The following is a 72,089-nucleotide window of genomic DNA, read 5'->3' as shown; positions in this document are numbered from 1 at the left end:
CAAATGGGAATTATTGAGTTTTGCCACTCTTCACCATATGGTGGTTACCATGGTGGAGCGAGAATGGCTACAAAAGTTTTGACTTGTGGATTCTATTGGCCTACCCTATACATAGACACTAGTGATCTTGTAAAGCGTTGTGATGAATCCGGTGGAATTTCTAAGAAGAATAAGATGCCCCCTACCACCATTTTAGAGATTGATATCTTTGATATTTGGGGTATTGATTTCATGAGACCGTTCGTGAGCTCTTGTGGGAAAACTTATATTTTGGTAGCTGTGGATTATGTTTCAAAATGGGTTGAAGCCATGGCTTTGCCCAACAATGAAGCTCGAAGTGTGGTGGCCTTCTTTAAAAAGAACATCTTCACAAGGTTTGGTACTCCGCGAGCTATTATTAGTGATGGGGGTTTGCACTGGTGCAATCGGGCTTCTAATAACTTACTCACCAAGTATGGTGTCACTCATAAAGTCTCCACCCCTACCACCCCCAAGCAAGCGGACAGGTTGAAGTCTCCAACTGGGAGATCAAGAGCACTTTGTCGAAGACTATGAATGCCAACCGGACTGATTGGTCAAAATAACTTGATGATGCTCTTTGGGCTTATAGGATGGCCTACAAGATGGCGATTAGGATGTCTCCATATCAATTGGTGTTTGGGAAGGCGTGTCATCTTCCAGTAGAACTTGAGCATAAAGCCATGTAGGCATTGAAAAAGTTGAACCTTGAGTGGGATGTCGCTGCAAACCTAAGAGTGGCACATTTGAATGAGTTTGATGAATTCCGGTATCATGCCTACACAAGTTCGTCCCTTTACAAGGAGAAGATGAAGTACCTCCATGACAAGATCCACAACAAGGAGTTCAAAGAAAGAGATCTGGTGCTATTTTTCAATTCCCGGTTGAGAATGTTATCGGGCAAGTTGAAATCAAAATGGAGCCGGCCCTTTGAGTTAGTGAATGTAACCCCCTTTGGTGCTCTAGATTTGAAAAATAAGAATTATGAGATTTTTAGAGTCAATGGGCACCGGGTTAAACATTATCTTGGCAAGGTTGATAATAGCCATATTGTAACGGTTCTCCATTTCTCATGATTGGTAATCTGCATCGCGCCACGACGTTAAATTAGGTGCTTCTTGGGAGGCAACCCATGTATTTTGCATTCTTTTATTTTTTTTCCTTTTAGATAGGCTTGGTTTGTGCTAACCGGTTTTGAAGTGTATGCAGGAATAGGTATGCATTGCAGGGATTGTGCATGAAAAATTTGGCCAGTGTCAAAATGCATGGCTCTGAAGTTGGTCTGTCAAAATTTCTTAAGGAATTGCGGCTGCACACATTTTTTGTGCGGTCCGCATTGATGCTACAGCCGCACTCATTTTTGTGTGGTCCACAGCTAGTCATCTCAGAAGCAGATAAGGAGTGCGATATGCATTAAAATTATGCGGCTGCACTCAGGTTAAAAAAGGGGTCCCACGGGTAAAAGTATAAATAGAACCTCTCTCTCCTGTTTACACTTTTCAAACTCCTGGGCCCTAAGACTAAACTTGTACAGTATTTTTCCCCATTTTCCCTCAAATTGTTCAGTCAATTCATCACCTACATCTTCATTATTGGTATGTTCAACTCCTCTTTAGATTCTTTATCTTTTATTTGCTTTAGTTCTTAGAATTAGGGTTAATTTAATGCTCAAACATGTCAGAGTTTTGTTGTTTCTACTTATAAATCATGTGGGTAGATTTTTGTATGATAATTTTATGTGCTAATGAAGTTGGATTACTAAAGTCATGTCAATTAGAGAACAAAAATGCATGAACCCTAGGTCAGTGCTCGCTAATTTTGAATATTGCGATTGCACACATTTTTGTCTGCAATAGAGTTCATATGGCCGCACACACTTTTGTGCGGTCCGCAGCCCTATAAGTTCTGAGAATGATGAGCTTGACTTATGCCCGCACTGAACATTGTGCGGTCTGCACTGGACCTATGCGGCCGCACTCACTTTTTTGCGGTCCGCAATGATGGAACTTCAAAGACCCCAGTAGTCTGAACCTGGGGCTTTGCGGCCGCACTCACTTTTGTGCTGTCTGCAATGGGTACTCTACAGCCGCACTCATTTTTGTGCGGTCCGCAATCGGCTATCTGCGGCCGCATTAATTTTTGTGCGGTCTGCACTGCCCTTCTGAGACAATTTTACTACAATTTTCTATCATGCTTGTGTATACACTTTGAGCTTCAATTATGACTGATCTTTAATTCTTATGTGCTACAGATAATGATTCGCTCACGTGGTAGAGGAGATACACCACAAGGGATGGCATAACCCTACTAAGGTCAGGGTTGAGGCAAGAGCAATCTACCTCTAGTAATTCAAAAGGCTATCAGTAAGAAAGCAACTGCCAAAAGATACCCTAACACTTTGGAGACCAGTAAGTATGTCCCATCTGTGGATGCTTCTGAGGGTAACTCTGTGCAAGCACAGCCGGAAGCCCAATCACAACAAAGACAACAATTCCCTAGGAGACTTCATTTAGTAGATGAGTCCTCATCAGCTGCCAGTTCATCCGAAGGTTCCGAAGTCAAGATTCTGAACCCTCTTCCTCACATGCTCCCCTAGCTCCAATAAATTTAGATGATGTCCAGATGATGGGAGAGGGGGAGACACTGCAGTGGCAGGGTTAGAGAGGTCAAGGCGACAAGAGATTTGGCAGGACCGTTTTGTCACTGCAAATGCCTTTGCAAAGTTCAGGGAATTATGGCCACAGAGGTCGCTCACTCTTGAGCGACAGTTCTTAATGAATGAACTGAGAAATTAAAACCCCAATGTCCTCAAGCAATTCCAACAGCGCAAAGGTTGGATCTGGTTTACCAACAAAGTTCTAGATGCAAATGAGTACCTAGTCAAGGAGTTCTACACAAATCTTGCTCACATCAAGCAGGGAATGAAGGTTACAAAAGTGCGGAATCTGAAAATCCGCTTTGACTCCTGTGCACTGTACATGTATGGGGGTTTGAATAAGTGGAGGCAGTGCAATATTTGGAGAAGCTGGCCATTGGTGATGCAGCTCATTCGTGGTTGGCTAAGATTTTGGCAATTCCAAGGTCAACACCTTTGTGGCTCACATCTGAATTCCAATTCTTCGGGCCACCCTAAACTTTGAAGCAAAAGAGTGGCTAATGTTTGTGTGTAGCCGCATTGACCCATGCCTTAATGAAAACAAGCTCCCAATTCTCCCTGCAGTTTTGGTGGCCTCAATTATGGCTGGGTATCCGATAAATATTGGTGCCATCATGTCCACCAACATCACTTTAGCTGTCCAGAAGGGTGAGAGATCCTATCCGTACCCAAACTTCCTCACCGATTACTTCAAGGATCAAGGGGAGGAGTTCAAGCATTATGATACAGATGTGAAGGCCAAAAAGCCTTTCTCTTGGTACCACCTTCAGGGAGCTAACAACCCGAAGTTTAAGGGTAAAGTTACTACCTCCACTGGCTAGTCTGAGGAGCTAGAAGGTCCGTGGAGAAGTTGACAAAGAAGGTCGAGAAGATTGCATCTGTAGGAGACCTTCCATTGGACCTAATCATGGAGTCTACTATTCCAGTAGCATAGACAGCACCAGAGGTAGCAGTCGTCCAGTCTGAGGAGCCGGGTTCCACTTCCCACACAGTTAAGGAGATGATCTGGATGCTCAGCAACCTAGTTGACCCTCAGCATGGTGATGATGAGATGAAGCTTGAGGCTGAGGTTGCTGAGGATCCCATGAAGACTGAGACCACATAGGGAGTTCTCTTAACTCTCTACCCTTTCCCAGTTCTTATTTTTGTTAAGCATTGAGGATAATGCTTATTTTTTATTTGGGGGGGGGGTGCTCTATTCTGATTATTTGACATTTGGGCTGTAATAACTCCGATACTATTTTCTTTTCATATTTATTTTCTTTTAGTATGTGTATATTTTCTCCATTTGATGTAAATATTCATTCCCCTTATGTATATATTCTTCTCCATTATGTATATATTCATTTGACTTCGGTTTGTATATTCTTTTATCTCGCTTTTTGTAGTTTATTTCATAGCTGTTGTTTTTCTTTAGTAGTATAACTTCTTATTCATTTTAGTAGCTTCTTTTTAATTTTTTAGATTCCTTTTACGTTTTGAGTGAACAATAAGCCTTTGGTTTTCTTAATGCCATGGTTATTTCCAAAGGTGGTTTTTGTGTGAACTGGGTGGCTCTTCCCAACGATGGATGACGTGACAACCTTCTTAAGGGATTGAGTGTGTTTTCTTTTATATTTTGGTATATATATATAGTAGTAATAAATAAAAGGGGTCTAAAGCATGCTTCACTTGGTACCAACACATTTACCTATGATCGTATGGTTAAAAACAAGTTACTAGCAAAAAATAGCTCTAGTTGTGACCCTTTTGACTCTTATGTTGACTTAAGCAATCATCGAGTGGTTCAAATCGAGCCATTTGTGATTCTCAATGTTAGATAGGGTTGTTGTGGGCCCTCGACTCTGTTCTCTTTAGCAATCCAGAAGCGTGAGAGGTGAGATGTTTAGTTGCAAGTCCAAGTACTCGGGCTAATGGTCTAGAACTTGCCCCCATTGTTTGTCTAGGCGAAATTCTAAGTGTAGCTTGGCTTGAGAAATGATCGTAGGCTCTCCTTGATCCGATTTGAAATTTGAAATCTTCCATGGCCTACCAATTTGATATCCCTAGTCAACCCCTTTTGAGCCGAAGCCCTTTTTCTTTCAATAACCACGTTACAAGCCTTCATCCGTTTTACAATGACCCTCTCTTGGCACCAGATCTTTTCTTAGCATTCTTGAGAAACAATTGGCAAAAACATAAGTTTGGGGAGAGAAGAGGAGTTTGAAAGTGATGAAAGGTACAAAGAAGATAAAGGAATGGATAAAAGGGAAGGCAAAGAAAAGAAAGAAAGAAAGAAATGGGAAAATGCCAAAAAGAAAGTGAATTAAGTGAAGAGTTGAAGGGAATCCAAAAGAAAATAAGGAAGAAAGATTGAAGTAAATAGAAAAAGGAGAAAAATGAATGCCATGCTCAAGAAAGAGTGACGTTACGTCTCTCTAGTTCCCCAAAGGAAGAAGAAAATGACTCAAAGAGTTGAGGAAGTATGAGCCAAAAAAGAGAAAATGGAGTGCTTAAGGAAAGATGAAACTATTCTATTCCAACAATTCCTACCTTGATCCAAAATCCGTCATTACATCCCGCAAAAACCCTACATGATTTCAAGTTGAGTGAGCTTACATTAGTGGTGATTTATATGAGGGGCAAGCTTATGGTACTTAAAGCCGGTCTTGAGACATTCTTTTGAGAGGGATGAGCAAACGTTTCACAATCCTTGTTTCGAGTGTTACATTCTAAAGTGAGATTTGCTAATGGAGAGTAGAGGAGGAGGAGTTTGGAATCCAAAATGACCTACGTGAAAGAGTGAGCTTCCTTGATGAATAGATTCAACTCTTGATGCTTTAGTGTCACACTAGAACTATTGTACTCAAAAAGTCAAATCATTGCATTGTTGATAGTTCATATGTATTGTGGGTAATTGTTAGTCCCAATTGATGTGTGTCTGATTCACTTTAGGCCAGCTGAAACATCCATTTTTCTAGTGGAGGTGGGAATTGCCTTATTTGCTTGAGGACAAGCAAAAGCTTAAGTTTGGGGGAGTTGATAAATAGGGATTTTGAGCGCTTAATTGCCCTCTTTTACTTTTGTTTTAGCTCAAAAATACTTAAAGGTATTCACGGAAACTAATGAATTATGCTTACTTGCAGGAATATTAGGAAACGATCCAAAGAAGGCAACATCAACTCATAAAGGAGTGAAAAGTGAACAAGTGCCAAAATTGGGCAAAGAGGCTAGCAGCGCGGCCGCAGAATGAGATTCAGAGAAGGAGTTTTAGACAGCTCAGACAGTGCGGACCGTACCAAAAATGTGCGGCCGCATGATATCAAGTGTGGCCGCAATCATTATTATGCGGTTCGCAATATTGAAGAATCAGAGATTTGATCAAAATCCAAAAGCTGAAGAGTGCGGACCGCATCACTTTTGTGCGGCCGCAGAATCCTAAGTGCGGCCGCATCCATTTTTCTACGGACAAAAAAAGACCTCAAGTTTCAGTCTCAAGTTCCCAAGTGTGCCGACCGCACCAGAATTGTGCAGCCGCGTAAGGCCATTGCACGGTCCGCACCAGAATTATATGGCCGGATAACCTCCGTAGAGGCATTTTTGTCAGATATTTTTAGCTTAGTATAAATACAGCTTTTTGTTATTTTTAGGTTAAGTTTAGTTTGCAGAGGTACACCTAAACGTTTTTCTTAACTTCTTTGAGTAAATTTGTATTAGATTGACTTCTTAATATTAGTTTTCTTTGTTTAATCCATGATTATGCATTCTACCTTAATTTCTTCTTGTATTTCTTTATTTTTTATGAATAGTTAAATCTTTAGCTAGGGTTGTAGCTCAATCCTACTGTGGATACTTAATGGGTATTTAATTTTAGGGCTTGTTTGTGGTTAGGTTAGTGATATCTAACCTTGTTTATGCTTAAATTCTAGAATTAATTACTGCAAACATTGATTCATACCTTTTTCACCTAGTCTTTGCTTGAGAAAGAGAGACTAGGTTTAGGAAAACTTGGCTATCAAGGAATTGGGGTGAATTCAAGAAATTGATAGCCCTAATTAAAGGGTCAAATCTAGAGATAGTAAGACCCTACTTGAGCATATATCACTTGATTTGTGCAAATACCCATTTGGGCTTGAGAAAGCCAAATCGGGCAAAACTACTCAAACTACCGAGAGGTATAGAGTGAGCAATTGCGTGTGTTTTCTATACCACAAACCTGATAAATCAAACTTTCCCTATAGTTTACAACCTGTTAGGTAGCTACCTAGGTAAAAGTCACTATCCTAGATTCCTTTATTATTTGAAAAACACTCAAACCCAAAAACACTATCTTCTAGTTATTATTTGCAATCCTTAGCTAAAAGTAGAAATAGAAAAAAGCCAATGAATATATGGAAGTCCAATCTAAGGCACATCATACATTAGCTCTAGTTATATACCTAATCCAAATTCTAACTCCCTGTAGATTCGATCCCAACTCATGTTGGGTTTATTATTTCTTCGACCGCCTCACTACCTATTTATGGTGTGAGTTTGGGCGAGATCAGCCCTGTAGCCTCTCGAAGATAGGTATGGACGTCATCATACCGATCCGAAAGACTCTACTAGACACTTGGTCATGACTTGTAGAATCTATGAACCTAGAGCTCTTATACCAATCTGTCACGACCCAAAATTTACTAGTCGTGATAGCACCTAACCCAACCCGCTAGGTAAGCCAACTACTAACTATTCAATTTCAATAATATTAATTCAAAAATTAAAAAAGGAATTTTCTGAATCTTTTACATTTTCTAAGGACTGGTAGTACAAATCATGAGCTTTTAAGAATAGAGTTTACAAAGCTGATATGAAGTAAATATATCTTCTGTTTGAAAAGTACATAAACAGAATTTTATAAATCTACGACTACCATGAACAAGAGGCAGACACAACCGGAAGGCAGATACATCTTCCAATTCAGCTCCCATCGAACACAGTAACATCGGTATGTGAAATCTGCACGCAATGTGTAGGAAGTGTAGTATGAGTACAACCGACCCCATGTACTCAATAAGTAACAAACCTGAACTTAGGTTTAGAGAAGTGATGAGCTGGAACATGGTCGGGTCCAACACCAGAAGCCAACAACAATTCATGACCACAGAGAGCATATAAATAAGAAAGTAACGCATAGATAAAATGATCAGGTTTTTCACAATCTTTCCGAAAAATAGTTTTGCTTCTCAAGAATAGCAGTGAAAACCCAATGCTTTACCAAAATCTTCGAAAAATACGAGATAGTTTGAAAACTGAAATTTTTCCAAAAAATCCTTCCCAAAATAAACAAGATGTTTCATTTTCTTTCCAAATAGCAAGTGTGAAATACCTCTTTATGTCCACATATCAAAGAGTGTAAAAGAAATCATGAACGTCATGATACCGTACAACATGAGGAAAATGCATTTCTATGCATGTATGTCACATATGCATGCCAATGCCATGTATCTCAAAGATGAATCATGTACTCACACTTTCAGAGTACTCGATCTCACTGTCTCACACTTTTCACTCATCATACTCAACCACTCAACATTGTATATGGCCCATGCGGCCCAAGGAAATCCAGCTCGGGACATATATAACACTGACTATAAGTCACCCAGTACCGAGGAAAAAGGGCAATCCAACCCTATGGAGAAATCCAACTCTAGGTATCAAGTACATCAGACAAATTCATGTCCAGGGAAATCCATCCCTCAATAATATATAAATGCTCAACCACTCGGTACTGTATATGGCCCATGCAGCCTAGGGATATTTATCCCGGAACATATACAACGCTGACTATAAGTCACCCAGTACCGAGGAAAAAGGGCAATCCAACCCTGTGGAGAAATACATCTCCAAATATCAAATACTTTGGACAAATCCATGTCCAGGGAAATCCATCCCTCAATAATATCATCCGCACTCACTGGGGTGTGTTACAAACTCCGGAGGGGATCCTACAGCCCAAGCGCTATAATAATCATCAAAATAACCGTTGCGGCATGCAGCTCGATCTCATAACTATCACTCATAATCAGGCTCTCGGCCTCACTCAGTCATCAATCTCTCTGGTCTCTCCCATGGGCTCACAATGTCATCAAAACTAACCCCGAATAATGATATGATGTATCAATAAGTAACAACTGAGACTGAGATATAATATGAGTGCATGAATGTGACTGAATACAAAATATCAATGAAATCGATGAGATGACAGCAAGAAACGACCACTATGGGTCACAGCAATATCAGCATAAAGCCTAAACAGGATATCTAGCATGATGTACAGCTCAATTACTTTATCATATGGTTAAAAAAACATAGATATCAACAAGGTAGGGCCACTATACAGTGCCATAAAGACAACAAAGTCACAATTCATAGGGTGCGCACCCACACGTCTGTCACCTAGCATGTGCGTAACCTCAACACCAATCACATAGCACATAATTTGGGGTTTCATACCCTTAGCACTAAGTTTAAAAGAGTTACTTATCTCAAATAAGCCAATTCCAAACGCCGAGCAAGCCAAGCGATGCTCCAAGAATACCATCACGCGCGTAGCGACTTCCGAATGGCTCAAAACTAGCCAAAAGCAACTCAAAAACATCAGGTAAAGCCCAAAGAAACAATTATAAATGATAAAGATCGAATCTTGAATAAATTCCCAAGTCCGGTAAAAATCACACCTGGCCCCGCACCTTGTAACCCGACAAAACTCATAAAATCCGACAACGCATTCAATTACGAGTCCAACCATACTAGTTTCACTCAATTCCGACTCCAATTCATTGTTCAAAACTCAAAAATTCATATAATGAAACTTTAGGCCAAAACTGCCAATTTCCTCTTTAAATTCATCAACCAATTGCTAAAAATGAAGATGGATTCATAAAATATAATCAAAACTAAGTAAAGAACACTTACCCCAATCCTTGTGATGAAATTTGCTAAAACGAGTCGCCTCAATCTGAGTCCCACATCTCAAAATATGAAGAAAGAACCAAAATCTCAACTTTTATAACTCTACCCAGCTATTCTACATTTGCGGTAAAAATGTCGCATCTACGACCTCTGCATCTTCGGATAAAGAACTCGCATTTGCAATAAAATCGGTTCTGCGATAGTCAGGAAAACTCACATCTGCGATGCTTGGCTCGCATTTGCGGCCATCTCACCTGCGGAATATCAGTCGCAGGTGCGGAACATCAGAACTAGCAGCTCCTAAGCAATGAAAACATGAAGAACAATGATCTGAACCTCGTCTGAAACTCGCTCGAGCCCTTCGGGACCACATCCAAACATACCAGCAAGTCTAATAACATCACACGGACCTACTCGAGGCCTCAAAACACACATGACAACATCAAAATGACGAATCGCACCTTAATTCGAAATCAATGAACTTGAAACTTCAAACTTCCACAACCGATGCCAAAACATATCAAATCACGTCTGATTGGCCTCAAATTTGGCCCAAAAGTCATATTTGACATTATGGACGTGCTCCAACTTTCGGAATTGGAATTTGGCCCTGATATCAAATAGTCCACTCCTAGTCAAACTTTCCAAACTTCCAACTTTTGCCATTTCCAGCCAGATTCCATTACGGACCTCCAAATCACGATCTGGACAAGCTTCTAAGTCCAAAATGACCCAACGAAGATAAAAAACCATCAAAAATCCAATCCGAGGTCAAATTCTAAAAAGCCAAGTTTGGTCAATCCTTTCAAATATAAAGCTTCTAGCTGAGAATTATTCTTCCAAATTAATTCCGAATAACCTGAAATCCAAAACCAACGATTCATATAAGTCATAATACATCATACAGAACTACTCATGCCCTCAAACAATTGAGCGAAGAGCAAATGCTCAAAATAATCGGTCGGGTCGTTATAATCTCAAACTCCTTCTAGAGGTTAGTGTGGTATATTCACTACCACTAACACATTCATACTCTTCCAAAAATGAATGTCTTCATAATGATTATCACATTATTTCCACATTCACTTAAGGAATGGAACTAGGGTGTTCATGGTTCGGTTTGGGTCGGTTTTTCCCTAAAAAGAAACCAAATCAAGTAAGTTGGTTTTTCAAATATTGGAACCAAACCAAACCAATTAAGTTGGTTTTTTATCGATTCGATTTTTTTCGATTTTTGTCGGTTTTTTGGTTTTTTCGATTTTTCCAGTTTTTATCGAGGTTTTTTCTTAAATATGATACATACACTACCAAACACATATTCCGGCGACTATAATTTCAACGTAGCACTATTAGATCAATTGCTCTTTAAGAAATCTATCATTTACCAAGATATATTGATGATAATTGAATCAAATAATGATGAATAATTTAAGTACTCAATTCAAAATTAATTACTTTTAACATAAAATAAATTCTTGTACTTAGCAAAAGAAAACTACTAATCAAACTACAATGTAAAGACAAAGAAATAGATTATTATAATAGCAAAGAACTAGATTAAAAATACAAATGACAAATATGTACCATAAAATTTTAGAAATTTTATATAAAAATACGTACATATATATATATATATAGGTATAATAATAAATTTATATCTACTTTTATAGTCGGTTTGGTTCGATTTTTTCGGTTATTTTTTTATTAAAACCAAAACCAAGCCAATTTTGATCGGTTTTTAAAATTTAAAAACAAAACCAAACGTAAAAAGTATCAGTTTTTTTGGTCGGTTTGATTCGGTTTTCGGTTTGGTTCGGTTTTTCGGGTTTTATGAACACCCCTAAATGAAAAAAAATAATCTATATGTGCTTTATAAAATTTCATGTCAAATCTGATGTTTTATACTTCAATGTCACACAAGAGGGAGGGGGGGAATTTTTGTGGTGCCCAATTTTCATGTGCATTGGGTTATCGAAGGATTTGGTTCTTATATGCATTCCATATAATATAATTGTGTAATAAATAATGCACAAATTAAAGAACACATGGATTTTTACATGAAAAATACCCCGCTCAAAAGGTGAAAAAATCATGACCTACTGCTCAATAGGATTTTCCCCAAATACTTCACTACAACTCTGAGACAACAATAAAGCTTACACCCTCTTGCAAACCTAAGGATTAACCCTAAACCTTGTAGCAACACACCACAGGCTGTTGCGACTACTTCAAATTAACTCTAATTTGAAAGATACAACTTGAGTTTACAACATCTTCCAAACCTAAGGATTAACTCTAACCCTTGTAACAATACGCTACTGGTTGTTGCGACTAATTCAAGTTAACTCTAACTTGAATGATACAACTCATGTACCTAGTACAATTTTCTTCTAAGAAAGGTGAAAGGTGTCACACCTCCTTTTTTACCTACACCCCCGAGAAGGGTGTATAAAGGAGTTTTTCCAATTAAAGGACAATCGAAACGAGATTTATTTATTTAAAGATTCAGAGTAGCTACCTGGGATAATTATGGTGTCCCATGTCACTGGGTCAAATCCCGAATGGAGGAAAAGATTGACTTTGTTTAACAGTCTGCGAACCAGAAATTCGGGTAAGGAATTCTGTTAACCTGAGAGAAGGTGTTAGGCACTCCCGAGTTCCGTGGTTCTAGCACGGTCGCTCAACTATTATAATTGGCCTATTTACTTGATTTTAGTACATGTTTTAACCTATGTGCAATTTTAACTTTAAACCGCTTTTATTTATTTTTTAAAGAAAATTGCAACGTTATTAAAACACGTCTCGAACGACGTCACATAAATGCACTCGTGGTTTTTGACATATCTTAACATCATTGAGATTTGAATTTGGGTCACATAAATGTGCACCCGAATTTAGGAAGATAAATTATTAAAATAACGCGCTTAAAGCGACTACGCATTTTTACCTTTGCGAGGATCGTGGAAAATTTTCTAAATGGCATGCCTCGAGTTCAAAATATTAAATCAAAATTAATTAAACGAGGGTCATGCAATTGTCATTTTTTTTTGCATGGCACGCCTCAATTCTAATTTTAAAGGGTTATTCAAACTAAATTCGGAGGGCCATACACTATTTGTGTTGTCTAATATGGTGCACCTCCATTTATCGAAGACTAAATTCTAACTATGATCGGGAGGGCCATGACTAAAAACAATGAGATCATAGTGGAAATTAACAGAATCTGAAATTGCGACCAAATGAGGTCTAGGATATATCAGGCCCAAAATTTAGCTGGGCTTAGAGGAAGGCCCAATGGTTTAATGAGATCACCGTGCACAAGGTGCTGGGCTCCGAATTTCATTTAAGCCCAATCGGCTAGCCTAGCTCCCATGAAACACGCTCAAGTCAAGTGTCACATGGGTCACGAATTGAACCCATGTAACAGCAAAAACCGACAGGGTTCAGAATGTGGTCCACAAGATAAGATTGCCAGTTAACCGAATACAACGAGGAGGAAAGTATTAACCAACGAAGCAGACAAAACTGAGATGGGCATAGAAATGAGAGTGCAAACAAAGAAAAAGGGGATTTCACATTTTGCAAATCATAAACTACTTGGAGTACTCAATACAATAAATTAAGGCAATCATTTGATTGAACATTTTCAGAAATTATCACACGGTTACTTACTCACAGATTAGACTGGTTCGACCAAAACTCAACAGACACGCATTAGCAAATGTTTCTTTTCAACACGTTCTTCATACTTTGAATTTTTATTCCAAATGAACCTAAATTGAAAACTAATTTATAAAGCAACTAGAGAATATCATGTTCATGCCCACATTCCATATACAGGACTCAGCTAAAAGTCATTAGACAAACTTAGCCTAACTTATTGCACTAATACAGACTGGACTCAAAGAAGAAACAGATGAACACACAGAGGGAACTCCAGCACTAGTTACGGAAATACTAGAAAAGAACTAACATGGTCTAATTCTCAATTACAAAGCATTCTTTGATAAATACATCAATCAGAACATTCAAAGCTACATGGTGATTATAAAACTGAAAGAAGAAGAGGTAAAGTCCATCAACAACATCATATCCATCTCATTCTCAACTCATACTTCAAGTTACACATCAAGTGACACCCATAAGGATCAAAATGTACCTGGGAAAAGAGAAGAAACAAAGAAGAGGTAAGTGTTAGTAACTCAGCAACAGCAGTAGCAGAAAAATAGCCTCAGATTCACATGACCCAGTGTTGAAATTAAACCAGAAACCCAATGGAAGAATAACCCCCAACCAGCTTGAATCAAAACTTTCGACAACCAAACATCAATCCATTTTGAATATCAGAATAGGAATTTTTCAGAAATTAAGAAATCATTGAAGTTCAATGGAATAGTAGAATTTTTGCCCTTTTGTATTTTTCTGGATTTTTTGATCTCTGAATCTCTCTTCCGCCTCTTAGCTCTTTTGTCTGCCTTGAAAGGCAAGAAATGATGCCTTTATAGGCAAGAAAGTAGGGCAGCCTCAGATTGCACTTTGTCCCTTTTCTAATTTTTGTTTTAGCTTAGGTGCCCTTAGTTAAATTTTCAGAATTCAAGATAGCACCCCACCCCAGCTTCCTAGAAGCTTCCCTATTCAGTTACAACAATATTCTCTACCATAGAATCCCTAAACTACCCTCTACACCCCTGTTTTTTACTTCAGAAAACCAAACAAATACGGGTCCAATCGACCCAAGTCCATGTTGGCCTGACTCTACAAATTCTGGGCTAATCCTTTTCACTTGGGCCCAAATTTGACTCGAAACTTCACAGAAGGATCGATGAAGAATGAAAAGAAAGAAGCCAATCGAAGTCATTAGGCTCTATTAATTAAGGTTTCAAAGGCCTAAAACAAACGGGCGAATCAAATAAAACTAAAGATACTAATTAACCTAAAAAGAAACACATGCAAAAATGATTGCAAGAACGGAAGAACAGAAAAAAAAAAATCAAAACACAAACAAAAGAAACAAAGGAAGAAGAAAAGGGAAATGCATGCAAAAATTAAAACTCAAAAGGTAAAGAACAAAATACCTAACCATGGCCTGGACCGTAAGAAATGCGGGAACCTTCGAACCTTCAAATTTTCCGGCCAAGTTTGACATTAATCATGTGTTCTTATCAAGAACACATGAATAAAGTCGAACTAGACCTAAATCCTTACTGGAATCCAGAATTCGAGGTTTTTGGGATTTTTAGGGCTTGAATTAGATTTAAGATTCGAGGAGCTCTAGGGTGATTCGAAGGAAGTGGTTTAGATCATCTGAACGAGAAAGGGACGGGGGTTTTAGGGTGTAAATTTAGGGCTAATTGGACGAGTTAGGGTTTCAGCCACTCTCTTTGATGCAAGATTCGAGAGGCCGGGCTGGGATTCGAGAGTGGGGATTTGTACATTTGGAAAGAGGAGAAGGAGGAGAATAGGTGATGTAAAAATGGGGTCGATTGGAGTACCGCCGCCGGCGGAGACAATTTTCGGCAGGCGGTTCGCGGTGGTTTGAGGCGACGTTTGGTTGGGGCTTTGAGGGAGATAAGAGACGAGACGGGGTAGGGGGCCGATGGATTTGGACATATATATATATATATATATATATATATATCAACAAGGTCCCTAGTTCCCAGCCGTTGGATCTAAAGGAAATCAACGGCTGGGATTCACGCTTATCAAAACGGGGTCGTTTCGTTTAAATGGGGGGGGGGGAACCGGATGGGGACGGGTATGGGCCGGGTTTTGACTGGGTTTCAGGGTGAAATGGTTTGGGCCCCGGGTTTGCAGCCCAAACCAGCCTTTATTTCTTTTTCATTTGTTTTCTTTTCATTCGTTTTTCATTTTCTTTTAGTTTCTTTTTAAATTAAAATTAAAAATAATCCTAAATTAATCAAATTATCCTATTACATAAATTAACTCTAAATAACAATTAACACAAATAATTAAAAACCAAATTCAAAGAAAACTACCAAAATTAAAAAATTAAAATTAAAGTGCAAAAATGAACTATATATATATATATTGATTTTTTCACTTTTATAAAACCACTAAATTACTAATTAATTCAATAATGCAAAATTAGATCCTAAATGCAAATGCAGTGTATTTTTGTGTTTTTCATTAATTAAACAAAATTAAAAATGCACAGACAAATGCAAACAATTGTCAGAAAATGCCACAAAATCCTCAAAAATTGCAAATAATGAAAAGAAGTTATTTTGTTTTGAATTTATGGGAGTAATTCATATATAGGGAAAAAATCACGTGCTCACAGCTGCCCCTCTTTGCCCGGAAACACGAAAAGTTTTCGTGCAAATATAAAGTGAGCGGATACGAGCGATTTCTGCTCGTTTGAATACTCTGTGGGAAGCATTTTTTGAAAGATTTGACTGCACCCTGCTTCCGAGGTTGCCTACATATCCTTGGCTAAAAAGGAATCAGGTCAGTGTAATTCAGGAATGTTTTGTAGCTGGGACTACCATGAGCTGTGATTTCATTGTTTCTGCTGCTGCTGCTACTGCTTACTGCATCCCCTTATTACACCACGATAAAATAAAAAGAAGCTAGACTATGCTATGATCTATGCATTACAAAATCCTATATGTAACTTCAGACTTGCTCTTGTGGTTCTTGTCGCCTTGTTGACTTGTACTCTCCTGGTGGAGTCCCCTTGATGCCGCTTTGAATTGTAATCTAAGATGTTTTCCGCTTCTCCAGGTGGATGCCTGACTGCCAACTACACTTTGAGATGTTTTTTCCTTTCTCCGAGTGGACACTTAATTGCTGAACTTGAATGTATTCCCTACTCTCCAGGAGGGCTCCTAATTGCTCAACTTGAAATGTATTCCCTGCTCACCAGGCGGGCTCCTGACTTCTAACTTGAAATGTATTCCCTGCTCTCCAGACGGGCTCCTGACTTCTAACTTGAAGTGTATTTCCTGCTTTCCAGTCGGGCTCCTGACTTCTAACTTGAAATGTATTCCCTGCTCTCCAGACGGGCTCCTGACTTCAACGAAATGACAAAAATAGAGGAAATTTTCTACCCCAGTTTGGGTATCTGGGAACATATGTAAGTGTAAAATGAATCACATTACCAACTATCAATAAGAACTTGAAAGCTAAAATTTGGATTGTGCTCCCTTGTTCTCCGGGTAGGTTCCTGATTACTGGCTTGAAACATATTCCCTGCTTTCCAGGCGGGCTCCTGATTTCTAACTTGAAATGTATTCCCTGCTCTCCAGGCGGGCTCCTGACTTCTAATCTTGAAATGTATTCCCTGCTCTCCAGGCGGGCTCCTGACTTCTAACTTGAAATGTATTCCCTGCTTTCCAGGCGGGCTCCTGACTTCTAACCTTGAAATGTATTCCCTGCTCTCCAGGCGGGCTCTTGACTTCTAACTTGAAATGTATTCCCTGTTCTCCAGGCGGGCTCCTGACTTCTGACTTGAAATGTATTCCCTGTTCTCCAGGCGGGCTCCTGACTGCTGACTTGAAATGTATTCCCTGCTCTCCAGGCGGGCTCCTGACTTCTGACTTGAATGTATTCCCTGATCTCCAGGTGGGCCCCTGACTTCAACAACATAGACAAAACAAAGCAAATTTTCTGCCCCAGTTTGGATATCTGGGCACAAATGTGAGGGCAAAACTAAATCGTATCACCAAATATTACTAAGAATTTGAAAGCTAGGTCCCATTATTCAGGGGGGGTCCTGACAACTCTTAACTAAACGACAATTTTAAATCTACATTATATCTTCTACAGGTGTGACTTCTGCTAAATCTTGCTATCTACAAGGATCTTTAAACTACTCCCCATTATCCAGGAGGGTCCTGAAAATCAAAAGTCAAGTTTTATATTAAGAGTGACAACTTTTATGGCTGAAATATACTACCCTACAGCAAATTTACGCTAAATGTTGCTATCTAATCGAAATTTTAAAGCTAAGTCCCATTATCCATGAGGGTCCTGAAACTCCTAATTGAATCATATCTCGAACATGCAAATTTCTAAGCTAACTTATATTCCTTTGGGATACATTTATGCTAGATTATGTTATTTATGGACTTTAAACTAGGTCTCATTTTCCAGGAGGGTCCTGAAAATCAAAAATCAAACCTGTTCGGTGACTGCCTTTCTCCACAGAGGGTTTCCCCGAAACAACCAAAATTTCCTGCCCTGTTTTAATCAAAGAAAAAAAATTTGTCAGTTTAAAATGTGGTGGTTAGTTGATGGAATTTTTTGCTGAAGGTCTCTCCACTGCCTTGTTTTGTTTTGACTGGCTTCCCCGAACCGGCCCTGAACCGCCTGACTTTCCGACTGACTTTCAAAACCCTATGACTCCGGATGACCCGAGTGTTCTATACCTGAACCGTTGTTTCACACCTATGACCCCTTTAACTGAAACTCTGCATCTCCCATGAAATTACTAAATCATTTTGCCGACGGATCTTTTGCTGGCACTTTATCCCACTTTGCATCATGCTATCTTTTGGTGTGCTCCGGCCGCACTGTGCTTTGCAATCTTGAAGCTGGTAGTGAGCTTTGAAATTCCTTCTTATTTGCTTAAACAGAACTGACATTGGGAACATCTTAGAGAAATAAACCCAAAAGAAATAAAATGCTATGACTTTCGGAATTAAGGATAAGGAAATCCAAAACTAGAAGACTATCTGAAGAGGAAAAAGAAAAAGGACTTATCTGAGTGGAGCAGTCGGCACCAATGATCATGACACGCATTTTGGATTAGTCGGCCCAATCTGTCCAACCAATCCACTTCCATTTGCCACACTTTGTTGCCCCGGAATTTCCATAACCTGATTTCTTCAACCAAATCCTGACCTTGTTTATCCTGCGGTGCCTTGGAAGGTTTCCACCAGCAAACCTCTCTCATCCGTTCATCTCTCAACTCACTTTCGCCTTACGGTGCCCGTAAGGATTTTCACCAATAAGACTCTCTCATTTTTGATTTCTCTCAGGTCTCATTGCCTTACGGTGCCCGTGAGGGTTTTAACCAATAAGACTCTTTCATTTTTGTTTCTCTCTGCTCTCGTTGCCTTACGGTGCCCGTGAGGGTTTTCACCAATAAGACTCTCTCATTTTTGATTTCTTTTCCCTCTTTGGACCAGAGTGTTGCCCCTGATGTGAATCACCGCTACCTGCTCGCCTTGGCATTTCTTGAAGACTATTCGAAAGGTCTTTCTTTGGATCATAATGTGGGATTTTGGATGGGGTTAGAAAGAAAGGGCATAAAGGCTCAAAACAACTCATCATGGGTTCAAAATTACAACTTTCGGAACCAGATTTCTTACAACAACCACAACTTCTGCCCCAGTTTCTTTCTTGGAGACTTTTGAATTTTTATTTTGATGGGACCGAACAGTGAGGCTGCCTACGTATCCGCAAAAGGAATCAGGTCGAACGTAGTTCGTGTCATAGAAATTATTTTGTTGTTGTGATTTTTCTTTTTCTCTTTCTTTGCACTCTCTTTTGCTTTCTTTTTCCCTTTTGTTGTTTTTCTTCCTCTTTTTTTTCCTTTCATTCTTTTCTTTCTCTTTTCATTCTTTCTTTCTCTTTTCATTCTTTCTTTCTCTTTTCATTCTTTTCTTTCTCTTTTCTTTTCTTTCTATTTTTCTCTCCTTCCTTTACTTATCTTTTACGCTTGTGTTTCTGATATTTGTTACTGATCCCGAAAGAGGGGTATGAAAGAAAAAAATAAGGCTCAAAAGGGGTGACAAGGGATAAAGTGTTTAGATAGTAGAACAAAATGCCTTCATCATTTCAATATTCGAGACATGCCAAATACAAACAAGTACAATCAAAGAAAGAAATCATACATAGTATCTCTTGACTGCATCAGAATTGATAGCCATTTCTACACTTTTGCCTTCTACATCTATCAAATACAATGCACCATTGGACAACACTCTAGTTACAACGAACGGCTTCTGCCAATTTGGGGCGAATTTTCCTTTTGTTTCAACCTGATAAGGAAGAATGCGTTTCAATACTAACTACACCACTTCAAACTTCTGTGGACGTACCTTCTTATCATATGATCTTGCCATTCTCTATTGATACAACTGGCCATGACACACTGCTGCCAGTCTCTTCTCATCGATCAAACTCAATTGTTCCAAAAGGGTTTTGACCCACTCCTCATCATCGATCTCAGCCTCTGCGACAATTCGAAAGAATGGAATTTCCACTTCTGCGAGTATCACTACTTCGGTGCCATACACCAACAAATAAGGAGTCTCCCCTACTGAAGTACGGACAATAGTGCGATAACCCAGCAATGCAAACGATAGCTTTTCATGCCATTGCCTAGAACCTTCCACTATTTTTTGAAGTATCTTCTTTATATTCTTGTTGGCCGCCTCAACTGCTCCGTTTGCCTTAGGGCGGTATAGGGTAGAATTGCGATGTATAATCTTGAACTGCTGACATACCTCTTTCATCAGATGACTATTGAGATTAGCCCCATTGTCTGTAATGATCACCTTCGGTATCCCGAACCGGCAAATGATATTTGAATGCACAAAATCAACCACTGCCTTCTTGGTTACAAACTTGAATATTTTAGCCTCTACCCACTTGGTGAAATAATCAATGGCCACGAGAATAAACCAGTGCCCGTTGGACGTTGTTGGCTCGATTGGTCCAATGACATCCATTCCCCAAGCGACAAAAATACATGGTGCAGACATTGTATGTAATTCAGATGGTGGAGAATGATTAAAATCTCCATGCACTTGGCACTGATGACATTTACGCATGAAACTGATACAGTCTCGCTCCATAGCGAGCCAATAATAACCTGCTTGGAAAATCTTCTTTGCCAACATGTACCCACTCATATGCGGTCCACAGACTCCAGAATGTGCTTCGGTCATAATAGTTGTGGCCTACCTAGCATCTATGCATCTCAGCAGTCCTAGATCTGGAGTCCTTTTGTACAAAACTCCCCCACTGAAGAAATATCTGCTTGCCAAACGACGAATTGTTCTCTTCTGATCACCTGTAGCTTGTATTGGATATACTCCTATCCGGATGTATTCCTTGATATCGTGGAACAACGATTTTCCATCGAGTTCTTCTTCTACCATGTTACAATAAGCATGTTGATCGCGGACCTGAATATGCAACGGGTCTACATAAGCCTTATCTAGATGATGTAACATTGACGCCAGAGTAGCCAAAGCATCAGCGACCTCATTATGAATCCTCGGGATATGCCTGAACTCTATTGATTGGAAACGTTGACAAAGATCATGCAAACATTATCGGTACGGTATGCGTTTTAAATCCCTAGTTTCCCATTCTCTTTGAATCTGGTGCACCAGCAGGTCCGAGTCACCCAAGACCAAGACTTCCTAGACACCCATATCCACAGCCATCCTTAAACCCAAAATGCATGCCTCATACTCAGCCATGTTGTTAGTACAGTAGAACCGAAGCTAAGCCGTAATAGGGTAGTGATGCCCTGTTTCAGAAATAAGTACTGCTCCTATCCCAACGCCTTTCATGTTTGCAGCCCCATCAAAGAAAAGTTTCCATCCTGGCTTTTCAATCTGTTCCGATTCATCAATGTGAATTACCTCTTCATCAGGGAAGTAAGTCTTCAAAGGCTCATATTCTTCATCTACAGGATTCTCAGCCAAATGGTCGGCCAATGCTTGTGCTTTCATTGCAGTCCTAGTCACATAGATGATGTCAAATTCTGTGAGCAAGATTTGCCACTTTGCGAGCCTCCCTGTGGGCATAGGCTTCTGAAAGATATACTTTAACGGATCCAAACGAGAGATGAGGTAAGTAGTGTAAGATGACAAATAGTGCTTCAACTTCTGTGCCACCCAAGTGAGGGCGCAACACATCCTCTCAAGATGAGTGTACTTAACCTCGTAAGTTGTGAACTTCTTGCTGAGATAATAAATGGCCTACTCCTTCCTGCCGGTAATGCCATTCTGGCCCAACACACAACCAAATGAATTGTCCAGGACCATCAAATACAGAATCAAAGGTCTCCATAGTTCTGGCGGGACCAACACATGTGGGTTTGACAAGTGCCCCTTTATCTTATCAAATGCTTCCTGACATTCATCTGTCCACTTGACTACAACATCTTTTTTTAACAGTTTGAAGATAGGCTCACAAGTTGTCGTGAGTTGAGCAATAAACCAGCTGATGTAATTCAATCTTCCTAACAGACTCATCACTTCAGTCTTGTTATTTGGAGGTGGCAACTCCTGGATGGCTTTGATTTTTGACGAGTCTAATTCAATACCTCGTCGGCTGACTATGAATCCCAACAACTTTTCAGACGGAACACCGAACGCGCATTTTGTAGGATTGAGCTTGAGATTGTACCTACGAAGCCTTTGGAAGAACTTTCTCAGATTTCTGATATGGTCAGACTGCTTTCTACACTTTACAATCATAGCATCCACATAAACCTCGATCTACCTGTGTATCATGTCATGGAATATGGTCGTCATTGCCCTCATGTAGGTTGCCCCAGCATTTTTCAAACCAAATGGCATGACCCGATAGCAGTACGTTCCCCATGGCGTGATGAATGCTGTCTTTTTTGCATCTTCTTCATCCATTAAAATCTGGTGGTAACCCGTATAACAATCCACAAAAGAACCAATCTCATGTTTGGCGCAATTATCGATCAATATATGGATGTTCGGAAGTGGGAAGTTATCCTTGGGACTCGCCTTGTTGAGGTCTCGATAATTAACACACACCCTGGTCTTTCCATCCTTCTTCGGCACAGGCACTACATTGGTTAACCAAGTGGGATACCGAGTGACCCGAATGACCTTTGCATCGAATTTGTTGGTGACCTCTTCCTTGATCTTCACACTCATATCAGTTTTAAATTTCCTCAACTTTTGCTTGACAAGAGGGAATGCCGGATTAGTGGGCTATTTGTGAACCACCAAGTCAGTGCTTAGACCTGGCATATCATCATAGGACCATGCAAAAACATCTTTATACTTGAACAGTGCTGCAATTATCTCCTCTTTGAGTTGTGGTTCAAGATGGACACTTATTTTAGTTTTCCGGACATTATCTTGGTCCCTTAGATTGATTGCTTCTGTATCATTCAGGTTAGTCTTGGGTTTTTCTTCAAAATGGCTTAATGTTTTACTGATCTCTTCAAAGGCTTCATCCTCGTCATATTCCAATTCAACATCACACTCTATTTCTTGAATTACTATTTCGGAATTAGATTGGCTTTTAAGACTGGGCCGGAGATCCCGTATGCATGTCATATCATTGAAGCCAGCATAAAAAGAACTGTACAAGGAAGAAAAGAGAAAAAAAATAAAACTATCAGGAAGGAAGAAAATGGAAAATTGCATTTCATTGAAATTAAAGATAACAAGGTTTATACATCCAAACGGACAGAATCATAGAATCTGAATTACAACCCTGGAATAATCCAGATGAACTGAAAGAAAATCAAAGCAAACTACCAAAACTCCTTCCTGGTGGGGAGAGGAGTAGCTTCCCAATTGTTAATCTTTGCACTAGGCCCAACAAATTGCACATCCGCCTTGCTAAAACCCTCTCCAGCTTCCACCATGTTCACTTTGTCGAATATCCTCTCGAACTTTTCCATCAAATCTACATCCACATCAACTACCAAACTAGGATCCGTCGTCACTGGGCGCTTTCTGGTACCAGGCCTAACAAATGATCTAGAAAGACGCGGGACTGGCTTTGGAAGGGCCCATGCTCTCTGGTTCATTTTCCTGGCTCTTCTCATATCCGCAACTGTGGGCTTGAACCCCAGACCAAATGTATCCAAGTTTTTGGGAAGAGAAATCGGTTGTATGATACCTTGCAGAGATGCACCCAAACCCTTGCGCGGTACAAAACCATTTTTCAACATTTCGCCGGCTACCATGACTGATGTCGTAGCTATCCTGGGAGTTGGAATGCACTTCCCTTCTAGAATTTTCTCTACCGGTACTGTGTCAAAAACCTGATAAACCCATGGCCCCTTGTCGTCTTCAACCTCAATGATCGGAACAATGGCATCATTAGGAACACACAAATTATCTTCACCGTGTACAACAATTTCCTGTCGATCCCATTCAAAATTGACCATTTGATGCAGAGTAGACGGGACCGCTTTGGCAGCATGAATCCAGGGTCGCCCCAACAGCAAATTATAAGAAACAGCCACGTCGAGCACCTGGAATTCCATAGTAAATTCAACTGGCCCTATTGTGAGCTCAAGCACTATGTCCCCGACTGAATCTTTCCCTCCACCGTCGAATCCTCGAATGCAGATACTATTCTTGTGAATTCTTTCATCCTCCACCTTCAACTTGTTCAGAGTTTAGAGAGGACAAATGTTCGCACTAGACCCATTGTCAACCAGTACAAGAGTAACTACAGAATCTTCGCATTTCATCGTCAGATAGAGGGCTCTATTGTGCTCAGTACCCTCCACGGGCAATTCATTGTCAGAAAAAGTGACTTTGTTTACCTCAAATATCTTGTTAGCTATCTTTTCCAAGTGGTTTACTAAGATTTTGTCAGGAACGTGGGCCTCATTCAAGATCTTCATCAAAGCCCGACGGTGCTCGTCTAAATGGATCAATAATGACAATAATGAGATCTGAGCTGGTGTCTTCCTTGACTGCTCCACAATGGAATAGTCCTGCACTTTCATCTTTCTCAGAAATTCCTCTGCTTCTTCCTCGGTCACAGCTTTCTTCACCAACACTAGGTTATTGTTGGAGGTCTTAGCTTTTCTCAACTCTTCGGGGGCAAAGCATCTCCCCGATCGAGTCAAACTATGGGTCTCACACACTTCTTCTTTAACCTCTTTCCCCTTGTAAGTTACTGTCACTCGTTCATAATTCCACGGGACTGCCTTGTTGCTGACTATCGGTAATTGAGTTACCGGTTTGATAATAACAGGATCTGTGCGGGCACCCTTCACAATTACCACAGGCTTGTTTGTCATTCCTGGCACAACCACTTTCGCTCTTTCATGTTTTCCTGCAACGTCACTTGAGGACCCCTTCTTGACCTCCACAAATGGTTCATTATTTGCCCGTTCAACTTGATCACAGACTTCTCACTTGTTGACTTTTCAAACAACTTGGTTTCACTAGCCCAAATCATCATGATGGTTTGCGAAGGCTTCTTAGGCTCCCCTATCTTATGCACAATCTCAATCATATTTTTCTCATGATGGGCCGGCAACGGGTTCTGGTTGATGTTGGGTGCCTGCAAGGTTTGGACCTCAATCCGATTAGTAACAATGAGCTCTTGAATAGCTGTTTTCAATTTCCAGCATTTTTCTGTGTCTGACCCGGGGTCCTTGAACAATACTGACAACTCACCGAGCGGTCAAAATTTCTGGAGAAGGGATTTGGCAGTTTAGCCTCGATCAGATTCAACATACCCAACTGTCTTAGTCTGTGGAGTAGACTAGTATATGATTCTCCCAGTGGAGTGACAGTCTTCTATTTCTGCAACCTCTCGTTCTTAAAAGCTTGATTTGGACGAAAACCGATTCCAGGGGGATTTCTGTAGGCTTTTAGGGGTGTATAGGTATTTTGTGGAGCTGGGTATGGATTTTGTAGAGCTGGCACACGCCATTGTGCATGAGCAGGAGGTTGGGTATAGGTTTGCGCGTGATGGACGGAAAAATGAGGATCGGGCGGTGGGTAATAGTGTGGTGGTGGGCTATATAAAGAGTGGGGGTAAGTTTGGTGGTAGGGTCGAGGCGGGTTGTAGTAACGTGGAAGGTTCCTGGATCCAACCCAAGCTCCCGACTCAATTGTAGCAACATCCTCTTTCTTCTTCTTCCCAAGTACACCCCTAGTACCGTTTTGAATAGCCTGGGTGGTTTCTTTGATTGCTGAATAACTCATGATTTTGTTGGACTTGAGTCCCTCCTCAACCATACGTCCCATTTTTACAACCTCATTGAAGGACTTGCCCACTGTTGACACTAAGTGACCAAAATAAGTGGGCTCCAAAGCCTGCAAAAAATAATCAACCATCTCACTTTCTTTCATCGGAGGGTCAACCCTCGCTGCTTGCTCTCTCCAACGGAACCTATATTCTATGAAACTCTCACTAGGCTTCTTCTCAATTTTTGTCAATGACAGACGGTCTGGGATAATTTCAAGATTGTACTGAAAATGACAGGCGAAGGCTTGGGCCAAATCGTCCCATGTGTACCACCTGTTGTGATCTTGTCTGGTATACCATTCTAATGCCGATCCACTCAAACTTTGGCTGAAATATGTCATCAACAATTCATCTCTTCCGCCTGCTCCTCTCATATTGCTACAAAATCCTCTTAAGTGTGCTAGTGGGTCACCATGCCCATCGTACAGATCAAACTTGGGTATTTTGAACCCAGCGGGTAACTGAACACCTGGGAACAAACATAAATCCTTGTAGGCCACGCTTACTTGACCTCCTAACCCCCTCATATCTCTGAATGATTGTTCTAAGTTTTTGACCTTTCTGATCATCTCCTCATGCTCGGGATTTTTGGGTGGCTTCTCGGACTCTGTCAGGAGATCAAGATGAGGGGTGTAAGAACATGGTTCTGGGACTTTGAAGGTGGGTTTAGGGGGATAATACAGGTTGTCGTGAGTCTAGAATATAGGTTCACTGGAAGATCGGTGTAATACAGCGGGTGGAGGTGCCACAAAAACAGGAGTGATTGGTGGAGGAGGGTATGGGACTTGTTTGGGTTATGGAGCTTGAGAAGTATGGGAAGTGGTGCCATAGCATTGTTGGTAGAGGGGAAAGGATGGAGTGAGTTCACAGTGGGAGGCTTCTGAGGTTGGGCCGATGGTGGGATATAAACAGGGTTGGCGGGATATACCGATGGTGGATGCCCCTTTGCCCAGGGTTGGTACATTTTAGTCATTTGCTGCTTTAACTTATACATCTCTTCATTCATTGCATTAACATCCAGTTCTTCCACCTCTTTTGACGGGTCAACAATACTTGCCTCCAATTCTTGGTTGGCCATGTTCAGCTTGTCTTTTGATCGGGTATTGTATGAGTGAGTTGCTAGAATGCCAATCAACTAACCACCTACCTGGACTCAATACATCAACAGCAACCTTGTTAGTGGTTAGGGCTTTAACAAATTGGTAACCGCACATTTGGGGAATGAATGCACCTAAGAAGTTAACCGTTTCTATCATGGATTTGATCGGCTGCTTGCGTCATCCCAGCTTTTCCATTTACAACTTCCCTTTTTTTTCTCTTTCTTTTCATTCTGGCCTTTGCTCTTCTTTGTTTTTATCCTCTCATTTCCCTCTTGTTTTGCCATTGTTTCTTTTCTCTTATTTTCTCTCTTTTTCTTTTCTTTTCTCTTGTTTTTCCTCTCTCTTTTTCTTTGGTTATGGTCGAATCTTATGGAGATTGCCTACGTATCATGACCCTTCATGAATCACACCAAGCGTAGTTCTGGGGGTTAAGCGTGAAAGTAAATAATAAAATATTTTTTGGGATTTTCAGTTTTCATAAAAAAGCAAATGCTTCGATTACAAAGACTCGAAACTAACAGATTCCAAAAGAAACTAACAGACTCTGATGAAAATACGAAATACAGACCCCGAATATAAACTAGCATACTCAAAAGAAAATACAGACTCGAACACAACTGACAGACTCCAGCAGAAAGGAAAGACAGACTCAAAACAACTGACGGACTCTAACAGAAAAGGAAATATAGACTCCAATGAAAACTCATGAATACATTAATGCTCCTGGTTCCCGCGGAACATCATTCGGTCTTGCCGCGGGCCTATATGCAATCTCCCTTTAAAGTCAATCCAAGTCACTCATTATTTGCTTAACAAACGTCATCACTGCCGCGAAGAAGGTGGTGCGAGTCATATCCTCACAAGCTTTGCACTTCACAATAATGTAATCGGCGATGTTTCTAATTCTCTCTCTTCTGACACCTTTTTCTTGTAACAAACGCCCGATCTGCTGGGCCCTGGGTTCCAGAGTTTGCTCGACCACATGATTCTGCTCCTAAAGTTGTTGCAAATTTATTTCTAATTGTGCCAATGTTGTATAACAATGTTCTCTTTCAACCTTGAAGTCTTTCGCCTGTTTGATCATTTTGTTTTCTGTGGCGATGACCCTTTTCTTTAATCTCGCGACCTCATTGTCGTGCTTTTCTTTCAACTACTTAACCAGGTGTGCTCGTTCATCTGCGTTTTTAGCCAATTGCTTCCGAGCCCTGTCTAGTTCACTTTTTGCTTTGTTCAAATTAAAACTGTAGTCATTCACTTTCTGCCTCAGGTTATTTATGAGCTTTTCATCTTTGGCACTTCGGGCGGGGTTTTCTGCTGCTATTTTCATTCTCTGAATTTGGGATCAAAGGGCTTCATTTTCTTTGGCTAGCTTTTTCTTTTCTCCTTCGTCCGCCGTGACTTGCAAGCTACTCTCGAATTGAAGCTCTCTGACTTGCTTTTCCAATTTTCCTATTGTGGCCCTGTACTCATTCTCCTTAGCCAACCAAGCCCACTCTTCTTGCGACGCCTCAATGAATTCCTGAATGTGAGGCTTTTTGGCTGGTCTTTCTGGTTCGGCCCTTGCAGTGTTCTTCTTTCTATACCAGGCAAGATAGGCGGGTGAGACTTCGCCTCTAGATAAGTCACGCACTCGAGTGTTCATTGTCAAATACTGGCATTCATTCCAAATAGAACGAACTGTTTCTTCATGAAATTAACCGTCGGAACTAACCTCGACCGCATAAACACTAAGATCTTCATCTGGGTGCATCACCTGACACCTTCCCAACTGTTTCATTGCCCGATAAGGAGCGTAAGGCTGAATACCTCGCAGACCTATTCGGAGGAAGTAAGGACCAATAGCGGGCATATACACAATTTCTTCAACAAGAAGCCAACCCAATGTCCATTCTATTTGTCCCGCAGTAATGGAGCGAAAGCAGGATACCCAATCTCCAAACACCCCTGGCAGCTTAAACACTAAAATCCTTGTGTCAAATTCTTCAATGCAACTTTCTTTGTGGATCCATAACTCATATACTGAGGGCGATGACATAGGTGCTCGATCATCCATATTTGTAATAGCAGATTGCATCCCTCGAAGAAATCTGCCCCAGCTTTACAAGCTGTGACAGCTCGGTATATTTCAGACACTATCATAGGGACAAGAATGCTCTTGGCGTTGGTAATCAGGACCTTGACGACTACGGCCACCCATAAATTGATATTCCCATCTTTTCGGGGAAACACCACAAGGCCTAAGAAAGCTACCATGAAGGCGAAACGTCTATGCTCATCCCATTTTGTTCGGTTTCCTTTGCTACAAACCCCGCTTTCCAGATCGTTGAACCCTCCTACATGCCCGTACCTCTGATATATAAAGTGTAGAGTGGAAAAACCACCCTCCAACTCGGAGTATGGGACTCCCTTGCTTATCTTTGACAAATCCATGAATTTGTAAGAGTTTATGGCTTATGGAGCGATCAGATACTTATGTCTCAGCCCTTCAGTACTTCCCATGTAACCTGCTACCTTTTCCAAGGTTGGAGTGAGTTCAAAATCCGAGATGTGAAATACGTTATGGGCTGGGTCCCAAAACGTAACCAAAGCCTTTATGATATCCCCTCTAGGTCTGATTTTTAACAACCCGGTAAGACCTCCCAAATGTAGATTGACTTTATCTTGCTCCGATTTTCCCAGATCCTCCCACAACATATGCAACTCCAAAGGGATCGTGTTCATGACTGTTATCGGCAAACTTGGACTCGTGCTCATTTTGCACATTTGTTAGGGTGATTAATCAAAAATCAAGACTCATTTGACTCAACGACAAAATTGACACTTTTCTCTCTTCTTTTTTTCAAAAATAAAATCCGATTTTGCAAATACGGCCTTTCAGCACCTTGAAGACGAAGATTTTAATGCTGTGTTGGCTAACCGGTGGTAACCTTGAAAAATGACCACAAGCGGTTGTTCTTGCAAAAGCAGCCTTCCGGCGCCTTTTTAGGGACACGCGGTTATTTCTGACAAGAATGGCATCACCCTAATTACTTTCAAATAAAACTAAATTTTTTGTTCTTTTGGGCTATTTTTGCAAAAAGGAAGTTGGACCCGATGGGGGTTGCCTACGTATCCCACATCCGGTGAGAATCAAACTGGCATAGTTCGGGCAAATAAAAAGAACTATTTTTGAAAACAAAACTCTTTTCTCATTTCTCAATTTGTTTTCTTTTTTTTTTTTCAAAATTTCGGCAGAGTTTCACCACTATATGGACACTGGTTTTTTTCTTAAAACAGGTGATTCACTCCCTTAACCCTGTACACTGCTATTTCTTTTACAAATTCTCTCCTTTTATTCAAAAGGCGGTCAACATGCAAATCCGAAGCAAATAAATGCGCAAGTAGCAAGTAAGATGCATTAGGATGGTCTTTTTATTTCGGGTGCACCTGTCCTAGTCAGACCCAACCCCTGTGTTGAGTCTCCAAAGTCAAAGTGCACATGATGAAAACAAACGTTCCTACTAGGGATCCGGCATGAGGCTGAGTTATTCTAGGTTTAAAACCTGGGTTTATTGTTCTAGACCTGGCTTACCCGAGCGGACAGCTCGAGCTAAGGGGGGCTGCATACCGGTAACCAAAAGATCATCCGGCTTTGCAACTTGTCTGAACCTCGTCCTATTTGGGACATGAAAGTAATAGAAACAAGTCACGACCAGCATGCACTCCTCAGGAGAGAGAAGAGAGGGTTCCGTAGTAGTTTATATATACAGTTCAGATAATATCAAAGTGGTAAAAAGTAACATTTAGCACATTAGTCCCAAACATGTAATAAAATCAGATAACAAATAAAGCCAAATATAACAATTCATCTAAGCTCAAATTTTGAACCCTGAACTAGAGATTCTGGGTTCGCTCCCCAGCAGAGTCGCCAGAGCTGTCACACCTCCTTTTTTACCTACACCCCCGGGAAGGGTGTATAAAGGAATTTTTCCAATTAAAGGACAATCGAAACGGTATTTATTTATTTAAAGATTCAGAGTCGCCTCCTGGGATAATTATGGTGTCCCAAGTCACCGGGTCAAATCCCGAATCGAGGAAAAGATTGACTCTGTTTAACAGTCTGCGAACCAGAAATCCGGGTAAGGAATTTTGTTAACCCGGAAGAAAGTGTTAGGAACTCCCGAGTTCCGTGGTTCTAGCACGGTCGCTCAACTATTATAATTGGCCTATTTACTTGATTTTAATACATGTTTTAACCTATGTGCAATTTTAACTTTAAACCGCTTTTATTCATTTTTTAAAGAAAATTGCAACGTTATTAAAACACGTCTCGAATGACGTCACATAAATGCACCCGTGGTTTTGGACATATCTTAACATCGTTGAGATTTGGATTTGGGTCACATAAATGTGCACCAGAATTTAGGAAGATAAATTATTAAAATAACGCGCCTAAAGCGACTACGCATTTTTAATTTTGCGAGGACCATGGAAAATTTGATAAACGGCATGCCTCGAGTTCCGAAGATTAAATCAAAATTAATTAAACAAGGGCCATGCAATTGCCATTTTTTTTTTGGCATGGCACACCTCAATTCTAATTTTAAAGGGTTATTCAAACTAAATTCGGAGGGCCATACACTATTTGTGTTGTCTAATATGGCACACCTCCATTTATCTAAGACTAAATTCTAACTATGATCGGGAGGGCCATGACTAAAAACAATGAGATCATAGTGGAAATTAACAGAATCTGAAATTGAGACCAAATGAGGTCTAGGATATATCAGGCCCAGAATTTAGTTGGGCTTAGAGGAAGGCCCAACGGTTCAATGAGATCACCGTACACAAGGTGCCGGGCTCCGAATTTCATTTAAGCCCAATCGGCTAGCCTAACTCCCATGAAACACGCTCAAGTCAAGTGTCACATGGGTCATGAATCGAACCCATGTAACAGCAAAAATCGACAGGGTTCAGAATGTGGTCCACAAGATAAGATTGTCAGTTAATCGAATACAACGAGGAGGAAAATACTAACCAACGAAGCAGACAAAACTGAGATGGGCATAGAAATGAGAGTGCAAACAAAGAAAAAGGGGATTTCACATTTTGCAAATCATAAACTACTAGGAGTACTCAATACAATAAATTAATGAAATCATTTGATTGAACATTTTCAGAAATTATCACATGGTTACTTACTCACAGATTAGGCTGGTTCGACCAAAACTCAACAGACACGCATTAGCAAATGTTTCTTTTCAACTCGTTCTTCATACTTTGAATTTTTTTCCAAATGAACCTAAATTGAAGACTAACTTATAAAGCAACTAGAGAATATCATGTTCATGCCCACATTCCACATACAGGACTCAGTTAAAAGTCATTAGACAAACTTAGCCTAACTTATTGCACTAATACAGGCTGGACTCAAAGAAGAAACAGATGAACACACAGAGGGAACTCTAGCACTAGTTACGGAAATACTAGAAAAGAACTAACATGGTCTAATTCTCAATTACAAACCATTCTTTGACAAATACACTAATCAGAACATTCAAAGCTACATGGTGATTATAAAACTGAAAGAAGAAGAGGTAAAGTCCATCAACAACGTCATATCCATCTCATTCTCAACTCATATTTCAAGTTACACATAAAATGATACCCATAAGGATCAAAATGTACCTGGGAAAAGAGAAGAAACAAAGAAGAAGTGAGTGTCAGTAACTCAGCAATAGCAGTAGCAGAAAAATAGCCTCAGATTCACATGACCCAATGTTGAAATTAACCTAGATATCCAATGGAAGAATAACCCCCAACCAACTTGAATCAAAACTTTCGACAACCAAACATCAATCCATTTTGAATATTAGAATAGGAATTTTTCAGAAATTAAGAAATCATTGAAGTTCAATGGAATAGTAGAATTTTTGCCCTTTTTGTATTTTTTTTTTGGATTTTTTGATCTCTGAATCTCTCTTCCGCCTCTTAGCTCTTTTGCCTGCCTTGAAAGGCAAGAAATGATGCCTTTATAGGAAAGAAAGTAGGGCAGTCTCAGCTTGCACTTTGCCCCTTTTCTAATTTTTGTTTTATCTTAGGTGCCCTTAGTTAAATTTTCAGAATTCAAGATAGCCCCCACCCCAGCTTCCTAGAAGCTTCCCTATTTAGTTACAACAATATTCCCTACCATAGAATCCCTAAACTACCCTCTACACCCCTGTTTTTTACTTCAGAAAACCAAACAAATACGGGTCCGATCGACCCAAGTCCATGTTGGCCTAAGTCTACAAATTCTGGGCTAATCCTTTTCTCTTGGGCCCAAATTCAACTCGGAACTTCACAGAAGGCTCGATGAAGAATGAAAAGAAAGAAGCTAATCGGAGTCATTAGGCTCTATGAATTAAGGTTTCAAAGGCCCAAAACAAACGGGCGAATCAAATAAAACTAAAGATACTAATTAACCTAAAAAGAAACACATGCAGAAATGATTGCAAGAACGGAAGAACAGAAGAAAAATCGAAACACAAACAAAAGAAACAGAGGAAGAAGAGAAGGGAAATGCATGCAAAAATTAAAACTCAAAAGGTAAAGAACAAAATACCTAACCATGGCATGGACCGTAAGAAATGCGGGAACCTTGAAATTTTCCGGCCAAGTTTGACATTAATCATGTGTTCTTATCAAGAACACATGAATAAAGTCGAACTAGACCTAAATCCTTACTAGAATCCCGAATTCGAGGTTTTTGTGATTTTTAGGGCTTGACTTAGATTTAAGATTCGAGGAGCTCTAGGGTGATTCGAAGGCAGTGGTTTAGATAATCTGAACGAGAAAGGGACGGGGGTTTTAGGGTGTAAATTTGGGGCTAATTGGACGAGTTAGGGTTTCAGCCACTCTCTTTGATACAAGATTCGAGAGGCTGGGCTGAGATTTGAGAGTGGGGATTTGGAGATTTGGAAAGAGGAGAATCGGTGATGTAAAAATGGGGTCGATTGGAGTACCGCCGCCGGCAGGCGGTTCATGGCGGTTTGAGGTGGCGTTTGGTTGGGGCTCTGAGGGAGATAAGAGATGAGACAGGGTAGGGGGGCGATGGATTTGGACATATATATATCAACAAGATCCCTAGTTCCCAGCCATTAGATCTAAAGAAAATCAACGACTGGGATTCACGCTTATCAAAACGGGGTCGTTTAGTTTAAATGGGGGGAAACCGGATGAGGACGGGTTTGGGCCGGGTTTTGACTGGGTTTCGGGGTGAAATGGTTTGAGCCCGGGGTTTGCAGCCCAAACCAGCCTTTATTTCTTTTTCATTTGTTTTCTTTTCATTCTTTTTTCATTTAATTTTAGTTTCTTTTTAAATTAAAATTAAAAATAATCCTAAATTAATCAAGTTATCCTATTACATAAATTAACTCTAAATAACAATTAACACAAATAATAAAAAATCAAATTCAAAGAAAACTACCAAAATTAAAAAATTAAAATTAAAGTGCAAAAATGAACTATATATATATATATTGATTTTTTCACTTTTATAAAACCACTAAATTACTAATTAATTCAATAATGCAAAATTAGATCCTAAATGCAAATGCAGCGTATTTTTGTATTTTTCATTAATTAAACAAAATTAAAAATGCACAGACAAATGCAAACAATTGTCAGAAAATGCCACAAAATCCTCAAAAATTGCAAATAATGAAAAGAAGTTATTTTTTTTAATTTATGGGAGTAATTCATATATATATGGCAAAAATCACGTGCTCACAAAAGGTACAACTCAAAATGCCTACTATACTTTGAACTAGAAATAAAAAAAAAAAGACACATAAAACTCTTTATGGAACTAGTTCTTCAATCTAGTTCGTGTAACTTTAGGACCACACTCTTGAATCTCACAAGAATTGCTCGCAAAATACCTTTTATTTTTCTCTCAATTCTGCTTAACTTCAGCATATGTGTGTCCCCTGTAAAAGAGAACACAACAGATATATATGGAGTTAGTAAATAAAGAGTAACTAGAAGTCTAATGCTTTACTCTTCCTTGGTGGAAGAGTTCTAATCTTCAACTTCTAAGTCTTTCTTTATCTTGGATAGAGTTCTTTTCAAGTAAGGAATCCTTCTCCTTATCAATTATGCAGCATCTTCGTTCAAGGCATATCACAAATAACCAATTATACTTATCCCTTGCACTTGCATGTCTTTTACTTAAATCTGACTGTGACCTGTGCACATTGTCCATGGACCTGGTTCATGCATGTGTTCCTTTGTCAATCATCAAAACTAAAACCGCTCAGGTCAACAAAATCAATAACAAACATTATTTTCACAAAGTGAAGAATTATTTTGAGAACTATTATTATTCTCATTATCACAATAATAACGATTATAATTTCATCTATTACCATGTCCACATCTATTCATACCTCCACAGTAACATCATGTCTTATTTTAGACTTATACGATAAACAGTATCACGAAACTCATGAATTGGTTCAGCACCTGCTACTAATCTATTAGATATGTTAAGTTGTTAGCGTGCTTTGTCAAAATATGCCTAATTAAGATTTGAAACAATGTATAAAGTCGGGACATTACATAAATAGATTTTTAATTTCTTTGGATTTGTACTTGCATGATATATCTTCTTCTTTTCACTGCTCAAATTGTATCTTCTTAAGATTCCAGAAATAAATATCCCTAATTCACTGCTCTGAGAAATCGTACCTGGTTTCACTTTAATTTCAATATTTATTTATTCAATTTACAGGATGCCCAACGTTTGGTTTTTCAAGGACTGAAAATTTTTGGAAGCTTATTACTCCCTCCCGTCTACCCTAAGTGATCATTTTTCAAGGAATGGACGCACAAAGAATTTAATGATTTATACAACCTACCCTAACAAGCTTGGGATTGATACGTATTTATTGGTTTTGTTGCTCCTCTGAATCAGTGGCTGATCTAGAGGCTAATATGCGGGTTCCCGGGAATCCACTAGATGTGCTCAATCTTTGTATATATATTAAAAAATTCATTGAATATCCATAATATTTAATTCTGAATCCAAAAACTTCAAATCATGGATCCGCCTTTAAATTAACTAAGTAAATAACTGTGTAGGCATGTACAATTCGATAAATTTAAATTTAAAGTTAAATTTTATCGAATTTAAATTCGATAAATAATTTGGACTATATTTCAAATATACTAGTCCAAATAAATATTATAAGCTAATATAATTGAATTAATTATATAAGTCCAATATAATTGGGCTACAAATGATGAGCCCACTTCATTAGGCTCAAGATATTATCTTCCTAGAGGCCCAGTTCGGTGCCACGTGTCAAATGACGTGGCACGCTAAGTCAAACGGAAGAGCCAATAGGATCATGCTACATGTCAAAACGACAAGGCATGCAAGGTCACATTAAAAATTCAATGAAACCGCGCCACGTGTGCAAATGACATGTTCTGGCCAATCAAATGCGGTCTTGTCACACTTCGATTTGATTGGTCGGAAAGAGTTTGTTCTTATCACAACTTTTCCCTCCCACAACTATAAATGGGAGTCTTCATAACCCAGAAAATATACCAGAAGTTATAACAAGAAGCAAGAAAGAGCTCGTCGATCAAACGCTATAAATTCCTCCACAAGTTTCAAGTTTCAAGCAATCAAGTTCAAGTTCAAGAAATCAAGTCCAAGCTCAAGAACGAAGAACAAATCAAGGTTCAAAGAGTACAAGTTCAAATCAAAGTCCGTGCTAGTTAAATTTAAGATTATCGTTCGTAGCAACAAATATAGATTCAAGATCAAGCTCAAAGGCCCTTGAATTTATTTACTGTTGAAAAGAAGAATCACAAGAATCATAGAGATTGTAACACTCAAATATTTAAAATAAAATACTACGATTGTTGCAATATTTTTTGGTCTATATTTAATTTTCTCGACGATATTTTATTGTCTACAAATTCTGGCATGCCCAGTGGGACAATCTCTACCTCTCATCTAAACTTTTCAATCACCAAAGTGCAAGAACATTGAAATGGCTTCAAAAAAATCAACTCCAGTTCAACTTCCACCAAGGCTGCTAATTCCAGGTTCTATGTTGATGTGAAAAACATCCTCAATGTTGTCTTTGGAAGCTTTGGACCAGTTACAAGGAGCAAAGCAAGCTCATTAGGACAACAAGCACCCCAAGTGTCGTCCGTATCAACTCCTATTTTCGGATCTTCATCCTCAAAAGTAGCAAGATCTTCCACAAGCTCACCCGAAGGAGGAAGTGATGTTGCTGAAAAGATCAAGAAAACTGTTGCTCTACTTGACCTCTCCGGATCCAAGTATTCTTCTGTGAATGAAAATGATGATGCTTCAAGTGATGGATCCTCCCCACTTACACCACATAGCGTGATCCAATCGAGGATTAATTTTGTTTGAAAATCCATGCTACTCTCCATCGTTCACGGCAATCATGCAAGTCATGGTGGCAAATACCTCATCTGTGGAGGAGCAGTTGGCAAACTTGACGGAAGCAATCGTTGGCTTGACCAAATGCTTGCAAAATCAAGATGCTAGAATCGACAATCTAACATATAGGGAAGGAATCTTGTTCGAAGAAGAATCCACCCACGCACCTGGAAAGATCCCAGAAGTTCCAGAGATTGATTATCCCCCAAAACGAGTAGCATCCGCTAAGGCTATCCCTGTCTCATCTGAAATGATGATCCCCATCGATCAACTGAAGGAGTTCATTGAATGAGCTATAAAAAATAAGTATGAAGTTGCTATCAAGTCCTCCCTAAGATACGCAAAGTCGTACACTACAAGGATCAATATGTTAAAGATGTCTACTGGCTATCAACCTTCAAAGTTTCAACAGTTTGTTGGTAAAGGCAATCCAAAGCAACATGTGGCACACATTTTTGAGACATGCAACAACGTTGAAACTTATGGATATTACCTCATCAATAGTTTGTCCGCTCACTAAAAAAATGCTTTTAATTGGTATACAGACCTCGAGGCGGGATCTGTTGATAGCTGGGATCAACTAGAGCAAGAGTTCCTCAATCGCTTTTATAGCACAAGGCGCACTATGAGCATGGTGGAACTCACAAATACTCGTCAACGAAAGGGTGAACCAATTATCGGCTTTATCAATCATTGGAGGAATTCAAGCCTCAACTGTAAAGACAGGCTTAGTGAAGCTTATGTCATAGAGATGTGCATCCAAGGCATGCATTGGGAATTGCGCTACATCTTGTAAGGTATCAAGTCTAGCACATTTGAAGAACTAGCAACTCGTACCCATGGCATGGAATTGAGCATGGCCTCCGCTGGAAATGAAAGGCTGCCCATCTATAAACCTCGTAAAGGGAATGACAAATAAGAAGTTAGGAAGTGGGTAAGTTCGCACCCTAGTCTAAAAGCAAAGAAGCCATGAATGTCAACACATCACCTGTGAAGTTCACGACGAAGGTGAGCAAGAAGCAGAGTATGAAATCCACTTCTTTTCAAGATAAGCCAAGTGGAAAGTTGACTCTAAAAGAAATGCAAGAGAAAGAGTACCCATTTCTGGATTCTGATATGCTAGCCATTTTTGAAGAACTCTTCGAGTTAAATCTCATTGAGAAATGAAGCGGCCAAATGAAGCTGGTAAAACGAATGACCCAAATTGCTGCAAATACCATCGACTTGTGATCCATCCTCTAGAGAAGTGCTTTGTCTTCAAGGACAAAGTTATGGACTTGGCTCGTGAAAAGAAGATCGTGTTTGATGATGAAAAAGCAAGCGCAAACCAAGTCTCTATCACGTTTGGCTTATTCAGTCCGGATGAATTATGTAGTTTTAAAGAAAGTAAAGATGAAGAATTACTGGAGAATAACAAAGTTGAAGTCGATCAACCTAAGGATGATGAAGGTTGGATGTTGGTGACTCATCGTAAGCGCCATAAAAGGATCCCAAGAAAAGAATCGATATAACAACCAATAAGGAAAATGATGGGAAAAAGACCAATGAAATAGAATCCAATTAGGCGTTTGAAGAAAGCAAAAGTGGAGGTGCACCACTCTCAAAAGTCACGACATCTAGTGACTTTGAAGGATTTCTTGACATGTTGGTTTCGCATGAAGATTTCCTATGATAGTATTGAGGCCCTTTGTTGTAATGCTGATAAAGGGAAAGAAAAGAGTGATGACCTACCGTCGGCAGCATCTTTAAAAAAGCTCATCGAGTCTATTCCTTAAGAAGTTAACGCGTGTGAGCAAAAGTTACATTCACAAATGACGATCTTCTACTAGGTGACACACGTCATAACCGTCCAATGTACCTGGTTGGCTATATGCGTAATGAAAGGGTAAATCGAATTTTTCTTGATGGAGGATCCTCTGTGAACATCTTTCCAATTTGCACTGTGAAAGAACTTGGTATTCCCGTGAAAGAACTCTCGGAAAGTCATGTGATGATCCAAGGATTCAACCAAGGGGGGCAAAGAGCCATAGGTGCGATCAAGTTGAGAATCACCATTGAACATATGCAATTAAGTACATGGCTGCATGTGATCGATGCAAAGATTTCATACAACATCTTGCTTGGAAGGCCTTGGATACATGAGAATAAAGTGGTTACATCTACCTACCATCAATATTTGAAACACTACGAGGGTGAAGTCGAGAAGAAGATAGTTGTTGATGACGAGCCATTCACCGAGGCTGAGTCACACTTCGTCAATACAAATTTCTACTTGAAGAACCGCATTGTGAAGGAGATAAAAGCTGATGATGTTATGAAAAGCAAAAATTACGAGCCCATAACTAAAAGAACTGAGGTGACTGCTGGTAAAGCCAAAGCTGTTACTGAACAGGTACAACCTAACTCGAATAAATCTTGTAGAGGGGATACTGTGTCTTATGGCAAGAAAGTAAATCATGCGCTCCAATATGTCCCTAAAAGGAAGAAATATGAAGGTGAATCATCTAATCTCGAAAACTAACATGCTATGGAGTTAACTCTTCTGGTAAAACGAATTGAGGCCCAGAATTGTTTGCAGAATGTGGCACTCTTTACAAAGAGAACAGATGAAGGTTTTGATCTTAACGCTTACAAGTTATTTACAAAAGCTGGATACAATCCCAATGAGGCATCAAAGTTAGGGAAGCTCCCATCAAAAGTTGTAATGAGACAACCATGTGAAGTTTTGGGATACAAGCAACTGTCACCATTGCGTATCTCCATAAGAAGGGAAAGCAGTAATTATATCACTATAGAAAATGAATCTGCCGGTTCTAACAGACCTTCAGTCTTTGATTGACCTGGAAAACCAACTGTGAGGACTTCCGTATTTGAGGGATTGGGTCCTTTAAAGAAGGTGAACAAGTTCAAGAGAAATTATCATAGCATAAGAACTCCCGCTTTGCCCAGAATCCAGAAAATTTGTAAGGATTTCCAAAGTTTGCTTTCTTCCAGAATGAGGTGACAAACAAAACATGTGGTTTCATGTAAAGCAGTACTGAAGTTAAAGCCATATATTGTAGTCTACACTAAGGAATGTGATGAATATTAAGAAACTGTGGTTCTTCGTATCATGTTAGTTCACTAGGCAAGAATGGTGTCTTATCTCTAATGGAGGATGTTGAGAAATTGGAGGATGTTTCACCGTGTTATCACATGTCCTTCAACTATGGGGACCCTCAAGATGATAAAGATGTGAAAGATGCTCCACCTGAACTTGAAGAAGGGGTGACGACAATAGTTGATGCCTTAAAAGAAATTAACCTTGGCACAAATGAAGAACCAAGACCCACCTACCTAAGTTCTTTACTAGAAGTTGATAAAAAAATCACTTATATTGAGTTACTCAAGGAGTTCAGGGATGTCATTTCTTGGAGTTACAAAGAGATGCCTGTCTTGGACCCGAAAGTAGAGGTCCATCACCTTGCAGTCAAGAATGGTGCTCATCCTGTTAAATAAGCTCAAAGGCTCTTTAGGCCGGACTTGGTTCCCTTAATTGAAACCAAAGTTAACAAACTCATCGAAGTTGGATTTATTCGTGAAGTTAAATACCCAACATGGGTTTCAAGTATTGTCCCTGTAAGAAAAAAAATGGCCAGATTCGAGTGTGTGTTAACTTCAGGGATCTCAACAATGCACGTCCGAAAGATGAATTCCCTCTTCCTATTCTAGAGCTGATGATCGTTTGGGTACGAGGCAATGTCATTTATAGACGGTTCATCGGGCTATAACCAAATTCGCATAGCGCCAAAAGATGAAGATCTTAATGCATTCCGTACTCCCAGGGGTATTTATTGCTACAAGGTAATGCCTTTTGGCTTGAAGAACGCTGGTGCTACTTACCAAAGGGATATGGAAAATATTTTTGATGATCTTCTCCACAAGAATGTCGAATGCTATGTTGACGACTTCGTAGTAAAAAAAAGAGAAAAACGACCACTTGAAAGACTTGAGAATGGTGTTTGAGTTGCTCCGGAGGTACCAACTTAGGATGAATCCATTGAAATGTACCTGTGAAGTTACTTTTGGAAAGTTCCTTGGTTTCATCGTCCGACATCGAGGGATTGAAATTGATCAAGCCAAAGTGGATTCCATTTTGAAAATGCTTGAGCCTCAGGATATTCATGAATTGAAAAGTCTGTAAGGAAAGCTAGCAAACCTTAGAAGATTCATCTCAAACCCAGCTGGGAGGTGCCAACCATTCAGTCACCTCATGAAGAAAAGCGTTCCTTTCAAGTGGGACCAAGCTTGTAGCAATGCCTTTGAAAGTATTAAAACTTACTTGATGAAGCATCCAGTTTTGGCAGCCCCAATACCTGGAAAGTCGTTAATACAATACATTTTGGCACAAGAAAGGTTTGTTGCAGCGATATTGGCTCAAGAAAATAGTGAAGGAAAAGAAAACTCCATTTACTACCTGAGCAAGATGATGTCACCAAATGAGCTGAATTATTCGCCAATCGAAAAGTTATGCATGTCCCTTGTCTTCTCAATTCAAAATTTGAAGTACTACTTTCAAGCTCATGTTGTTCGCCTTATTTCTAGGGCAAATCCCATCAAGTTGTAATGTCAAAATCTATCCTTAGTGATCGACTAGCAAAGTGGTACCTCCAGTTTCAACAATATGAAATTGTGTACGTCCCTCAAAAGGCTATAAAAGGACAAACATTAGCAAACTTCTTAGCATATCACCCTATACCTGATGATTGGGGACTAACTGACGAACTACCCGATGAGGATGCAATGGTCATTGAAGTTCAACCTCCATGGAAGATGTACTTTGATGGTGCTGCATATCGCAGAGGAGCTGGTGCTGGTGTAGTATTCATCACTTCTCAAGGTAAAGTTCTACCCTACTCTTTTATGTTGATGCAACTCTGGTCTAACAGTGTTGCTGAGTATCAAGCACTAATAATTGGGCTTGAAATGGCTAGAGATATGAAGCGGTTGCAATTGCATGTCTTTGGTGACTCTCAGTTGGTGATCAACTCGCTTTTAGGTAGTTACGAAGTTAAGAAACCTGAACTATGCCCATATCATAATTATGCTAAAAAATTAATGGGGTGGGTCGATGACGTGATTATTAAACATATGCCAAGGAAAGAAAAAAATAAGGCTGATGATTTAGCTGTCCTAGCCTCACCGTTAACCCTGCCTGATCAAGCACAAGTTACTATCTGCCAAAAAAAGATAGTATCGCTGCCAAATGAGGCTGAAGGTGAAGAAAATTGTATCTTGTTGTTGTTTCTGAAGCTGAGAAAACAAAATGGCGACAACCCATTATTGACTACTTAAGTTATGGGATACTTCCAGAAAATCCGAGGAGAAGGACTGAAATCCGTTGTCATGCACCTCGCTTCCTTTACTATAAAGATACTCTATACAGAAGATCATTCGAGGGAGTACTCTTGCGATGCTTAGGGGAAGATGAAGCACTCCAAGATTTGCAAGAAGCACATTCTGGGGTCTGTGGGTCACACCAGTCTGGACCAAAGCTCCACTTCCAGATAAAAAGGATGGGTTATTATTGGCCAACGATGGTAAAAGATTTCTTAGACTACGCTTGAAGATGTAAGGCTTGTCAATTCCATGCAAATTTTATTCATCAACCTCCTGAAGTGTTGCGCTCAACGGTTGCATCCTGGCCATTTGACGCTTGGGGATTGGATGTTGTTAGACCACTGCCAAAGTCCTCTAGAGGGCACCTATATATCTTGGCTGCAACTGACTACTTTTCAAAATGGGCTGAAGTTGTTGCTTTTAAGGAAGTAAAGAAGGAAAATATTGCAAGTTTCATCTGAGTAAACATTATCTATCGCTTTGGAATTCCTCGTTACATAATAATGGATAATGGCAAGCCATTCGACAATAGGTTGATGAACAAAATTTTTGATCTCTTTGGCTTCAAGCAACGTAACTCTTCTATGTACAATGTTGTCGCCAATGGTCTAGTCGAGGCATTCAACAAGACTCTATGCAACTTGTTGAAGAAAGTCATCTCCAAATCCAAACGAGATTGGTGTGACCGCATGGAAGAAGCTCTGTGGGCATATAGGACAACTCACTACACACTAACACAAGCCTCCCCTTATTCACTCATTTATGGAGTCGAAGTTGTCTTGCCATTCGAGCGTCAAATACCTTCATTATGATTAGCTATTCAAAAAGGGATCACTGATGAGGAAAATGCTCTTTACCGAGGTATGTAGGCATCTTAGAGTTTCATTCTGAGTGCAGTCGCATAAGTTCAAAAGATATATAACCCCCCAATCGTAATCTGAATAAAGTACGATGGAATGTAATTCATTCAATCAGCACTTGAAAATCAAGCTGAGATATCATTCTTCTATTATCTTTGGATCCCATTTGATTTAAAGGGGGAAAGCCTCCATGGTAAACCAGTGTCTTCAATGGGACGATTATAGTCTTTTTGGAGGCTACCAAGTAATTGTGCTAAAATTCGGGGGTTCACAATGTCTTCATGTTTGCCAAATCTTTAAGTCTACCGGCCTTCAAGTTCTTCGGTCTTCAAGTCGAAATATTTAAGTCTTCAAGTTGAAGTTTTCAAGTTGAGGTCCTCAAACTCGTTGGTCTTCAAGTTGAAGTATTTGAGCCCTCAAAGTCTTCAGGTTGAAGCGTCAAAGTCCGTCGAATCTTCAAGTCCATCCAATCTTCAAGTTTGTTGGTCTTCAAGTTGAAGTCTGCAAAGTCCGCCAAATCTTCAAAGTTTTTCCAAGTGTTCAAGTCGACATCATCAAGTCCACAAAGTCTTCGAGTTGAAGCTTTATAATTTTCCAATCTTAAGGTGGACATATGATCCCCTTTGCACCTTAAGTTGGCCTCTTCGTGGATTTGTCCTTAAAAGGAAACTATAACTTTCCAATATTAAGGTGGACATATGAGTCCCTTTGTACCTTAAGTTGGCCTCTTCGTGAGTTTTTCCTTAAAAGGAAACTGTACTTTCCAATCTTAAAGGTGGACATGTAAGTCTCTTGAGAGTAATCTCTCTAATAGTCGAGCCATATTGAGAGTAATCTCTCAGATAGTCGGGACACATTGAGAGTAATCTCTCCGATAGTCGGGACACATTGAGAGTAATCTCTCCGATATTTGATCCACATTGAGAGTAATCTCTTAAATAGTAAGGTCGCATTGAGAGTAATCTCTCCAAAAGTCAAACCATATTGAGAGTAATCTCTCCTATATTCGGGCAAGGATGAGTACTCATCCCCCAAACCCTAAGATTTTCTTCTTCATGCATGGATCATCTCGTTAAACAAGAACACATCCTTCTTGTTTGACCTACAAAAAAACAATAAAGAAAGAAAAGAACAAGAAAATAAGAAGAAATTACCTTCGCGTCAATGCTTCTGTAACGACCCGGCCGGTCATTTTGAGAATTAATGCCCCAATACCCTGTTAACTTCTTCCCCCTATCTATTTTCTGCTATTGTGATTTGCCGCAATAATTCGTTTTGAGTTTGGAGTATTTTGGAACACTTAGTCCTTAAATTAGAGATTAAGTCTTAGAATTTAGACCGTAGTCGAAACAGTGTGAAGAGATATCCGGAATGGAATTCCATCAATTCCATTAGCTCTATTGGGTGATTTTGGGCTTTGGGGCATGTCTGAATTGTGTTTTTGAGGTTCGTAGCTCATTTAGGCTTGAAATTACAAAAATTGAACTTTTGGAGTTTCGGGCCGATAGTAGAATATTTTATATCGGGGTCGGAATCCAATTTCAGAAGTTGGAGTAGGTCCGTAGTGTTGAATATGACTTGTGTGCAAAATTTGGGGTCAATCGGACGTGGTTTGGTTGGTTTCGGCATCGGTTGTAGAATTTTAAAGTTTCAAGCTCTTAAAGTTTGGATTGGAGGATGACTCGTAATTTTAGCATTAGTTGATGTGATTTGAGGACTAGATTAAGTTCTTATGGTGTTTTAGGATTGGTTGGTAAGTTTGGTTAAGGTCTCGGGGGCCTCGGGCATGTTTCGGATGATCAACGAGTCATTTTTGGACTTAAGAAGATGGCAGATTTTGTTGGTGTTTTATTGCAGAAGTTTTGTTCTTTGCGATCGCGAAAAGGAGCTCGCGATCGCGAAGGTGAGGCCAGTGGGAGCATCACGAATTTGAGGAGCAGGTCACGATCGCGTAGGTTTAAGTGGGCCAAAGCTGGGCAACAAGCATTGCTCATCGCGAACACGATGGTTAGTTCGCGATCGCATAAGTGTGAGAGGTAGAACATCGTGTTCGCGTGGTGTTTTACGCGTTCACATAGGTTAAATTCATGACTCAGCGAAGTTGTTCTTCGTAATCGCGAAGGTGTTTCCGTGATTGCAATTAAGGAAATCACTAGGCAGATTTTAAAGTTGAAAAACAAGGGTTTGAGTTCATAACTCCAAAATTTGATTGAGAGCTCGGTAGAAGGCGAAATTTGGAGAGATTTTCGAGGGAAGATTGTGGGTAATGATTCCTAACTCCTTTTTTATTATATCCCATTAATCTAAGCTTGATTTTATCATTTAATTTCGGATTTGGGGTGGAAAATTAGAAAATGTTGAGAAAAGTTCTTAGCCCGAATTTTGGGATTTTGATCGAGATTTTGGTATCGTATTTGAGTGATTTTGGTATGGTTAGACTCGTGAGTGAATGGGTGTTCATAATTTGTGACTTTTACCTGATTCCGAGACGTGGTCCCGGGAAGGATTTTTGGGTGTTTTCCTATTTTCGCATCTTTGCTTTGATTTCATTAGCTAAATTAGTCTTTTGTAGCTATATTTATGTTTTGTAATTGATTTGATTAGATTTTGGCCACTCGGAGTTGGATATCGTGGAAAGGGCATGATTTCGGATTGATTTGAGCTTGGTTCGAGGTAAGTGATTTGCCTAACATTGTGTGGGGGAACTCCCCTTAAGATTTGGTATTGTTTGATATATGAGCACCGTGTACGTGAGGTGAAGAGTGAGTACACGAGCTATTTGTTGGAAACCCCCGTTTTCATTAAGCAAATATCTGTTTTTCCTTTAATTAAGCAACACTAGTATATGTAACTATCTTGTTTAGCTTAGGAAAGCATGCCTACGTACCTTAACTATTTTAACTACCTTAACTGCCTATTTGAACTCTGTGCAGCATGTTTAGTGAAAATTACATGTCTTCTTGATTTGAACTTAATCTAAACTGTAGAATTCTTTGTTAAAATTGTTGTTTATGTTGATTGAGTTGCATATTTACTTTGGGACTACGGAACGGTATTCTGGGAGATCCCACTATGTTTATGTTTGGGACTACGGGATGGTATCCCGGGAGATCCCCCTGTATTGGATATTTACTTTGGGACTACGGAACGGTATTTCGGGAGATCCCCTAGCACATTTACATTTGGGACTATGGGACAATATCCCAAAGTTGATACCACATTTTTTCCTATATATATTTTCTAAAATGCAAAATACTTTCAAAATAGCATATGTATGCATATATAAATATATTATTTTTCCTTAATTTTTAAAAGGTTTTAAACCAATTTATTTCCTTATTTTCATCCCTAAAATCCAATAATAATTTCCAAAATTATCATTTTTGATTATTCATTTATTGGATTCTCATATTCATACTGAAATATAGCTAATATAATTTTTGCATATTTTTACAAAGTCATTTAGTATTTTTAAAGCTAAATTGCATATAATTGCAATATTAGCCTCTTTTAGATTTGATTGCGTTTATATTTATAAAAAAAATTAAGTCCAGTATTTTTAAATTGATAATTATGTATTACAAATCATTTAAGTACCTTCAATTTATTTTAAGAAATTAATTTGCTATTTTTTATAAAATAAATAAGGGAAAAGTAGCTATTTAAAATCTAGCCCCAATTGCATTTCAATTATAGCCTGAATTGGACCCCCAATTTAAACCCAATTACCCAGCCCAATTGCCATCTGAACCGACCCAAGCCCTAAATCTGCCTACCCGACTCAAAACCCGCTAAATCCTAGACGTTGATCTAAAAGATCATCGGCCCTCACGATTCCTTTCCTTTTTAAATTCCAACGACCCCCAACCCTAGCCTCATTTCCAAACTCCGCCGCCTCTGAATCCCCCTTCTCTCTCAATACTCTCTCAAATCTTCTCAAACCCTAGCCGCCGCCATCAAACTATAACCTTAATACCTCCCAAATCTATGGCTTCTGAGGTCATCGGAGACCTGTATCCACCTCCCATGGCTTCTACGTATTCGATTCTGTGGTCTCATGACCAAATCGTGAAGGGTATTTGTCCAGTCTTTGCTCGATGACTGTTTTTCGGTTGTCTCTGACCTTTCTCCAGGCCAGCCATGGCTATTCGAGTCAGACTTTTGACTCTCCTGCTTAGATCGAGGGTTTTCAAAGCCTTTCTTATCATTTGGGGTTCTTCTGAAACCCTAACTTCTAAGGTTCTTTCGATTTCTCTTAGATTCGTTTCAGATCTCTGTTTGCTCTGAACTTTTAAGCATTTTTCTCGAAGTTTCTTTTAAAACTCTGATTTCAAAACTCCTTATCTTTTCAATTAAGGTTCTGTTAAGTTATTTCAAAAACTTTTCTTTGATTTTTGACATGTTTCGCTGTGTTTGCTCGTATTATTCTTCTACCTGAGTTTGTAGGTTAAAAGTCTTAATTCCTTTTGAATTGTTTATTAGACTAATGCTGGTTTGCTTGAGTTTTGTCTGATTTGTTTGTTTATCAATCTTTTAAAATTCTTCTATTGTTGAAAACCCTATTGTTTTGTATCTGAGACTGTTAGTTTAAGTACAAGGCTCGATTTGAAGTTCTTTATTTCGAAACTTCTATTCCTTTGTGTGATCATTTTGATTCTGGGTTCATATTTCCTCCAGAACTCAAGTATGCTCGAAACACTAATTTTTCAGAAGGGGTTTTCATCACCTGCTACAGCGAGACCTTCGCATGCTTTTGATATTCTATGTTTCTTCACTATTGATTCAAATGACTATCATGCTTCGAGTGTTGCTATCCATTGAATTTTCTTTTTGTGCTACTATTGTATGCTATTTGCCTTTTGCCAACAGGTTTGGCCTTGCATGTATAATGTTTATGCACCCTATTTATATGTTGAGTCTCCTTCTTTGACTGATTTTCAAACTTGTGACTGATTTCAAACTTTTCCTTTGTGAAATTATGATTTCACCCGCCTATTAAGGTTAATTGATTTTTTTTCTTGTTTTGCCTTACTGAATCCTTTCCAAAATTAGAGTATTTTTGTACCTAGACTCTATTGTTTGCTTAATGTTTTACTACTTCTTTTATAGCAACTGTCAGCCTGCTGACAAATTGATTTCTTTCCTTGTTTTGAACCTGTCAATGCCCATTAAGCAAGTGATCCCTTAATTAAAGGGAATCACTTGTATAATTGATTCCGAATCATAATTGTTTCCATGTTTGTAGCTTATTACCTCTCTCTTACTTGTTTCAAAAAGTATAAATACCATGTACTTCTTCTCTTTCAAAGACACGAACACAAGGCATAAACACTTGAGTTCAAACACACACTACACTAAACCTCTCTCACTCCTCTCTGCTATTACTATATTTCTGCCTTACCTAGCCGGTTGAAAGCCAAGGCTAGGCTGTAGGGAAATTTTGCTTATTTTCTGCATTTGCATTTCTTACTGGTATGTTCTAATTAAGTTTTATGCACCAACAACAACATGCTTATTTATTATCTCTTGCATTCTTGTTTGTCTACCGTTTGTATTTAATTCAGTACCATTATTAAGCATGTTTTAATCTGCCCCTTTCTAATTCTGAATTAATGTTTTGCCATTACTTATTATGACTTATGAATTCTGAATCCCTACCTCAATGTGTTTAATACTTGTGGTTGGCTTGGGGCATGACAGCATTGGAAATTGTTGTGCATGACCCAAACTTGATCCTCTTAGGATCATAACCTCCATATTTTTCTTATACATTATGTGTTCTGGTTGATTTACAGGCATGTCAGCACTTCCTATTGTTGTGCATGCCCAAAGTTAATCCATGCCTAAGTATATATGCTCCTTGCAATGGATTCCCAATCCCTTGCCCCTTTGTGTGAAGTTATTGACTCCCTGAAATGTTAATGGTTGTCTCCCATCATCCTTCACATCTTCTTTATTCCCTCAGCTCCTAAAACTCAGTTTCTGCACTTTCACTCTCTTCTTAGACTTAAGTTCTGCCCCCTCATGTGAGCCTTGCCTTGGGACCCATGAGCTCCATCTGAACTTGGACACATGAGGGCTGGCATTTCCACAATGCACTCATCTCTATTTTGGTTATGTAACATGGGTGTAAGCACTGCCCAGGGTCCTATTAAGGCCCTTAGGGAACTCAGACACACTCAAGTCTGAGGAAGGCTTTGGATCAATGGCATTTTGTGGTGGTTTATTCCATATCAGAGAGGAAGTCAAGAATCAGGCTTCCTCTGGTTGTAACTTTTCTGATGTAATTCAGTATTCCTGGTTTGTAATAATTTGTACTGAACATTTGGGGCTGGCTAGTGAAAATGGTTGGGTAATTATGCATGCTCAAGGGTAGAAAACATGCCTATAGGACTGCATTTTCTACATGTTCAATTTGCATTTAGAAAACATGCCTATAGGACTTCTTTTAATTCTGCATATTTACATCACATTTAGAAACCATGTCTATAGGACTTACTTTAAATCTTGCTTGTTCACATCTAGATAACCTGCCTATAGGAATTATCTAAATTCTGCACGTTAGTCACCGTTTAGATATCATGTTTTTAGGGCCCAATTGGTTATAACTCTGTAGCATGTTAAAATCGGTATAATGTATAGAAATAATGCTTATAGGAATTCCCAGTAAAGACCTGCCTGTTTCCATTGTCTACTAGATATTATGCCTATAAGGGTTTGACATTATTTAGATACTAGGGTTGAAATCTGCAATTATGTCTATAAGGGTCTAAAATCAGTAATCCTAGATATCATGTTCATAGGAGTAAAAATCAGCAATAGTGGATACTGTCATCTGCAGAAACTAAACTAGTCTAATTTAAAATTCGTCCATTCTGAACCTTTTTTTAATAACGTAACTCCCTTATTTTAACAAGGTTTAGCAAGCATGCCTATATGATTTCAAGCAATTCGTTTTGAGTTATCGCTGTTTCACTACCTTCTGAATTAAATAGATATCATACATATAGGACCCCGTCTAAACACTTAGGCTAGCCTTAGAGTAATAGCTGTAAAATTGAATCCGCTTTTTTTGTTGTTAATTGCTACAACCAGCAGGCAGGCCTGATTTGGACTTCTTATCTAAGTTATGAAATAAACAAGTCTACTTTAATAATCAAACTCCCCTCGTCTTTAGTATTTTTAATCAAACCTAAATAGTATGTGCAAGTCATGTTATTATGTGCTTTGTTTGAGGAGGCATACCTGAGCCTTTATTTGCTTGCATGCTTTCCCCTAATGTACAGTGTTATTTGTTTTGTATGTCGCCTTAGACTTTTATCCTTTCAAACCAATCAGCCCAATATCCCACCCTTTAGGACAAGTAGTCCTAAGTGCCTCCGGGACTAATAGGAATGGGATGGGTAATAGCATGTAATAGTAATCGAGACCAATCCGCGCTTAAATACCTTAACGGGGTGGGAAGGGTAGACATGGATATGATGACCGGTGCGCTAATGCCACATGTAACCTCTCTTTTGAGGAGTGATTACCGGGTATTGCATTGATGTGATCCTTATTAAATATAAACCTAGGACCCCCCCCCCCTTTCCTTGTATTAGCAAGCTCTTTTTACTCTTCTTTTAATTGTTCTTTCTTTTTATGTGTTTAAATTCCCTAATATTTGAGCCCGTACTTGTATATTTGCTAAATTCACAATGAACTGTCTGGCCGGGAACCACACTAGTGGATCTTGAGGGGTGCCTAACACCTTCCCCTTGGGATATTTTTAAGCCATTACCCAATCTCTGGTTATCCAAACAAACTTAGAATTGAACACCATTGGTGTCCTAATGCTCCTCAAATGATTAGGTGGCGACTCTTTAAAAATGCAAAACCCAATTTCCAAAAGGAATGAGTTGCCCTCCAAATGTCATAAGCCCGATTTCGCGAGAAAAAGGGGGCGCGACAGCATGTCGACTCTGCTGGGGATATTTAGGCTTTTACCATTTCAGACGGTTATTGTGAATTTATACCTCTTTATGTGCAATTACTTGTTTAATTCCTTTAAGCATTCAATTTCCTTTTCAACTACAAAACTGACTTGTCTTCTTAGTTTCTTTCCTTTACTATTGCTTTAAATTATGAAACTATTGTATTTACTGCTTTCTTAATGTGCAAATACATGTCAACATGCTTTAAATTATTGCATAACCATGCTCAACATCATACTCCACTCGTTCAAATACCATAGCAACGCTTATAATGAGTGGTTGCGCTCTTCCTATATTATTACCCCTAAATCCGGAAAAGGCATATTTGCGGTAAAACCAGTCGATCAATAGTGTAGTCGAAGGTTCCGTGCCTTTCCCTTGAGTTATCCGCCTAAGGGTATCAGTCTAAAACCCCATAGAGACCTTACTCTATTTAAACTATGCATGCATCATGGTCAAACCTAGCCAAGTCAGTTATGTTATCCGCATAATGATTCTTTAAGATAGCCTTGTCCAAAGTCCACCTGGTCTCCCTAAACCCAAACAGATGTCACCACGTTCTGTGCATTTATTTGGAGAACTAAATGCTTCATGCTGATTGTTGATAATATATAGTCGAGTCTGGTGGGGGTAAGGGTCTAACATTATTTGTCTTGCAGAAATATGAGGCACAAAGTCCCTAGATTCAGCATGGTCACCAACATCTACCCAAGGCTGCTAAGCTGGTGGAAAGATCTTCACTCTAGCGATCAAACTCTTGTCCGAAAATATTTGGGAAATCTACCTTCTCTCCTGGAGGTCCAACCCAACAACAAGATCATAGAAGCTGTCACTTTGTTCTGGGATTGTGAGAGAGCTGTGTTCCGCTTCGGGGACATTAAGATGACACCCTTGCTAGAAGAGATAGGAAGATTGGTCGGTATAGCATGGGAAACTCCGGGTCTGTTAATGCCTGAGAACCGCAAGGGCAGGGGTTTCCTCAAAATGATGGGTTTGAAGAAGAACCCAGAACTGATATGTTTGAAAGAATCCTACATCCCTTTTGATTATTTATATGAGAGGTACGGGCATAGCAAATCCTACAGTACCTATCCTGACGAGTTCGCCATCACATCATTAGGTCATATTCACTGAATGGTCTTTGTATTCATGTTTTGCTTCCTCGGATTGATCGTGTTTCCAATGAAGAAAGCAAGAATCCACACCAGACTGGCTATGGTAACTAAGACCTTAATGGAAGGAATTGGCGGGCAATCATTCAGCATTGTGCCCATGATCATTTCGGAAATATACCGAGCCCTAGAGAAATGTCAACGGGGAGCCAAACACTTCGAAGGTTGCAATTTGCTACTTCAGCTGTGGCTCATGGAGCATATCCAAAGGGGTGAATACCGGCAAGAGATTTAATGAAGAGACTAAGATGATAATATCGCTTTCCATCATCCAAATCGAATGAATTAGATGCCCAATATGTTCGCCCAACCAGAAGATGCCAAAGAATGGGTAGAGTTATTTGACAATCTAACTGAGGACCAGGTACAATGGATGCTCGAGTGGTTTCCTACCAAGGAACTCATCGCCCGATCCAGAGATGCACTTTTCCTGATATTGATCGGCCTGAGAGGAACATACCCTTACGTCCCTCTTCGGGTTATGAGGGAAGCTGGTAGGAAGCAGGTTATACCCAGGGTCGACAAGATGAGTCATTTTCGGGTTGACTTCCAGGCTGATGATAGTCCTTATAAGTGACAAGCTCAGCATATGTGGCACTGCAAGATCGTCATGGGGAGAGATACCATCGAGACAGACAGATACTGTGCTGGTTGCGCTCCCTACTATTTAGGCTGGTTGGAAGATAATCACGATGGTCTGGGCCAGCCAGGGTTTGCTAGGGGCCACAGGATCATAGATGAAAGGGCCGAGGCACAGGTCAAATACAACCAACTGTGCAAGAGGATCCAGGATTGTGAAAGCGAGCACCGTGAGATACAAGAAGCTAACCAGAAACTGATTGAGGAATGGAAGGATATGGCTGTCAGTGCCAACAAGCGATTGGGATAGTTGGAGCGAGGCATAGTAGAATTAGAAAGAAAGTTTCTCAAGAGGGTCGAAGACTGCCAAAATGCTGAAGGCAACGAAGACAGACATCTAGCCAGAGCCTACCTATTGCTGGGACTTCGTGAGCTAGGAAAGTTGTTCGACGGAGCTAAGGATGCCAAATCTGGGGAAGGTCCTTCTTGGACCAAATAGATAGGAGTTTGTCTTTTCGCTTTATAAAATGTAATAAGGCCAATGGCCATTAGTGACGTTTATTTCCTATTTGTTTAGTGTCAATTTGGGATTTGTCTTATTTTCTATCAATAAAATGAGGCATTTAGCATTCTAAGTTCTCCAAATTAATTTGTCGCTAGGCCTACCTCGGGCACAAAGAGGTTCCCTAATTAGGACACGTTTTACATTCCGTACTATGTGTTTAATATCTCAACATTTTTATGATCCTCACTAACTTGTTACCTTTTTTTACTTTTGTTTTATTATTCCCCTCCCCAAATGTTAGTGCGTGCACTCTGGCAATATCATCTTATTCCACGAGATCCAGGGGCCCTCCACCCACTCCTCCTCTTAGTCCTGTCAAAAACAAGAACAAAGGGAAGATGGAAGATTTGAACAACACCAGAAAGAGGAACTCAACTGAACGAGTAGAGGTCACTCATGGTCATAGTACTCAGGTTTCCAAGGAAAATGCATCCCAACTCGAACAAAAGCTACTGAAATTCCAAGAAGAACTCGATCAGGTTCGGAATCTAGCAAATCTGTCATTTTCCCTCACCACTCCAAATATCAATTTACCAAAAGCTCAGAACCCCATACCTCCACAGAATATCCCAAAGCAACAAAACCATCCCGCGTCTCACCATCATTACAACACCTGCCATACCTCAAACAACACCCCGTTACTCATTCCAGAACCCCAAAACTCCACAAATGACCACTTTCACACCCACCATAACACCCCTATCTATATGGAGACTATGCCACAGTCTACCCAACCCATCTCAAGCACACCCGAGTCTGATGATAAAGACTTGCTCATCAGGAGCCTGGCTGAAGAACTTAAGAAATTAACTAGCCGGAATCAAGGCGTTGAAGGGAGTAAGGGAATGGAAGGGTTGAACTACGAAGAACATTGCATGCAGCCCGATGTCGAACTGTCTGAGGGGTACAAACCTCCAAAGTTTGAAATGTTTGATGGTATAGGGGATCTAAGAGTACATTTGAGAACGTAATGTGACAAGCTGGTTGGGGTAGGAAAAGACGAAAGAATCCGCATGAAGCTTTTCATGAGAAGCTTGAAAGGAGATGCTTTGTCCTGGTACATTAGCCAAGATCCGAAAAAGTGGTCGAACTAGGTAGGCATGGCATCCGATGTTATGGATAGGTTCAGGTTCAACACAGAGAATGCGACAGATGTGTTTTATATTCAAAATCTAAAGAAGAAGCCTACAGAAACATTCCGCGAGTATGCTACTCGCTGGAGGTCCGAAGCTGCTAAGGTCAAGCCTGCCTTAGAGGAGGAACAAATGAACAAATTCTTCGTCCGAGATCAGGACCCGTAGTATTATGAAAGACTAATGATTATTGAGAGCCACAATTTTTCTGACATTATCAAGTTGGGTGAAAGGATTGAAGAGGGCATTAAAAGCGGTATGGTTACAAACTCGAGGCCTTGCAAGCTACAAATAAGGCCTTGCAGTCAAGTGGTGTGTCCAAGAAAAGGGACGTAGGAGCCGTAATGGTTGCACAGAGAGCCAAATCTCCGGTCAAATACCAATTTACCCAGCACCTCCACTCACATATCAATCAACTCTGAACTACCAAGCACATTCACCCTCCTACCAAACTTCACCACCCACTTATCAATCACCTCCACTTCCCACATATCAGCCTACTTCACCCAAATATTCCCAATCCGCACATGTTTACCAAGCCTACAATGCTCAACCATCCCACTATCAATCCCCTCCTACACGCCAAAACTTCCCTAGACCTCGGCTAAATTTTGATCGCAGACCTCCGAAACCATATACTGCTATTACTGAACCCATTGACCAGTTGTACGAAGGACTCAAAGCTACTGGTTATGTCACCCACATCCCTGCTGCAACCCTTGAGAACCCTTCTCAGTGGATTAATCCAAACAAATCATGTGCATACCATTCCGGCATGAAGGGATACACCATTGACGAATGTCGTTCTCTGAAAGACAAGATCCAGACTTTAATTGATAACAAGATTATTGTGGCAAAGGAACCTGCTCCAAATATCTGCAATAATCCTCTGCCAGACCATAAGGGTGGAGGCATCCACAATATTGAAATAGAGGATGATTGGGATCCCGAGGGTTCAATCGGGTTAATCGCAGAAGGTGATGACCCAAAGAAGCCAATAGTTACTCTCAATCCGATCGTAGTCCAGATTCAGCCCTTTTGGGCCGCCGAGGTAAATATGTCTGTACCGCTTGATTTTGAAGCAACGCCATCTACAAAGACACCAGCGCCAATTGAGGTTGAATTCGTGTCTCCAGCAAACGCACCCTCGCCATTTGAAGTTGCAGTTTTACCACCCAAAGTACAGCCTCTATTCGGAATAAAGATAGTCATACCGATACCAGTGACGATGTTGGCCATGACACCATTCCATACAAAGGTAGTACCTTGGGACTATACAGCCGAGGCAAGGAGGAAAGGCAAGGTTAGGTTCGAAGAGACTATTGCAGCACAGTGTATGACCAGAACGGGTCGAGTCTATACCCCTGAACACTTAGCTGAGTCAAGCAAGCATGCCTCCAATCAGCCACCCATCATTGAGACAGGGCCAGACGATCTTTGGAAAAAGATACAAGCCAAGGAATACTCGGTCATCGACCAGTTGAACAAAACACCGGCGCAAATCTCCATTCTTGCTTTGTTACAAAATTCTGAGGCGCACAAGAATGCTCTGCTCAAGTGAAGCATACGTGCCAAGCAACATCTCTAGCGGAGAAATGGCTAACATGGTATGACAGGTATTGGAAAGCCATAAGATTACTTTTCATGAGGATGAGCTGCCACTTGAAGGGTTGGGTCACAACAAGGCACTACACATCACCGTGCAATGCAAAGACTATTTTATCACCAGAATCCTGATCGATGGAGGGTCCAGCCTCAACATTTGTCCGCTGGTAACACTCAAGAAGTTGGGTAAGGGACTGCATGAAATAAAGGATGGAGCTATTAATGTGAAAGCTTTCGATGGATCCCAAAGGTCCACCATTGGGGAGATTAGTCTGTGTTTTCAAATGGGGCCAACTTGGTTCGATGTTGATTTCCAAGTGATAGATGTGCCAGCATCTTACAATCTACTATTGGGATGGCTATAGATTCACGTTGTTGGGTCTGTAGCATCAACACTACATTAGGCGGTAAAGTTTGAATGGAATCACTAGGAGGTGATCATTCATGGCGACGGTAGCAACCCTATATATAGTCTCCAGACCATTCCGTCAACCGAGGGAAGAAGGAAGCTAGGTGGAAAGACTGACCATCACATCAAACGGGTAAATGCTGTTGACAAAGACAGATTGTGGGATAACAAGATCGAGAGTATACTAAATTGGAGTGGGTACGAACCTGGCAAGGGGCTCTGCAAGAACCTCCAAGGAATCACTAAGCCCATAAAACTCAAGAAACATGGCACCATTTTCGATCTAGGATATGAGTACACCTGGGAAGAATTCAACAATCGGTCACCACCATGGCACGGTCCTAACTATCCGCTGGAGCAGCCTATACCATATTTGGAGCGGACTTTCCAACCGGCCAATATTATTTATGGGTCAGATGAAGAGGAAGCACTCGCAGCAGTGAAGAACTTGTTCCTAGAAAACAATGACATGAATTGTTGTGTTGTTCTCGAGGAGGATGGGAGGAAGGCCCTTCCATACAGGTTGTAAGCAGAGGAGCACGCCTCAATAACTGGACTATCAGGAAAACTAGAGCCCGACGAGCCTCGGGTATTACTATTATTTATCTTGATGAACCAATGACTATAACATGCAATGAGACAATGCAACAAACGGACATAGATTCAGAGGAAAATGACATACCAAAGGAGATTGTTAAAGAAGTTGAGAATTTTGAAAATAGGCCCAAGTCCAACCTGGACGATACCGAGGTTGTTAACCTAGGAGATGCAGAAAACATCAAAGAAACACGAATCAGCGTCCATTTATTGCCATCAAAAAAGAAGGAATACACAGATTTTCTAAGAGAATATGAGGACATATTCACCTGGTCATATGATGACATGACTGGTGTAAGTGCATCTATTGTGGCTCACAAACTGCCAACCGATCCAACATGTCCTCCGGTAAAGCAAAAGCTCAGAAAGTTCAAGCCTGATATGAGTCTGAAAATCAAGGAAGAAGTCACTAAGCAGGTCAAAGCTAAGGTTCTCAAGGTAGTAGAATACCCGACATGGTAAGCTAACATTGTACCGATGCCAAAGAAGGATGGGAAGGTTAGAGTCTGTGTCAACTACCGGGATCTCAATCGGGCCAGTCTGAAAGACGACTTCCCTTTGCCGAATATACACATCCTGATTGATAATTGTGCCAAGCACGAGTTGCAATCATTTGTAGATTATTTCGCTAGTTATCACCAGATCTGGATGGACGAATAAGATGCTAAGAAAACGACTTTCATTATGCCATAGGGAATGTACTGTTACAAGATGATGTCGTTCGACCTGAAGAATGCAGGGGCCACCTACATGAGGGCCATGTCTACCATTTTCTATGATATGATACACAAGGAGATAGAGGTATATGTGGATGACGTTATCATCATGTCCAAGAAGGACACTGATCACAGGGAAGATTTGCAGAAATTCTTCAATAGATTGCGGAGGTACAACCTAAAACTGAATCTCGCAAAGTGCGCATTTGGGGTTCCCGCTAGAAAATTACTAGGGTTTATTATGAGTCGCCGAGGAATAGAATTGGATTCATCAAATATCAAAGCCATTCAAGAACTACCACCGCCAAAGAACAAGAAAGATGTGACGAGTTTCTTGGGGAGACTCAACTATATCAGCTGGTTCATAGCACAGTCTGTAGTTATTTGTGAGCCAATCTTTAAGATGTTGAAGAAGGACGCCGCTACCAAATGGACTGATGACTGCCAAAAGGCTTTCGACAAAATCAAGGAATACATGTCAACACCACCAGTCTTAGTCCCGCCCGAACCAGGTAGACCCCTATTACTCTACCTCGCAGTATTAGATGGAGATTTCGGCTGCGTTCTGGGGAAGCATGACGAAACAGGGAAGAAGGAGCAGTACATTTATTACCTCAGTAAGAAGTTCACCCCGTACGAGGCTCGGTATTCTCTGTTAGAGCGTACCTGTTGTGCTTTGACCTGGGTAGCTCAGAAGCTGAGGCATTACTTCTATGCCTATACTACATATCTTATCAAGGATGGATCCTTTAAAGTACATCTTTCAGAAGCCCATGCCTACTGGTAAGCTAGCCAAGTGGAAAATCATGTTGAGTGAGTTTAATATTGTATATGTAACTCAGAAAGGGGTCAAGGGACAAGCACTGGCAGACCACCTTGCTGAGAATCCCAGGGATGGAGAATACAAACCCCTAAAAACGTATTTTCCTGACGAAGAGGCATCATTCATCGGAGAAAATATTGCAGAATTCTATGATGGTTGGAGAATGTTTTTCGATGGAGTAACAAATTTCAAAGGAGTTGGCATAGGAGCAGTCCTAGTATTAGAAATCGGTCAGCATTATCCGGTGTCTGCCAAACTTAGGTTCCCGTGCACCAACAACATGGCCAAATATGAAGCTTGCATCTTAGGGCTTAAAATGGCCATCGACATGAACATTCAAGATTTGCTAGTGATCGGAGATTCAGACTTGCTTATACATCAGGTACGAGAAGAATATGCAACAAAGAACTCCAAGATACTCTCGTATCTGCATCATGTATAGGAATTGAGAAGGAGGTTCACGAAGACGGAGTTCCAACATGTTCCCAGAATCTACAATGAGTTTGTCGATGCGTTGGCTACCCTATCATCCATGATATAGCATCCAGACAAAAACTTCATTGATACCATTCCAATAAAGTCCATGATCTGCCAGCTTATTGTGCCTGTGTCGAAGAAGAAGCAGATGGAAAGCCTTGGTTTCATGATATCAAGGAATATTTGGCAAAAGGCGAGTACCCAGAATTTGCAAACCCCACTCAGAAACGCACACTTCGGAGATTGTCCAACAATTTCTTTCACAACGGAGGAATCTTGTATAGGAGGACTCCCGATTTAGGACTATTAAGGTGTGTCAACTCAAAGGAAGTAGAGGAAATTCATGTCGGGACCTGCGGTCCACATATGAACAGTTTTGTCTTAGCCAAGAAGATACTTCGAGCTGGTTACTATTGGATAACTATGGAAACAGACTGCATCCAGTATGTTCGGAAATGCCACCGCTGTCAGATACATGCAGACATGATAAAGGTACCTCCAAATGAGCTTAATGCAACAAGTTCACCTTGGCCGTTCGCCGCTTGGGGGATGGATGTTATTGGACCAATCGAGCCTATAGACACAGATTTATCCTGGTAGCAATCGACTATTTCACAAAATAGGTTGAAGCGGCATCTTACAGAGCAGTAACCAAGAAAGTTGTGGCGTACTTTTTCCGCAACTGCATTGTTTGTCGATTCGGTATTCCAGAGTCAATCATTACTGATAATGTCTCTAATCTCAACAGTGACTTGATGAAATCTATGTGTGAAATTTTCAAGATCAGACCCAAGAATTCTACAGCCTACAGGCCTCAGATGAATGGAGCCGTAGAAGCCGCCAACAAGAATATCAAGAAGATATTGAGGAAAATGATATAGAAGCATAAGTAGTGGCACGAGAAGTTATCATTTGCTTTATTGGGATATCGCACCACAGTCCGCACATCAACCGGAGCAACCCCCTATATGCTATTTTACCATACAGAGGTTGTCATTCCCGCTGGGATAGAAATTCCTTCCCTAAGGATCATACAAGAAGCTGAGCTCGACGACGCAGAGTGGGTGAAAAGTCGTTATGAGCAACTAGACCTCATAGACGGAAAGAGAATGAATGCAGTCTGCCATGGTCAACTCTATCAGAACAGAATGTCCAGAGCCTTCAACAAAAGAGTCAAACCATGTCATTTCACACCGGGACAGCTGGTGTTGAAGAAAAATTTTCCACATCAAGATGAAGTCAAAGGGAAGTTCTCTCCCAATTGGCAGGGTCCATACATGGTTCATTGAGTTTTAACAAGAGGAGCCCTCATACTTGCAGAAATGGACGGAGAAGTCTGGCCAAAGTCGATCAATTCAGATGTGGTCAAGCGTTACTGTGTGTAATCTTTATGCTTTCCTTATATGATGTAAATTGAACTACGCCTGAGCTAATTCCCGTTTAAGAGGGGATATGTAGGCAGCCCTATGAGTTCGGTCACAATATAATAAAATTTTCATTTCCCCCCACAATCGGAAACTAGGGAAGAATTTTGAGAAGGACCCTCAAAATTCCGAAGTGATTTCAGCAAATCATCGCAAGCAACGGTCAGAAGCATCAACCCATTAACTGGGGCATAATTTTGAGGAGGACCCTCAAAATTCCATAGCAAAAGAGGTTGCAATGTCCTGAACCACATCACAGTCGTCGGTTCATCTAAAAGCATTCTTAATTGTATACTTATATCGTATTTTTTACAAAATCATGCATGTTTTTTTATTGAAATTGCCTTGTTTAGAAACGCTACCCCAATGATACATACAGTATCACCAGATCAAAGTAGAGCCAGCGGGGATACGAACTAACCTTCCCCCTTTACAAAAATCATGATTTTTTTGGATGCAGGAACTGGGATTACGAAAGCCTCAGACATAGTATACACTCACAAGACAAACATTGTTCAAAAATACAACTCTCAGAACTATCGCACTTACCAACATTTGCTATCCACAAATGCCAGTGATATTCCATATGTCACAATGTCCCCAGCAGTCACCATATCGCAACCTGCTATCATCTAAGAAAGCTCTATTACCGATTGCCCTTTTATTTCTTGCATAAGGCTACTATTTTGCCTTCCGAGACTAAATGCTATCTTCATCTGCATTTTTGCATTGCATAAGGCTACTATTCTACCTTCCGAGGTTAAGCTCTACCTCCATCTGCATCTGCATAGCTGAATATCGCCACCTTATCTACATTTGCATGGCTGAAAGATCGCCGCCTCATCTACATTTGCACGGCTGAAAGATCGCCACATTTGCGTGGCTGAAAGATCGCCGCCTTATCTACATTTGCACGGCTGAAAGATCGCCACCTTATCTACATTTTCATGTCTAAAAGATCGCCACCTTATCTACATTTGCATGGCTAAAATATCGCCATCTTATCTACATTTGCATAGCTGAAAGATCGCCGCATCATCTACATTTGCACGGCTGAAAGATCGCCACCTTATCTACATTTGCATGGCTAAAAGATCGCCACCTTATCTACATTTGCATGGATGAAAGACAGCCGCCTCATCTACATTTGCACGGCTGAAACATCACCACCTTATCTACATTTGCATGGCTGAAAGATCGCCACCTCATCTACATTTGCACGGCTGAAAGATCGCCGCCTTATCTACATTTGCACGGCTGAAAGATCGCCACCTTATCTCCATTATGCATGGCTGAAAGATCGCCATCTTATCTACATTTTCATGGCTGAAAGATCGCCACCTTATCTCAATTGTGCATGGCTGAAAGATCGCCAAACCATCCGAAGGCATTATTGTTCGGAGGCACTATTTTCATAGCCCGAGAAAGCCATGTCATGGCCTGAGGACCCCCTTTTAATCTTTCGCATATCATCATTCAAAGGCATCATGGTTCGGAGGCACCATCCTCATAGCCCGAGAGCATCATTTCATAGCCTGTGAATCCTTTATTATACGCTTCATGGCCCAGGACATCATGGTCTAAATACGTCATCCTAACCGTCCGAAGACAATCCTCATGGTCCGATGAGAAATTGCATCATATTTAAATTTATGCACATTATATGTTTGTATTGCTTATTTGCAGGTAAACCGGTGAGCAAACGGCCATCTCAGCATGAGAGATTCTGCTCCGGTTCCCGCAACCCTATCAGACCTTAACCATTCACCCCGTCCTAGATATTGCGTCCGTTCTTGAAAGTCTCCATCGGCATACTCAGCCGATGGATTCTGAACTATATATGGCATGATTCCTGTAAAACCAGGGATATGTAGGCAGCTTAGAAGCCAGGGTACGGCCTAAAATTCTTTGAACCGTCTCGCTCGGTCAAAATTGGCCATCATATCTTTACCCGACAACTCTTTCATCCTTCCTAGGTAAAGAGGGGCAGCTGTTGATACCCAATATTTTCCTATATATATTTTTTAATATGCAAAATACTTTCAAAATAGCATATGTATGCATATATAAGTATATTATTTTTCCTTAATTTTTAAAAGGTTTTAAACTAATTTATTCCTTATTTTCATCCCTAAAATCCAATAATAATTTCCAAAATTATCATTTTTGATTATTCATTTGTTGGACTCTCATATTCATACTAAAATATAGCTAATATAATTTTTTCATATATTTACAAATTCATTTAGTATTTTTAAAGCTAAATTGCATATAATTGCAATATTAGCCTCTTTTAGATTTGATTGCGTTTATATTTATAAAAAAAATTAAATACAGTATTTTTAAATTGATAATTATGTATTACAAATAATTTTAGTACCTTTAATTTATTTTCAAAAATTAATTTGCTATTTTTTATAAATAAATAAGGGAAAAGTGGCTATTCAAAATCTAGCCCCAATTGCATTTCAATTACAGCCTGAATTGGACCCCCAATTTAAACCCAATTACCCAGCCTAATTGCCATCTGAACAGACCCAAGCTCTAAATCCTCCTACCCAACTCAAAACCCGCTAAATCTTGGCCGTTGATCTAAAAGATCAACGGCCCTCACGATTCCTTTCCTTTTTAAATTCCAACGACCCCCAACCCTAGCCTCATTTCCAAACTCTGTGGCCTCTGAATCCCCCTTCTCTCTCAATCTCTCTCAAATCTTCTCAAACCCTAGCCGTCGCCATCAAACAACGACCCTAATACCTCCCAAATCTATGGTTTCTGAGGTCATCGGAGACCTGTATCCACCTCCCATGGCTTCTATGTGTTCGATTTTGTGGTCTCATGACCAAATCGTGAAGGGGCTTTGTACAATCTTTGCTCGATGACTGTTTTCCGGTCATCTTTGACCTTTCTCCAAGCCAGCCATGGCTATTCGAGTCTTACTTTTGACTCTCCTGCTTAGATCGAGGGTTTTCAAAGCCTTTCTCATCATGTCGGGTTCTTCTGAAACCCTAACTTCTAAGGTTCTTTCGATTTCTCTTAGATTTGTTTCAGATCTATGTTTGCTCTGAACTTTTAAGAGCGTTTCTCGAAGTTTCTTTTAAAACTCTGATTTCAAAACTCCTTATCTTTTCTATTAGGGTTCTATTAAGTTATTTCAAAAACTTTTCTATGATTTTTGACATGTTTCGTTGTGTTTGCTCGTATTATTCTTCTGCCTAAGTTTGCAGATTAAAAGTCTTAATTCCTTTTGAACTGTTTATTAGACTAATGCTGGTTTGCTTGAGTTTTGTCCGATTTGTTTGTTTATCCATCTTTTAAAATTCTTCTATTATTGAAAACCCTATTGCTTTGGATCTGAGACTGTTAGTTTAAGTACAAGGCTCGATTTGAAGTTCTTTATTTCGAAACCTCTATTCCTTTGTGTGATCCTTTTGATTCTGGGTTCCTATTTCCTCTAGAACTCAAGTATGCTCGAAACCCTAATTTATCAAAAGGGGTCTTTCTCACCTACTACCGCGAGACATTCGCATGCTTTTGATATTCTATGTTTCTTCACTACTGATTCAATTGGCTATCATGCTTCGAGTGTTGCTATCCATTGAATTTTCTTTTTGTGCTACTACTGTATGCTATTTTCCTTTTGCCAACAGGTTTGGCCTCGCATGTATAATGTTTATGCACCCTATTTATATGCTAAGTCTCCATCTTTGACTGATTTTCAAACTTGTGACTGATTTCAAACTTTTCCTTTCTGAAATTTTAATTTCACCCGCCTGTTAAGGTTAACTGATTTCTTCTCCAGTTTTGCATTACTGAATCTTTTCCAAAATTAGAGTATTTCTATACCTAGACTTTATTGTTTGCTTAATGTTTTACTACTTCTTTTATGGCAACTGTCAGCCTGCTGACAAATTGATTTCTTTCCTTGTTTTGAACATGTCAATGCCCGTTAAGCAAGTGATCCCTTAATTAAAGGGAATCACTTGTATAATTGATTCTGAATCATGATTGTTTCCATGTTTGTACCTTATTACCTCTCTCTTACTCGTTTTCAAAAACTATAAATACCTTGTACTTCTTCTCTTTCAAAGATACGAACACAAGGCATAAACACTTGAGTTCAAACACACACTACACTAAACCTCTCTCTCTTCTCTGCTACTACTATATTGCTGCCTTACCTAGCCGACTGAAAGCCAAGTCTAGGCTGTGGGAAAATTTGCTTATTTTCTGCATTTGCATTTCTTACTGGTATGTTCTAATTAAGTTTTCTGCACCAACAACAACATGCTTATTTACTGTCTCTTGCGTCCTTGTTTTTATACTATTTGTATTTAATTCAGTACAATTATTAAGGATGTTTTAATCTGCACCTTTCTGATTCTGAATTAATATTTTGCCATTACTTATTATGACTTATGAATTCTGAATCCCCACCTCAATGTGTTTAATACTTGTGGTTGGTTTGGGGCATGACAGCATTGGAAATTGTAGTGCACGACCCAAACTTGATCCTCTTAGGATCATAACCTCCATGTTTCTCTTATACATTGTGTGTTCTGGTTGATTTATAGGCATGTCAGCACTTCCTATTGTTGTGCATGCCCAAAGTTAATCCATGTCTAAGTGTATAGGCTCCTTGAAATGGATTCTCAATCCCTTGCCCCTTTGTGTGAAGTTATTGGCTCCCTGAAATATGAATGGTTGTCTCTCATCATCCTTCCCCTCTCCTTTATTCCGTCAGCACCTAAAACTCAGTTTTTTCACTTACACTCTCTTCTTAGACTTAAGTTCTGCCTTCCTCATGTGAGCCTTGCCTTGGGACCCATGAGCTCCCTCTGAACTTGGACATATGAGGGATGGCATTTTCACACTACACTCATCTCTATTCTGGTTATGTAACTTGGGTGTGAGCACTGCTTGGGGTCCTATTGAGGCTCTTACGAAAATCTGACACACTCAAGTGTGAGGAAGGCTTTGGATCAATGGCATTTTGAGGTGGTTTATTCCATAACTCAGAGAGGAAGTCAAGAATCAGGCTTTCTCTGGTTGTAACTTTTCTTTGTACTTTTCTGATGTAATTTAGTATTCCTGGTTTGTAATAATTGTAATGAATACTTGGGGCTAGCTAGTGAAAAGGGTTGGGTAATTATGCATGCTCAAGGGTAGAAAACATGCCTATAGGACTGCATTTTCTACATGTTCAATTCGCATTTAGAAAATATGCCTATAGGACTGCATTTAATTCTGCATATTCACATCACATTTAGAAACCATGCCTATAGGACTTACTCTAAATCCTACTTGTTCACATCAAGATAACCTGCCTATAGGAATTATCTAAATTCTGGGCGTTAGTCACCATTTAGATATCATGTTTTTAGGGCCCAGTTGGTTATAACCCAGTAGCATGTTAAAATCGGAATAATGTATAGAAATTATGCTTATAGGAATTCCCAGTAAAGACCTGTTTATTTCCATTGTCTACTAGATATTATGCCTATAGGGGTTTGACATTATGCAAATACTAGGGTTGAAATCAGCAATTATATCTATAAGGGTCTAAAATCAGTAATCCTAGATATCATGTTCATAGGAGTAAAAATCAGCAATAGTGAATACTGTCATCTACAGAAACTAAACTAGTCTAATTTAAAATTCGTCCATTCTGAACCTTTTTTTAATAACCTAACTCCCTTATTTTAACAAGGTTTAGCAAGCATGCCTATAGAATTTCAAGCAATTCGTTTTGAGTTATCACTGTTTCACCACCTTCTGAATTAAGTAGATATCATGCCTATAGGACCCCGTCTAAACACTTAGGCAACCCTTAGAGTAATAGCTGTAAAATTGAATCTGCTTTTTTTTGTGAATTGCTACAACCAGCAGGCAGGCCAGATTCGAACTTATTATCTGAGTTATGAAATATCAGTCTGCTTCAATAATCAAACTCCTCTTGTCTTTAGTATTTTTAATCAGACCTAAATAGTATGTGCAAGTCATGTTATTATGTGCTTTATTTGAGGAGGCATACCTGAGCCTTTATTTGCTTGCATGTTTTCCCCTAATGTGCAGTGTTATTTGTTTTGTATGTCGCCTTAGACTTTTATCCTTTCAAACCAATCAGCCTAATATCCCACCCTTTAGGACTAGTAGTTCTAAGTACCTTCGGGACTGATAGGAATGGGACGGGTAATAGCATGCAATAGTAATCGAGACCAATCCGCACTTTAATACATTAACGGGGTGGGAAGGGTAGATATGGATATGATGATCGGTGCGCTAATGCCACGTGTAACCCCTCTTTTGAGGAGTGATTACCGGGTATTGCATTGACGTGATCCATATTAATTATACCTAGCCCCCCCCCCCCTTTTCCTTTTATTAGCAAGCTCTTTTTACTGTTATTTTAATTGTTCTTTCTTTTTATGTGTTTAAATCCCCTAATATTTGAGCCCGTACTTGTATATTTGCTAAATTCACAATAAATTGTCTGGCCGGGAACCACACTAATGGATCCTGAGGGGTGTCTAACACCTTCCCCTCGGGATAATTTTAAGCTCTTACACAATCTCTGGTTATCCAAACAAACTTAGAATTGAACCCCATTGGTGTCCTAATGCACCTGAAATCATTAGGTGGCGACTCTTCAAAAATGCAAAACCCAGTTCCCAAAAGGAACGAGTTTCCCTCCAAATGTCATAAGCCTAATTTCACGAGAAAAAGGAGGCGCGACACCCGAGAGATCTCCTGCACTTTTATGTTTGGGACTATGGGACGGTATCTCGGGAGATCCCCTATTGCTAATTCTGTGTACTGAGTTGTTGTTTTCTGTTATTTCATTCTCGTTAAATGTTAGTATTTATCTTTACTGTGATATTTCATACTGTATTATTTTATTATACATATATACTAGTAGGTCCCTAACCTAACCTCGTCACTACTCGACCGAGGTTAGGCTTGGCACTTATTGGGTACAGTTGTGGTGTACTCATGCCCTCTGTATATATTTTTTGTGTGTAGATCTAGGTAACTATTTACAGCCATATTTCCAGTTAGGCGGAGCGATTGTAGAGACTTTGAGGTATATATGCCGCATCCGCAGTCCTAGGAGTCCTTATCTACTCTTCCTTAAGATAAATACCTTCTTGTATTTTTCTTCGATGATAGTTTCTGGAGTTTAGAAGTACTATTTACTTCTATATCTTGTGACTCATGATATTCCGGGTTTTGGGAGCATTTATGTTCAGTTCAATAGTGATTATTGTATATGCCAAGCGGCATCTAAAATTCTTAATTAAATTTACCTGTTAAATTGTTTGTTTCATGTTTTCGTTTCATTTCTGCAAAGTGTTAGGCTTACCTAGCCGTATAATTACATACCATCATGACAATTCACGGAGGGAGAACTTGGGCCATGACAAGTTGGTATCAGAGCTCTAGGTTCATAGGAGTCATGAGTCGCAAGCCAGTTTATTAGAGTCTCGTGGATCGGTACGGAGACGTCTATACTTATCTTTAGGAGGCTATAGAAATATTAGGAAAACTCCACTTCATTTGATTCCTTGTCATGCGAGATTATTGACTTCGAAATTCTAAACTTTTGTCTTCTATTCTCTCACAGATGGTGAGGACACGTGCTACCAGAGGTGACTAGACACCCGTGCCCCTACTAGAGCCGCCCAAGGCTGGGGTCGGGGTAGTGGCTGAGGACATGCATGCAGTGCAGCTAGAGCACCCATACGAGCTGTTGTAGAGGAGCCACCAGTAGCTCCAGTTGGAGAAAAGGCACCTGATATGCCTACTACTACTACTAATCCATCTCTCGGGGAGACCCTTGCACAATTCATGAGCATGTACAGTACTCTAGCTCAGGCAGGGTTGATTTCCCGTGCTATAGCCACATCTCAGGCCAGGGGAGGAGCACAGACTCCCGCCACACGCACCCTAGAGCAGTGGGTTCAGGTAGATCATATCCTAGAGGTTATATCAATACCTCTTATAGCCCCAGTTCAGCCCGAGGGTAGGGCAGTAGTTTAAGAGGAGGAGCAGCGGAGGCTTGAGAGGTACTAGAAGTACGACCCTCCTACATTAAGTTTAGTGGTTTAGAATCAGAGGATGCTCAATTATTTCTAGAGGAGTGCCACTGTATCCTCCACACTATGGGCATAGCAGAGTTGAGTAGGGTTTCTTTCACTGCTTTCCAGCTCCGAGGGGCAGCCTATAAGTGGTGGTTTACTTTTGGGTTGGACAACCCAGCTGAGGTAGCTTCCCTTACATGGACCAAGTTCTCAAATATATTTTTGAGGGAGTATGTCCCTTAGAACCTCAAGGACACATGGCGTGCAGAGTTTGAGTATTTGCGCCAGGGTACTATGACGGCTTCGGAGTATGTTGTTTGTTTCAGCGACTTGGCTAGACATACATCGACTTTGGTTTCTACAGTCCGAGAGAGAGTTCACCGATTTATTAAGGGGCTCATTCCCAGCATCAAGTCTAGCATGGTCCAGGAGTTAGAGATGGATATCGCCTATTAGCAGGTGGTGAGTATTGCTGGGAGAGAAGAGGGCATGCTTGCTCGGGATAAGGAGGAGAGAGAGGCCAAGAGATCTTAAGATTCAGGCCATTATTCTGGTGCCCGTTCCCCAACTGTAGTTCGTCATGGTAGAGGTTATGTGAGTCACCTCGTTTATGCAGCTCTTCAAATAGCCAGTGGTATTCTAGCTCCTCCTAGACCTCAGGAGCTTTATTATGCACCTCCAGTATCTAGTGTGCCTCCTGCATGGGGTGCTTTCAGTGGCCAGTCCAGCAGACTTGGCCTGAGCCAGTCATAGCCACCACGTCCTCCTAGATCTTGTTTTGAGTATGGAAACACACGCCATATGGTGAGGAATTGCCCTAGACTTAAGAGGGGTGCACCTCCACAGACTTCTCAGCTACAACGTGCTCCACAGGGTTCCTAGGCTATGATTACAGCATCAGCTGCCACCCCACTTGCTCAGCCAGCTAGTGGTGGAGGTCGGGGAGGTAGGGTTTGCCCTAGAGGGGGAGGCCAGGCCAGATACTATGCCCTTATTGCTCGTACAGAGGTTGTTGCTTCCGATTTTGTCATTAAAGGTATTGTTCTAGTTTGTCATAGAGATGCATCAGTTCTATTCGATACAGGCTCCACTTATTCCTATGTGTCCTCTTAATTTACCCCGTATTTAGGCATATCTCGGTATTTTTTGAGTTCCCCTATTTATATGTCTACTCCTGCGGGAGATTCTTTTGTTGTGGACCGCGTTTATCGATCGTGTTTGATTGCTCTTTGTGGTTTTAAGACCAGAGCCGACTTATTATTGCTTAGCATGGCAGATTTTGGTGTTATCTTGGGCATGGACTGGTTGTTGCCCCATTATGCTATTCTTGATTGTCACGCCAAGACCGTGACGCTGGCTATGCCAGGTTTACCGCGATTAGAGTGGTAGGTACTTTAGATTACACTCCCAGCAGAGTTATTTCCTTTCTTAAAGATAAGAGAATGGTTGAGAAGGGGTGTGACACGTATCTAGCTTATATAAGAGATGTCAGTATTGATACCCCTACAGTTGATTTAGTCCTAGTAGTGAGGAATTTCCCTGATGTATTTCCAGTTAATATTCTGGGTATGCCACCCGAAAGAGATATTGATTTTGGCATTGATTTGTGCCAGGCACTCATCCCATCTCTATTCCTCCTTATTGTATGTCCCCTCCTGAGTTGAAGGAGTTGAAGTAACAGTTATAGGAATTGCTTGATAAGGGCTTTATTCGGCCTAGTGTGTCACTTTGGGATACTCATGTCTTGTTTGTGAAGAAAAAGGATGGTTCTATGCATATGTTCATTGATTATCGCCAGCTGAATAAGGTTACAGTGAAGAACCGGTATACTTTGCCTCGTATTATGACCTATTTGATCAGTTACAAGGTGCTCGAGTGTTTTCCAAGATTGATTTGCATTCAGGTTATCATCAGTTGAAGATTTGGGAGCCAGATATCCTGAAGACTGCTTTCAGAACTCTATATGGTCATTACGAGTTACTTGTTATGTCATTTGGGCTAATCAATGCCCCAACAACATTTATGCATTTGACGCACAGTGTATTCCGGCTATATCTTGACTCGGTTGTCATTGTCTTTATTGATGACATTTTGGTGTACTCCCGGAGTTGGGAAGATCATGAGCAGTACATGAGGATAGTGTTTCATACCTTAAGAGAAAAGAAATTATATGCAAAGTTCTCAAAATGTGAGTTCTGGTTGGATTATATGGCATTGTTAGGTCATGTGGTATCTAGTGAAGAGATCAAGGTGGATCAGAAGAAAGTGGAAGTAGTGCAGAGCTGGCCCAGACCATCCTCAGCTATAGAGATCCGGAGTTTTCTTGGTTTGGCGGGTTATTACCGTCGATTTGTTGAGAGATTCTCATTTATTACAGCACCTATGACCAGGTTGACCCAGAAAGGTGCTCCATTTAGGTGGACGGGAGAGTGTTAGGAGAGCTTTCAAAATCTCAAGACAACATTAACTACAGCCTCAGTATTGATATTGTCTACAAGTTCGGAGTCTTATACAGTCTATTGTGATACGTCACGAGTTGGCCTCGATGCGGCGTTAATGCAAGACCGTAGGGTGATTGCCTATGTATCCAGACAGCTGAAGGTGCATGAAAAGAACTATCCTGTCCACGACCTTGAGTTAGCTGCTATTACTCATGCCTTGAAGATTTGGAGGCACTATTTGTATGGTATCCCTTGTGAGATCTATACTGATCACCGGAGTTTGCAGCATTTATTCAAGCAGAAGGATCTTAATTTACGTCAGAGGAGGTGGTTAGAGCTGCTTAAGGATTATGATATCACTATTTTGTACCACTTGGGGAAGGACAATATGGTGGCCAATGCTTTGAGTCACCGGGCAGAGAGTTTGGGAATTTGTCTTATCTACCTGCAGTAGAGAGGCCCATGGCGTTGGATGTTTAGGCCTTAGCTAGCAATTTGTGAGATTGGATATTTCTAAGCCTAGTTGACTATTGACTTGTGTGGTCTCTCGGTCTTCTCTATATGATCATATTAGGAAGCGTCGGTATGATGACCCTCATCTTCTTATCCTTAAGGACATGGTTCAGCAGGGTGATGCTAAGGAGGTTACTATTGGGGATAATGGTGCGTTGAGGATGCAAGGCAGACTATGTGTGCCTAATGTAAGATGGTTTGCATGTGTTTATT

At 40.1% G+C, this 72,089-nt stretch overlaps 1 protein-coding gene across 1 annotated transcript; it reads left to right on the top strand.

The window, feature by feature from the left end:
• The first annotated feature begins 41,734 nt into the window (after window positions 1–41,734).
• LOC138872748 (uncharacterized) lies at window positions 41,735–42,463 on the top strand. Its single transcript, XM_070151166.1, has one exon. The coding sequence runs from the start codon at window positions 41,735–41,737 to the stop codon at window positions 42,461–42,463; it is 729 nt and encodes a 242-aa protein (XP_070007267.1).
• The last annotated feature ends 29,626 nt before the right edge of the window (window positions 42,464–72,089 follow it).

This window comes from Nicotiana sylvestris, chromosome 7 (genome assembly GCF_000393655.2).
Source record: "Nicotiana sylvestris chromosome 7, ASM39365v2, whole genome shotgun sequence".
Taxonomy (NCBI): domain Eukaryota; kingdom Viridiplantae; phylum Streptophyta; class Magnoliopsida; order Solanales; family Solanaceae; genus Nicotiana; species Nicotiana sylvestris.
This window is presented reverse-complemented; position numbering and strand designations above follow the sequence as displayed.

Coding starts and splice junctions, on each gene's coding strand:
- LOC138872748 (XM_070151166.1), top strand. CDS start 41,735: ATGTCAAAATCTATCCTTAGTGATCGACTAGCAAAGTGGTACCTCCAG.